Source organism: Gordionus sp. m RMFG-2023, chromosome 4 (assembly GCF_954871325.1).
Source record: "Gordionus sp. m RMFG-2023 chromosome 4, tfGorSpeb1-WG-v2, whole genome shotgun sequence".
NCBI lineage: Eukaryota > Metazoa > Nematomorpha > Gordioida > Chordodea > Parachordodidae > Gordionus > Gordionus sp. m RMFG-2023.
In genome coordinates, this window is record NC_088778.1 from 7,134,084 (window position 1) to 7,185,795 (window position 51,712).

Sequence of the window (51,712 nt, forward strand, 5' to 3'; positions counted from 1 at the left end):
AAAGAAAATAAATAAAAATTTAAATAATTTATACTGACTTCCTATCTTCAGTCACAACATGGAAGGGAGGGGGGATAGGTTTAAAAGGTTCCCTGTGGTCTGGATTTAGAATATGATCAGTGTCTCCTCGACGAGGTGAAAAGTCACCTAAGGGTGTTGATGTTAGGAAGGGCATCCGATTGTAAAACCCCAGTTCAAAATCCCTAATGATTATATATTATCTTAAATTATGAATTTTTATGGCTAAATTTATAAGGAAAATTAATGTGTTAGGTAGTCTATGCAACTTGTAAGTCTCTGGTTTATACTAAAACATTATGGTAGATAATTTTAAAAATATTTATATATTTAATATCACAGTCATGTACATTTATCTTTGATATTGTATGACAAATTTTCAAAAATCTTTCTTTGATTTTCGAGAAAGAAAGGTTTAAAAATATATATATAATTTTAAATGATCAATTCTCTATCAAAGTGTTTTGAATTGGTTAGTAAAATTGAGCGGGTTCATATTTTCTGCAATGAAGTGAGGAATATTAGGTCCAAAGTACATCTTGACATTACTGGTAAGAGCCTCGTACAATTTGAGCTGGAGAAATTGAGGTGAGTACAAGAGCTAAAGTTTAAAATAAATATATATATAATTTATAATTATATTTGGCATATGATCAACTTAAAAAAATAAGATTTCAAATTCTTTTTTCAAGATTTGGAGAGCCGGATTCGTGACAAGACCTATCAGCCTAATTTCTTATGACATAGACTTGCTACCGCCATTATTCGTTATAACCATCTCTTCCCTCAAATAATCTGCCATGCCTGGCCCGAACCCGGCCCTAACCTCTTTTTAAATTTCTTATCCTTTCTTCTTAATACTATTTTTCACCTGTTAATTTTATCTTAGAAAAAATAATTATACGCCATTATCTATTTATAATATATTATATTAGCTACTATTCAAATAAAGAAACCAATGACCAATTAAAAAAATATATTCATTAATATATATAAATATAATACTAAAAAGGTGTTTTAAAAATTTTTATGAAAGCTTTTAGAAAATTTGAAAAGACCAAAAATAGATTTAATTGAAGATTAGACATAAAATATACAAATCACAATATAATATAGTTAATGTGTTAAATATTAAATTATGCTGGGAATATTTTATTAGAATATTCGTTATAATATATAATTTGTAAAATTAAAATGAATTTGATTAATATAAGGTTATTTAATAGTTTTAAGATGGTGAGATGTAAAATTGGCTTTCATCTATCCATCAATGAAGAATATGAAGCTAATAAAGTTAGTTTGGATTATACTAATTGCGACTTTTTGTCGAAGGAAAATCTTAGTTTGGATTTTCAGTGTTAGATGTAATGTGATGCCCTAGATTCTTGAAGAAGGCTAGGATATGATAAAAAAGAGCTTAACATGTAGCAATCATTGGTAAATAAATGGTTGGAAGGCAAAGCAGAAGAATATTTTGTCGATTTGCTCTGTCCTAAGTTGGCAATAGCGGTGCAAGTGGATCTACACACAGTTTAGGAACTAACCACATTTCCATGAAATATTAGATGACTCATGACGTTTACCACCTATATTGCAAAGTCCAGTCAGTTAAAGTAGAAGTGAATTCGAGCAGATTTCAAAGCGCGACATATAATATCATTGCATTTGGTATGTCTTAACAAACTGCCTCCACCTTGCAATGATGGAAATGGCGACCTTTAGAGTCAACGGGGGTTTGAAGGTGCACATGAGTATGGTATTACCAATATAACAGTTAAGTATGAGTCGAATGGCATAATGTAGCTCATCGTTTGTAAGTAATAAGTCGAGATTACTTGAAGGGATTGCTTCAAGGAATTCATAAGAGTTTCCAGAAGTTGAAAAGATAATCTTCAAAAGGTTGGCTTCTCAATTTATTAAATTCAATTAAGTTGCCAACAAGGGTAAATCCCAGTTCATTTGCAATGGGGAAGAGAGACTAGGAAAGACTTTCTAAGGTTAATAACCTGATGAATAGAGGATCTGGATGTACTAGCTTTTTGATGAGTTGGTCACATAATAAATGCGAAGATTGACCGAGAGTAAGGAAGGTGAGGATATATACAATTCAACCCACTTTGGTTGGCAGTTTTTATTTCATGTTCGCGGAACTGCAGGATATTGAAAAATATGATGTATCGATCGTAAGAGGGTGGTATGGATAATTTTGGGTACTAGATACTTTAATATAAAAAATGCCTGGTGTGCCGTCCTGAATTGTCCAAAATTTTTTTAGAAAACGAGTCTTCATGCCTATAAGGAGACCCTAGATATGTAAAACCCTCTTTTTCATTATTGTTGACCTAAAATAATTTTGAACATTGCTGCTTATGAGACAGTACTCATTCTTAAGAGAATTTATTTTTAGACATATGTTCTCATACTCATAAAATTCTATTAGATCTGGTTTACTTGGTCAGTGGTGTCCCCTATTATTCTATCATCTATATAACAGTTACATTGGTGATTGATATCTTTTGTCAAGCTCCAACAATTAACGTTAAGCGGTTGTAAAGCTGGCCTTTACAAGGACCGACTGTACGTAGATATCAATCCCTGTGATTACATTTTTATAAATATACTATACCAATATATTCACACCCTAGGAAGCAGTGCCATTCTTGTAGTTTGTCAACTCTTATTATCCTAAATTTTCATAAATTCTACAAGACTGCTATTTCAGAACAACACACCATTATTTGGAGATAAACTGATTTCATCATCAGAAGACATCCAACGATGACCCGTTTGGACCAATCCTCTTTTGTCTTGGAATAGATAATCAATACCCACTGCAAGCTTAATTTACACTCTGGTAAATTGATAAAGGAATAATAGATCGCTTAACCAAATCAACCAAGCAAAAGGCATAATAAAATCTTATCAGAAAATGGGTCTAAAATTAATTTCTCTTAAAATATAACTCTATTTTTAAAAAAATTTAAATATTGGTTTGAATAAGTAAAATTTTTATCAAAATTTTAACATGCATAAAATAAAAAACTGCGAATGACGAGTATATAAATGAAGTTGGGGATATTTGATCCCCAATACTGAGTAATTTATTGAAAATTTGCCCCAATCTCAAAGAAGCAGGGTTGTGTATTTTACAGGTCAAATACGATTCGGTCAATTGACTTTGACCGGTCAAATTCAAATAAGTGTTTTTTTAAACAATATTAATATTTTGTGTAAAATATTAAAATGAATCTATATTAATTTTATAATCTTATTTATGACATTCAATAACTAATATTTCGCTCTCCGTGGCAGAGTCTTGTTCTGATTCATATTCAATATTATCATTTTCCTTAATATTTTTAATCAAGTCGAGATCTTCAATCGATTTTATTTTAGTAAGAATATTAACCCAAATAGACCAATTTTTTTTGGAAGAAGTAGAACTAGAAATTATTTTTAAAAAAGCCACTTCTCTTAATGAGCATGGTGAGAAAAGCTCATTTCACTAACTTGAACCCGGAATCTGATTGTTTCTTATGGTAGTTACTGCTTTCCATACAGTTTGCTATTAAACATGCTGCTTTAACTCCTATTTATGATATCATTTGAAATATTTTAATCATCAATAACTTGTAATAGACTTTCTTATGTTATTTCATATACTTCATTAAATTCACTGCTAGTAGATGCGTCCTTTAATATGAGAGACCCAATATATAAGCAGCATTCAAGGAAGATTAAATTTCCATTTATAAATGATATTTTAGTTAACTATTTTAGATCATCACATAATGTCCAATTCTAAGATATCTGAATGATTATGATTTACTTATCGGTTTATATATAATTTATTTAACAATATTAACGCATAATTTATATTCGCTCTTTGATATTCTGTATTTTCTAAGATTTTATTATTTGTGTTAGAGATTTTTTAAAAATGATTAGTTATAATAAATTTTGTATGATTAAGTGGCAATAAATTTTTTGATATTTCAAAAAAAAATTTTTCCCCCTCCCATAGAAAATTCTTGAGTACTGGCCTGAATACATGTTTCAATTAAATGTATAATTATCCTCCGATATCCTGTTTCCCTATATCGTAAAAAACTTTCTCTCAGGACTAAAGGGTATTTTTTAAAACATCAAAAAACAAATTGAGTTGGAAAGCCAAAGTTAACTATGAATTACCTGTGCCCTTCCCAAAACAATATAAATATTTGACTATTTCTTAAAACCGTGATCGATTATAATAGGTAGATATATATTTTTTTTGTTCGGATTTGATATGAATATTTTATGATATTAAAATTATTACACTTACTTTGTTAGATTCAACGTTTTTCAGGGCTTCGTAATAAGCGGAATCAGCTTGAGACCTTTTTCGAGCTAATGTCGCTTCATCTTTAATTTTAATATATAAGGTATTTTATTCTCTTTTATTAATATTAATATTTCATTTAATCATTTCTAATTTTTTTCGATTTATATCTCAACCATTCTATATTTACCATCTATCTGAGACATCTTCTTAAGAGACTCCTTCTCCATTATCCTTTGATCTTGAGTTATTTGGGCTACCTGAGAAATCTTTTCAGCCTCTAGAAAAAAATGTGTTCCATAAGAGATATAAAAAAATATATAACATGAAAGAAGAAAAAAAAATTCAACCTCAACAATTTATAACCGCTAAATATTAATGAACTAGTCCATTTAAAAATATGAAAGGCAAAAGTTTTTAAACAAATTGTCCAGCAAATTATAAAAATTTCTTTTTAAGAGTTAGCCATATGCTGTAGGTTTAGAAAACGCACTCTAAAAATATTAAATCTGCACCTATGAATCGTTGATCTAAGGAGTGCTTTCACTTGACATTTTTAAGAGGTTGGGAGTGGATATTAATAAAATAATTTTCACAAAACTAGATTTAATATTAATTTTTGGCCAAGCACAGTCAATTTTAGGCTATTTTATAGTGCTGTAAACATTTTTAAAAAAATCGAACGCGTTCACGTTCAAATTCAAAAGAAGGAACGCGTTCATACGTTCAAAATTTTATGATAAATTTTTTTTTAAATTTAATTTAATATAAATAAATGCCTTATATTTTTCAACACAATATATTAGCCATGATAAAAAATAATAGTTTTATTTTGATAATATAATTATAAATACAATATAATAGAACGATAAAAAAATAAATTTATAAAAAAATTTTCTTATTAATTTTTAATAATAATTGCTTTTCAAAATTTTCATCTGATAGGCATGAACGCTTGTCAGTTAATACAGAGTTAGCTATACTAAAAACTCGCTCAACAGGGGCGGATGAAGGGATTGCGGTGTTATACTTAATAAACAATTCTTTTAAAAGGGGGAATTTATTAAAAAAATTTAATGTTTTATCCATTGTTTCAAAAAATTGAGCTATGTTATCATCCTCCAATCTGCCCTCTTCTTCCTCGTCAAATAAAAAGGATATCTCGGAATTGATTTTAAAACAGCGAAATATTTTTGATATTTGGGCCATGGTAATTCTAATTCATCTAATATTGAATTTTGATTTTCAGAATCTGATTATGAAATATTTATATCCATGCAAATGCTAATCTATTAAATTAAAATATAAAATATTCAAATTAATAAACTTTAATCTTATCTTCTCTAGCAGTAGCACTATAGTACGTTAATTGCAATATGAAAAAGGAAAAAGTAAAAACAGCTGATTAAAAAATATAAGACTTTTTTGTTAAAAAATTGGATTAAATATTAATTTTTCAAATAAATAAAAATATAAGACTTTTTTGTTAAAAAATGCGGATTAATATTAATTTTTCAAATATATAAAAATAAAAAGTGTTTTTAAAATTGAACGAACGTAAAATTGAACGCGTTCATCAAAGAAAAGGAACGCGTTCACGTTCAAAGTTCGTCAAAAAAAAAGGAACGCCGTTCATCACCTTTTTTCAAAAAAACGAACTTCGTTTCGTTTACAACACTACTATTTTAGTATGATTTGCTATATATGCATTATATATGATATTATTATATTTTATAATCACCCATTGTGCACCTTTTTTAAATTTTATAAACAAAAATTACCATAAAATATGTATGGAAAAAAAGTTATAATTATATTTCTATTGTGTGACTATGTTATATAATTTGATGATTTTACAATAGTAACCTGTTTGTTTTACTTTTATTTAATAAATTCTCATAAATATAATTGAAATGGAACATTTTAAAGCAAAAAAAATAAAGTGTTTATTTTGCTCCACTTGCATTTTAATCTTGTCAAATAAATTTTCACAAAAATATTTTGCAAAATTTTTCAAGCTATCATTTAGAAAGTATTGAAAATCACCTCTCAATTTTTTATTTATACCAATCTATAAGCTATTCTTATATTTGAATCTAAACCTTAGAATCGTTTATCCCATTTAACAATTTTGCAAGTAGAGTTCTCCAGACCAACAAAATGTTAAATAAATATCATTTTTAAACATTAGTGGCGGCACTATTCTACTTATATATTTTCAGCAGTGTGCAAGCCCAAACTGGAACAAGACTCTTAAAATAGTTGAATTAAAAGCTAATATAGTCTACAAAATATATACAAGTCAAGACAAACTTAAAAATATTAATTTAACAAAAAAAATAAATCAGGTCAGAAAAAAGTATTTTTTTTAATATTTAGGCAGGACCAAATTTTAAAATGATACCTCAGTCAGCAGATCTAATATATGTATGTCATCTTCCAAATAACCAGTTTAAGTTGTTAAACCACTTGAATTAAGCCTATATATTAAAATAGTTAACTCAATATTTTATCCTGAAAAATTTTAGACAAGCCTAAAGATTTTGTTCAATAGCACAAAGATTTGGATATCATTTAGTGAAATCTCTAGGCATAGACAATATTTTTCTGGTTTAAAATACTGAGTTAACCATCTTTAAAAATCAGATCATATAAGGCATTTAACACTAGTGTAAATACATATCGGATCATATAAGATCTTTCAAAATTAAATCACCTTCTGTAGATGATTTAAAATTGAGATTCCGAGTGCCCCTAGGTGCCATATTCCTATAACCCTATGACATATAAAAATAATTTTAATTTTGTTTAACCTATGATAGCTCTTTTCCTGTCTGTTTCCGCTTCTTTTTCAACCACCTTCTGCTTTTGTATCGATATCAGCAATTTGGTTTTCTCTGCTTCCCTAAAATTTAATTTTTTTAACATAATACCTTCTAATTTTTAAAGAAATCTTACATTAATTCATAATTTTTTCTGATTGATTCTGGTATCTTAGGTTTAGTAACTCTCACAGAGGTAACAGTGAGCCCAGGAGCCATATTATTAAGATCCTTTTGAAGAGCACTTCTCAAATCTTCATCAATTTTATCTATAAAATAATAGTTTCAATAAACTTTTATATATTTTCTTTTATTCAAAAGTTATTCTCGTTTTATATATTAGAACAAAAATTTTTGGAAAATATTCCCCAAAAATTCCCTTAAAAAATTATTCTGTGTAAAAAAATATTCAGCATATTTATAGATCCTAAAAAAGATTTTTTTTTTGAAAATATTTTAAGTTTCGAAAATATACCCATGAAAATATGATTGCCCAAATAAAATTGTTAACCTAGATTATAAACAAAATTATTAAAGGTTTAAACTAATATAATAGAAAATTTTTTAAAAGAAATACATACTTTCATTATATCAGATGGTAATTAAAAATAATATACTGAAGAATAAATAATGATATACTTTTCATTATAATTTTCATCATAATTGGCATATTTTATATATCAACAAGGTGTATTTTAAAGGCCTATAAATATAAATATCATAGGCCAAGCCTATCTATCTGAAGTCTGGTAGCAAAAATAAATCTATATCTAGCCCTGACTTAAAATTTTAAAAGAGTTTAACCCTTTGAGGGACATGATACATTTTTAAAACTTCCATTTTAAAATTGTATTTTGGCTATTAGCATAAGCTAATTCATCTGAAGCCATCAAAATATTATAATTAAATATATTTTTAATCATTTCAATCTACTATACAAGTTATAAAATATTTATATTTTAAACAGGAGATATTTCCCATCTATGATATTTTTTAAAACTTTTATTAAAAATTTTTTAAAATTCATTTTATAATTATAATATTCAATCAGACAGAAAAGGAAAAATAGGAAGGATATAATAATAAATTTTAAGGTCATGGGCAAGGCCAATATTTTATTTGAAGCCTGCCAGGCCTTGCCTTACAAAATATGTGCTATTTTTCTTTGTGAAACTTTATATTTTAAAGTATATAACTTATTAAAGTTGTTTCCATTTTTTAAAATTTATTTTGTAAAGTTTTCATATAATATTATATCATAAATTAAACAGGCTTAGGTGGATAGGAATAAACATCTTTGATTTTTGGGATGCCCTGGGAAGAAGAAAAAGATTGCATAGTGTCAGACTTGGACCTAGAAAAAATACAAATATCATTTTTGGACCAGGCCTTAAAAAATGGGTCTGATATGGGGTTGAATTATATATTACATAAAATATATAACAATATCAATTTAATTTTATTATGACATATTAATAAATCCCCCTAATAATATTTACCAAATAGATCTATGTAAACTTCTTGAAGAGTATGAACACTACAAAACTGATTGAGTTCATGATGCACTTTGTGAAATATTAGAGTTTTGTCATAATCAGCAGTGTAGTTTTTAACTATAGCATGTACTTTTTTCAAAAATAAATAAAATATTGAAAATATAATAATCAAATTGACTAACCACTGGAGGGATTTAAAATATTGACAACTTCAATTCTATCAAAATAAATCATAACCCCACCACTAAAATAGTAAATGCATTAATTATTTATGTATTATAATTATAAAACCTTGTGCCACATGGAACATTTTTCACCTCATCAGTTTGTAGTGTTACCTTTATTTTAAATATATACCAATATTTAGTTATAGCTAACTTGAACAGTTTTGTATGATGTTAGAAACGGAACCATAAGATGGTATCCTGGACCATTCGTTGATGACAACAAGGCCCCTCCCTATAAAATGATTTAAATTAATAAATAAGTAAGCATCTCACTCTGTAATAAACAGACATATGACCTAAACATTATAATATATAATATATTATGAAACATAGTATACCTTCTTCAATTTCGTGTAGGGAATAACTTACAAACACTGCTATTAAAGGTATCAAAAATAAAAGATAACCATAATATTGCTGCTGCATGCTTTCAAAATTAAATGAATGAATGATATTTACGGCTGTTGTAAAAACTAATTTAAGGGTCTAAGATTTAAAAAAGATTTAATTGTAATTATTATTTAAATTGATTAATAAGGATGTCAACTTGAAATTGCTTAAGTATGATATTCTGAAATTAGAGAAAAGCAAATATAGTTCACAAACAATAATAAACAAATAGAACGAATCATCCTTGCAATATTTATTTATATAAATACCTTATAATACTTGTTTATACTCATTATTGTTTTCTTTTATATTTGTAATATTCTGAATTTTGATTAGTTAATAAAGCCTTAGGGATGTCAAAGCCATAAAGGCCTAGACATCCAGTTACATCCTACTTTTTCTTAATAAGGGAAAAAGTTAAAAGGATGTAACGGTGAAGCGCTTTTGATTAATTAAATTTATTTTAAGACATGTTTACATTTTAATAGTATAATATAAATATTCGCTCTGGTTCTTTATAAATTGATATATTTTACAATTAGTTATAGAACATCGGTCATTATTTAGCATATGGGGAACAATTTTGTAATTTTCATAATTTTAAATGCTATGCGATTTAAATCTTCAAAAATATAAAAATGGGTTAAAGATACTTTTAGATGGAAATATAGGTACAATTCGATACGTTGGACCATTGTTAAACAAGAAAGGTTAAAACAAAAGTATAATTTAAGTTAGACTTATCTCCTGCTCAATAGAAAAAGGAGACATTTTATATAAATATATTTATATAAGGCAGGCCAAACACTTGGCTGTGACATAGGCCCATCCTATAAGTAACTGAATTTAAACAACAGCTAATTCTAAGGGCAAATATTAGTTAAATTGTATTAAAAGACAGCTTGTCAACAGCTGTATTCATAATAAAATATTTAAGGTTATAAAATTGATCAAACATTTTTGTTGTGACAAAATTTTATAAATTTTTTTCTTAAATTTATTGGAAACTCCAATTTTAGAAGTTTGGCCCAACGATTTATATAATCATTGCAATATGTATATTTTTAGTTTAATACATTATATTTTATTGAATTTTGTGTCCCTTGTTAAAATTTCATTAGAATAATGCTATTATTTTAATTAAAATTTTTGATTTTTTTTCACCTCAGTCCTAATAATTTTAATACTTCATGACTGCATTATTTTCTTGTAAAACATACATCAAGAACATTGGCATAACAAGCAAAATACCCCCCCCCCCTCTTCAAAGATTGTTACTTTTTGTGAATATCATTTTAAACAATAAAATAATATCCTCATCAGCCCTGGCCCCTCCCCCTTGCCCCCCCCCTCCTTCAAATATATGCATAAATCAAACAATTTGAAAGAAAGAATATAAAAGTTAATCATTTTTTAAACTAAAATTAATGACTATAATTTATATTTTTTGGAAAAAAGCATTATAAAAAAAGTGTAAGATAAAAATATTATTTAAGAAATGAAATATAAGCCAAATGCTATTTTAGCAATTTTATATAATCAATATTAATGTGTTCATGGAATTACTAAATAATATAATATATAAAATTTACTTTTTATAAAGTGAATAACATTATTTTTAATAAAAGTACAATTTATTTAGTTCAAGATAGTGTTCTAAACAGCTTAGTTTTTAAAAATGGCTAATCCACTATTTTAGTCAAAAAAAAATTATGCAAGCTTCTAAATGTCCAAAGGAGTGCCTATAAACATTGCTTCAAAAATGATAGAATTACTCATAAAGGAATATTTATCCATTTCCTTTGGAAAAAGAAACTTGCATTACTGGCTATTCAAAATGTAATAGGTTACTTATTAATCATTACTTAAAAAATTAAAATATACAAAAAAAAATTTTTTCCCTATATATATAATACAAATAAAAAAAAATGCAAAAAAGAATATATAAGATAGTGATCTGCACGGGTCTAATTTTTTAGGCCCGACCCGACCCGAAATTTTTTTTAAAAAATTTTTCCCGGCCCAGCCCGAACACAAATTTTTTTTTAGAAACTTTTGCCGGCCCGGCCCTAACCCAAAATTTTTGCCAGCCCGGCCCTAACCCGATTTTTTTTTAATTCATCCTAAAGTAATAATTATATTTTTTTTAGCTTTTAGTTTATTTTTTATATTTAAGATTTTGTTTTTGCAAAAAATATCTTAGTAAACAGAAAATTTATTTAGTATTTAATTATTTATTTAAAATACTATCAAAAATACCTATAAACCAAACAATAAATATAATGTTAAATTACACAACTATATATTAGATTCATATTTATAATTATCATAAAATATCAAAGCATCAACATTTTCTGGTGACAGTCTATTTCTTCTTTCGTCTAATAACCTTCCAGTCTTTGAAAAAGTTCTCTCTGAAGTTGTGGACGTTGCAGGAATTGCTAGAATTTTTCTAGCCAATTTTGTCATCTTTGGTAATCTAATTTCATTTTTATTCCACCATTTTAATATATCTTTTTCTGGATCTATATTTTCATTATTCTCTTTTATATTTAAATTCTTATAAATTTCAAGCTCATCTGTTTCTTTTTTTCCATATTCTTCCTCATTGTCCTCCCATCTTTCATATTCATTGCCTGATATATAAAAATAATATAAATAGAACAATTTTAAATGTACCTTTAGATCTTTTAGCCGATTCCACAATTTGAGAAACGCCTTGAATATCCAAATCTATAATATCAATTGAAGGACAATATTCTTCAGAATTAATTATATTTTTGACTGAATTCTCTACTTCTAATATTTCCATTGATGATAACATTCTTAATTTTCTATATTTGGGGCATAAAAATGTCGCTATTTTATGCAAAATATTGATTTTAAATTTAGATAATAAAAAATTTTTTAAATTGGTTTTTATTTCTTTTATTTCATTGTTTTGATAAAATGAATCATTTAAATCCTCGTGAAGAATATTATTAAAGCATAGCAGTACTTTATGTAAAGTAGGATTAATATCTCCTAGTTCTTTAGTAGCTTTATCAAAAGGATATAAAATAACAATCAAATTTTTCAAAATAGATTTCTCCAAGTTTTCCATTTTATTAATATCTCCCTTGGATGATAAAAAATTGACGATGTCATCATATTGGTTATAAATAGATTTCAACATATTTAATTTTGAATTCCATCTAGTTTCGATATCTTGTTGTAATGTTTTGTCTAAATATTGATTCATGCCGGTATGTTTAAAATACATGGTTAATTTTTTAGCAGAAATAAGGGTTTGATATATATTAGGAGCGATAATTTTCAAAGATTGTTCCTTAAAGGTATTTCGAAGAACAGTATTTAATAGATGTGCGCTGCAATTTAATCTGGTGTATTTTTCTAGGGCTTTAATTATATTAGCTCCTTGATCAGATATAAATATTATATTTTTCACTTGATCTGGAATTATTCCAATTGCAGCAAAATTTTGTAGCATTTCCTTATGTATGTTCGCGGCGGTTTTTTTCTCTTCTTTAAACTTATTCGTAAATAAAACATGTTTATATAAGGTTTCACCTTCGATATAATGAATTGAAACAGTTAAATAGGAAAACTTTTTAAAAGAATCTGTCCACATGTCTGTTGTAGCAGAGCATTTTTTATCAAATAATTGAACATTTATTTTATTAACCAAATTTGTTCTAATTTGATCCGTCATAACTATAGCATTTCTCGATAAAGTAGTTGGATGGGGAATAATTTCGCTACAGTCAATATTACCGTAAATGGAGCCAATTTGAATAAAATTTTGAGCCATTTTTATAAAGCCATCTCCAGTTATTGAATCAAAGGCACGCATGTCCTTGGCGCAATAATAGATCAAGGTATCACATAGTTTCTTTTTAATAGTTAAGGAAGAATATAGATCTATTTTCTTTTGAATATACCTAGTTATTTTAGGAATAGAGGAATCGTCATTCTTAACGCACTTGTGACGTCTTAAATGAGAATTTCCAGATGTGCTTTTATATTGTAATATACTATTACATTTTTTACATTGGACGTAATCAAGTTTTTTGTTTTTATCATCAAATATGTCTTCAAAATTTTCCTATATATTGCTTTTACCTAAATGGGGCATACAAATATATGTTCCATTTTGTATTTGTTTTTTTAAAAAAATTAAATTCATTTTTAAATTATATTTAAAATTTAAGTTTTATAAAAAAACATTTAAATTATTTTACCCATAATAAAATATATATGACATATGGCGTCTACTTTCTAAATAAATAAAATTAAATATTTATATTTTACAAATAAAAAATGTTGCCGCCTTGTTTCTTGAAAAAAAAGTTTAATTATATATTTATACCAAGAATAAAAGATACATGCCATCATATGGCGTCTAGCTTCTTCAAATAAAATTAAATATTTTTATTTTACAAAAAATATTAGTGCCAATATTAAAAATTTTTTTAAGGCCCGACCCGGCCCGAATTTTTTTTTAAAGTAGGCCCGAACCCGGCCCGGCCGGGCCTACTTTTGCAGATCTCTAATATAAGATATCTTTTTATAATAATTAATTTTTTATAAATTAGTACAAAAACAATATATTATAAGAAGATATTTTTGTAATTATTTATTTTTGAAATTTTCATTAGATAAACAAGAATTCTCGAGGTGTTCAACAAATCTTTTGCTGGGCTAGACACACATTCAACTGGCGTAAAGGATGGGAGTGTTGTATTATATTGGTTAAGTAAAGATTTTAATTGGGGGAATTTATTAAAAATTAAAGGATAATCTTTATTTTGAAAAGGGCCCAGTTCAACATCTAAGGAATCTCATTCAGATCCTCATCCAAATCTGCTTTTTTTCAAAATCTTTTCTTAAACAGGAAATAAGTTCAGGCTTCCTTCCTTCACTATATCTAGTTTTATCAGGGCCAATCTGATTTAAATAGCGGGTGAATTATTGCTGATAATATATATTCAATTGAAATAAAATATTATAAAAATATAAATTGTGGACAATACTTCAGCTCTACCTTTTATCTTTGTTTTGCAGAATTGCCTTAATAATTGGCTTACAAAATGAAATTATTTAAAGCCATTTTTTTTATATAATAGTCATCATGGGAGTGAGATTTCCCAAATGGATTTTTTCTTCTCTCTATAAAATCGGAAACATGTAGGGACAGTTTCCAAACCTATTAATTCATATATATAGCCATACAATATTCATTTATGACAATCTGTCATTATCTGAAAATCTCTGTAATTTGGAGTTATCACAAGATTCGTCAAATCTGTGCCCATTCTCCTGTAAAATTATATTAATTTCACAGAGTTATAGAAAGAGTTCCATCTTGTTATAACCAGTTTACAAATATACCATTTTTTCCTTAAAAATAGCTGCACAGTTTGGAGGATGCCCATGTTTATTCCACAATTGTTAAAATATTTGAGTTTGGACACAATTTACACTTAAAAGAGTAAACTTTGTACCCTTAGTTTTTTTTATTGGTATAAAAAATGTTTCGTATTGGGGCCAATGTACGTTTTATTTATCTTCATCTGAGAAAATTTACAATTGACAATATATTCTTTATAAAATAAATTATTATATGAATAAGAATATAAATTTATATACATTAATTGATTCAATATTAATTAGATTAACAATCTTGATTGAAAATTTAACAACAATAATTTAAAATAAATATGCAGAAATTTGGTGGTTGATATAAATTTAAAAGTCGGCTTAAATTATTTATAAAATTTAAAAAATAAATAAAAGCAATTTTATTATATAATAAAATATGTTTTTTCCATATTTTTCAAGAAAAAAAGTAAAGTTTTACGTTACCATTATTAGTTACTCCTAGAAAAAGGTACCGAATGGCGTTACTGAAAATTTAGACTTGCTTAATATTTTTGGCAAATATTGCGTTAGCCGTTTTTTAAAACTGAGCCGTTACTAATTCCATACTTTTGATACCATCTCTTGATAACCAATTATGTACAATTTAAATAATAAGTTTTTTTTAAAATTAAAGGTTTAGAAAACCAGGCAAAAGGAGTCTAATGGCCTGCCAAAAGAGGGGTCTGAGAATGAAGTCCCCCCTCCCCCCCCCCCTCAGAAATTATTTATTAATCCCCATCTTAGGAAAATCCTGGCTACTTCTATGATCCAGAAAATGGCAAACAACACATACTACATTTTAAATCATGATTTTTTTGATAATATTTTCTTTTCTTGGAAGATTTACAAGAGAAATAATCTAATTTTTAAAAAAGACATTTAGCTAATATGAAATATTTACTTGACATAAGGTCATCTGGCTGGCACTCTAATTAAAGTTTGCCTTCTACTTTAAGGTACATGGATAGGTCTTGAATGGGATGATGAAAATAAAGGCAAACATGATGGGGTTTATCAGGATATTCGATATTTTCAAACAAAGTTAAAGTTAAAATGCATAATAGATACTTATTTGATTCATTAGAAAATCTAAAAATGGTTCTTTTCTACCCTATGAAGTTATTAAAGAAAAGGTTAATTTTGGTCAAACATGTAAAGAAGCCCTAATCAATCAATACTCTGATTCCTTCTCTAGTCCATCTATTTATATAAATCATAACCAATGTGTTGAAAAAGTAGGTTTTGAAGATGTTACAACAAAGCAAAAGTAATATATGGCATGAACTTTACAAAATATATATATAAAAGATATTTTTATCCTAACATTGGAAAATCAATATTATTCCAAAGAGCATATGGACCTAAAAACAATTTAAATTTAGCCGGGCTTGGGTTTCAGTAAAAAAAATTATTTGCAGGGTTCTAACATATATTTTTAAGGTAATTATTTTATTACAAAATATATTATTTTACTTTAAAAAAATGAAATTATTTATTATTATATCTATAATAATTATTTTAGAGATCTCAAAAATCTTAAAATCATTGGATTGTCTAATAAATATATAAGTTGCCTTGATAACCATGAATCATTAAGTAATCTAGCTCCTAATGTTGTCAACCTTGATATATCCATCAATCTCTTTACGCATTTCAAAGACATTATTCACATTTTTGAAGATCTATCTTTTTTGGAAGAATTAAATATCAGGTTATAATATAATTTGATTAATAACAAAGAAAAATTAACATTGAATACCTTTAAAATATATGCATCAATTTGAGAAATTGCATGTTTTATAAATTTATCTTATGAGTAGATTTTTTTAATTTTCTTTGTATGACAATTAATAAATATATAATGAATGTAATATTTTGTTTTGAAATATCATTATTATTATATCAGATTTTTTTAAATATAAGAAGAAAATTTTTTGTTTTGTTTTGACCCTCACAGTTAGTCAGAGTAAATATACCCGGATAAAATATAAGAATCAGACACCATTTTAAAGTTCCCATGAATCAATTCCAGAAACTGATCTAACAAAATGATTTCCATAAACTGTTCTAAGCTGTCGATCTTCAAGACAATATATAAAAATTTTAAATTATGAAATCGAAATAGGTTAACATTTTCTTTATAATGACGATATCCTTTATTATGTTGACTACTTTTTATAGTGCGCATAAATTGAACGTTTCGAACGCTGCGTTGCCAACACAAATTATACAATTCAAAATGACATCATGCAAATTGCCGTTTGGCGCTAGAAGCCATATTTATTTTAAGGCTAGATCTTTCATTGTTCCAAATCCAAACTAACATACTCCATTTTTTTAATATAAAATTATATATCTCGCCTCAATTTTAACAATAGATGCGTTACGGTTTTTTTATTAAAACAAAATATGGCAAAACACAAACGCTCAAATTGTGTGCGCTATAATCTATTGACCAAAATGCTCACCTTATTTTACAAAAAACTTATCTTGCCCTCTGATGTCATTACCGGTCTTTCTACTTTATGTCGGGCTACGGTCCAGTTTTGGTCTTCGCTGTCTGCAATTTTAACTTTTACTTTAAGCTAAATGTTAAAATGAAGTAAATTCTATTCATTTAAAATTTTGCCTTTATATTCTCGTTTTGTTTTTCAATGGTCAAAAAAGGGAGTATTTTTAGTCCGACTTCAGACCTAATGATAAACATCAAATTTTATATCATTTAAGCAATAACCAATTATCACTAAAAGATTTGGATAGATTTAATAGGACATTTCCCCATGTTAAAAGACTGGTGGCAAATAAAATGAATTATGACTGGTCCCAGGTATAATAAAACAAAACCATTAATTCGGATTCTCATAATCAATTTACAGGTAGCTAAATTGTTACAGATATTCCCAACGCTTAACGAACTTTACTTGGGCAACAATGATCTATCCCATCTTGCACTCGATAATTTTATGGTAAACAATTGTGTGAAAGTGTTAGATATACAAAGCAATTCACTAATAAAGAGTTGGCAGAACGATATTTCGCCACTGGCTAAAATATTTCCCAATTTGTTTACCCTCAATTTGAATCATGTGTGTATCGGCGATATCGATGGAATGTTGCATAAACCAGAAAATGGTATTTCTTCTTTTTTTTCGGTTTATATTTATTATCCATTTTAAATATTCAAAATTTTCAGAAAACGAAATTATAATAAAAAGAAAATTGAAGAGAAAACCCATATTTTTTTAAATGTAACCTAAACCTCCTTCAATGAAATCGATGAAGAAAACCCAAAATAATAATTCACCTCCTCAACTAAAATCTTGACGACGACTATTTTTTACTTTTAATTTTTTTAGTTATTTCTATATTAATATAAGAGGCAAAATAAATCAGGTTTTTTTTGAATAAATGTGGGAAAGAGATGAAAGTGATTTAGGGTAGATAAAGTGTACAGATTATATTAGGGTAAGGATGGAACCAAAGTAAAATATAAGATTAGAACTAATAGGGAATTGAAAGATTTTTCGCTGGAATTAAATTGGCGAAGGAGTAGGATGACAAAATTGCTCCTTTATTATTTTCTCCATTATATCACATCTTATTTAAATATTAACGTCTTTTTTTAAATCAAAAGAAGTTGAAGGAAAAAGTTCCCTGAAATATTTGAATTTTCTAAATTTTTGATAATTTTTTTTAAAAAATAATTTATCATTAGCTCCATATAATTTTGAATGTTTGCGAACCTTGTATCTTCACGATTGCCAAATAAGGGATTGGATCAGTATAAATAATTTGCTCAAAATAGCGCCCAACTTGGAAAACCTCACCATATCCAGCAATCCTATAGCTCTAGACGTAATATTTAATTTTTCCGAATATTATTTTTTATTTTGATTTAATTATCGATTGTATACTTATTGTTAAGACCGCATTTATAGTGAGATCCGATCAGACACGATTTAACAGCTGAACGATTTTAAAATCTGCTTATGAGATCAATATCACGTGGCTTGTAAAGGGTAGGCATGCGATAGATTTACATTATATTTAATTTTACCTAATTATCATTTTACAATCAGATAATTTATGCCTGTCGGAGATTTATATTATGTCATATGCCAATCATATACTTTGAATAAAATATTTTATAGGGAACAATAATGTCTGTTATTAGTTTTGATTCGGATCGATAGAGTATGATCTTTTTATTAATAATTTATTCTGTAGTAAAAAAAATTTCATAAAATCACAAAAAAAAAAGTATTATGTTTAATAATCTTTATAAAATATATATTATATCTATTATTATAATTGTTGTCTAATCAAAAATACATAATATTAGTTGAAGGACAGGCTATGTTACTGGATCTAATTATCAAATGCATTTAGGAATCGAAGATGCTGCGTGCCACTCCTTTATCTGCCAGAAGCCTGCCCAACTTATTGTATTGTCATATAAAAATAATATTATAATTCTACTTAAAAAACTAAAAATTAAAAAAAATATTCATAGGTAAGATAATATCCTTACTTATTAAAAAATTTATTTTAGTACAGTAGATCCTCCCACAGCATGTCGGTGGGGTTTACCTCCGCCAATCACTCTTCTTGATTCATAGTTGTGGGTCTTACTTGACAAAGCTCTCGGCGATTTGTTTGGGATATCAAGGGTCTATGCATATCATCTACCATTTGAAATACAGAGGTTTTCTGCATATCTGATAGCAATTGAGATACTGGTGGTTTTTGCATATTGACTACAACTTGAGTTATAGCGGGTCTTTGCATATATCCAATTGCGATACTGAGGGTCTTTGCATATCAGAAGATACAGTGGATCCCGGTATATCAGCTATAAATTCCCGACCTAATCGTTTATTTGAGGTTTGGCCATTGATATTCTTGTACCTATGGTTACTGCTTTCCAGTGGAGAAATTCATATTGTTCCTCCATTTCTTTGGAGAAATGTATGTTTAAATAAAGTTTCCTTTATACACGCATCACTACAATTAAATGAAAAATAATTTGAAAGTTATAATATTATATTGCGGTCAATATGATTGTATGTTACTGATTAGGCAAGATAATAAAATTGTTCAACCCTCCCTATCTCAAGTGGTAGAGACCCTTGGTATCCCAAACAAATCGCTGAGAGCTTTGTCATACTACAACTTCAAGAGAAGTAATTGTTGGACACTCCAATGATAAACCCCACCTATATGCTGTGGCAGGATCGGATGTTGCGATTGTAAATTTTCAATCCCATGTAAAGATGTTACCTACCAGGAATTGTAATTATAAAAAAAAATTTTTAGTTTTATAAAATAAAATTTTAATATTTTTTTATATGACAATAAGCTGAGCATGCTTCTGACCTATAAAGGTGTGGCATGTCACAGCATCTTTAATTTATTTGATAATTATATTTAGTTTTAACATAGCTCGTTATTAATAAATATGTATTTTTGATTGGACAAAAATTATAATAACAAATATAATCTATTTTAATAAAGATTATTATTAAAAAGGAACATACTCTCAAATCATATATATTGAGAAAGGAAATAATATATTAAGAGATATAAACTACACTTTAATTAAATATAGTAAATTGAAACTAAGAAAATTGTCAGTTCAACATTTGGGGTTTTAAACCAATTAAAAATCTTTCACTAACAGCCAGACGTCGATTCTTCAACCTTAGATCCCTACAGTAAGGAGTTGAGCCGAATTGACTGGTGCCTTATAGCTAAACTACCTAAACTCAAAATTCTAAACGGCAGCACCCTCCACCTGTGGGACAGGAAAAATGCGGAAATTTATTATCTAAAACATTTTGCCGAAGATTATCATAAGATCGGCGTTGCTAAAGATAATACCCCCTCATCTGATTTTTGCACACTTCACCCGACTTACCCGAGCTTGGTTGAAAGTATGATTTAGCCATTTTTTTATAAAAATTATTATGATCTTTTGTATTGTTTATTAGTCATATTTTTTTTAAAATTTAATTCATTTATTTAAAATTATGATAACTGCGATATTTTAGAAAAAAATATTGTCCAGCTTTAGAAGTAGTAAAAGTCATGGTAATGGATCGAATGAAAAATTAAGTAAACTTATTATATTTGCTTTCAAAAATTTTTAAAATGTAGTTCGATCGAAATTTGGAAATAAGCTCAAATCAAGCCATTTAACAACACTAATAAGAATATAAAATCATTAATAACTATTAATTTACATGTCAGGCCTTTCTACAAATTTAAAATTTTCTCATTGCATCATCATAATTAAAAATAACTATTAATTTACATGTCTGATTTTTCTACCAATATACAATTTGCTCATTGCATCATTTAATAATTTTAAAAAAAATTAATCATTTTATATAAAAATTACAATTTGCATGTAAAAATTATCAACGACTCACAACACCCCTCTTCCTTAGCTTTGTTAATACGGCCAGGCGCTCTATGCAGGATTTTCCTCTCTTCTTCTTGAACTGCCAATAATGTGTTTTTATTCACTGATATATATATGCATGTAAATTCTATTTTTAGATGTCATACTTTAGATTGGGAACAAGATTATTAAGAAATCAGAGATAGACGGCTCCAGGGAAGAAGCACGACATATGTATGGGGAGATTACCAAAGATACGCCAATATATCGTCACACAAACAGGGCAGGGCTGGGACAAATGAATAAAATTGACGAGGCTAGCTTGTTGACCTGTGGAATCATTTAATGAGATTTTATTCATCAGTAATCACGTTTAAGATGAAGAAGAGAGGTTACGGGAAAATCCTGTGTAGAGCGCCTTGCTCTATTAACAGCGCTAAGGAAAGGGTTGTTGTGAGTTCGTTGAATAATTTTTACACGCAAATTGTTTTTATAAAATATAAAATGTAAACAATTGTTACTTTTAATTATTAAATGATGCAAAGAGAAAATTTTATATTTGTAAAATAGACATGTAAATTAATAGTTATTTTTAATTATGATGATGAGATAATTGTATAATTTATAGAAATGCCAGATATGTAAATTAATTGTTATTTATTTTATTATTCAGATTGTTAAATATGCAATGAGAATTTATTCTATAAAGAAAGAAAAGATTAGAATTTACAACTATTATTTTTTATACATATTTAAAGTTTTATTAAAGTTTTGATTGCAAATATAAATTTTTTATTCGATCCTTTATCACGACTTCTACCACTCTTAAGGTTATAGTTAATTAATTGTTTAACTTAATTATTTTTTCAAATTGATACAATAGCTTTCAAATATTATTTATTAAATAATCTCTCCAATTGCTATACACTTAGAATATGGTGCTCCTGATTCCATGATTAGTGTAGCGAACCTGAATCATTCCAAAATCTCGGATGATCTTATCAAAATAGTATTCATGTATAACGATAAACGTTTAGTTAAAAGATTACCCAGTGCGTATTATTTATATGATTCTTATTTTAACTTTTATCTATTCTTGTCAAAAGATAATATCCGTTGGCAAAGATCATGATTATTTTTAATTTAAAAACATAGAAATTGTTTTTTTTAATATTTAGATTAAGTTTTATAAAATAATAAAAATATTTTATGTGTTCTGGAGAAATATAAAAATCCACGAAAAAAAATTTATTAATTGAATATACATTTATTTTATTATATTAAACATCCGTTTTTCTCTGATATTTAATAATAAATTATTTGTTAAAACTATATTGGATTGACTAAAAACTACTTTATCTAAAATAAATATCAATATTTATATGCTATATTTTAATACAATGAATTTATTTTCCTAGAAGCAAAATATTGACATTTATATAAATTAGGGTAAATTGAAATAATTATAGAGATTTCCCTTTAAGATTAAATAATAAATAAGATAAATTTTATAGGGATTTATTAAATTAAGAAATTATTTTCAAAATTATTTCAACTCTCAAGTGTATAAAATCACTTTAAAATTTAGCAATTAATTATAACTTATACAAAATATAGTGAAATAAGAAATAATAAAATTGTTGTTTTAATTAAAGAAAAACTATATAACTAATATGCAAATATTCAATTGATTTTTTATTCAAAAAAATGTCATTGATTTTAATCGTGAATTTAATTGCGATTTAAATAAATTTTATAAATTATGCCAACCCTACTATCGTCTTATATTTTTTCCCCCTCTGAATAGAGCATTCTATTCAGAAAATTAGGACACTCTTTTATAGGTTTTTATAAATTCATTTTTATATGAAGTTTAGAATACGTTTAAATTTATATGTATTCTTTTTAAGTCTGAAAATCACATACTGCTCAGATTATATTTATAATAATAAAAAAATTATTAAATTACATATCCTTAATTTTTTAAATGTAATTTTCATTAAAGTGTAATTCATTTGAATATTAATATTTTTTTAAAAATTGCATATTTAAAAATAAACCAGGTAACATGACAATATCTAAATGCAAATCCTTGATTAAAAGAGCTTTTAAAATTGACTCTCATCTATTTGGCGATGTTCTCTTGACACTTAAAGACATCCGCCACGAAAATGGTAACGATGTTAATCTGGTGTACATTGACCTTGAAAATGATTACAGCGAACTCTCCTTTTATTCTATTAAAAATAACGACGAAATAATTGTTAAAATATCCAATTAATTTTCATTGTTTTCTAAATTATTTTTTAATATATGTGTTCTATTGATGAAACTATTTTGAAATATAGGGATATATAAAAACCATGATTTATGTTTCGTCTTTTTTAAGCTATGCATTTCATTTTTAATATCATATGTTAACACAACAAATATGAGAAATTAGCTGATTTGTAAACCAGCTAGCAAAAATTTTTACCAATTTAATTTTTGAACTTCTCCTTTTTTTATGAATTCTTTTCCAATTCTAACAATTCTTATTTACATTATTTTTTGAGCAATATTAATTTTTATTTAATATTTTTTTAATATCATAACTTAGTTTTTATTCTTTTTTCCTTTTTTTGAGTTATATTTAGTTAAATATATAATGGTATTACTTAATTTTATTAAAATAATTCCGATTTTTTATATGAAGAAATGAGTATATATTGGCACAGAGCAGTAGCCAAGGGAGAGGCAGCCCCCCCCCCAAAAAAAAAAGTTTTTGGTCCCAGAAAAAATCTTTGGCTCTCAAAAAAGACTTCCATAAATTTTTCCGGCCCCTAAATTTAAAAATTTTTTATAATATATTATTTTTATATTTTTAAAAAAAAATTTAAATATTTATTCAAAAATCATGTCTAGTTTGTAAATTTCTTTCTATCATGTTTTAAGACCATACCTAAATATATTATAGTAATTTATTTTTATAGAATATAAATATAGTATGTCAATTATAATTTTAATATTTTTTTAAATAGTATTTTCATTATTGTTTGTTTTACTTTTATAACTGTACATTGAAGTTTTTTGAAAATAAAAGTGATAATATAATCTTTACTATCTTAAATCAATATTTGATTTGATGCTATTTCTTAGCATGCAGGAGCTACCTTTTAGTGGGATTGGTCCAACAAATATTATGGATGCTGCAACTGGTGAAAACATAATTTATTCTTCTAGACTATTTATAGCAATATTATCATACACCATCCAAAAAGATCCTGAATTAAATAAATTATGAAATTTATACACAAAAATGCCATGCCAATACACATCACAGATTCAAAACTAAGTAATATCTATTATGACAGATATGGTGCTTGCATATATTTCAGATAAATATTAGATACCTTTTATTTGTCTTAACGCTGATGAGATATAAGATGATAATGTTGTGAAAACCTGAGTATAATTATTCGCTATTTTTTTTGGAGAAGTTTAAAAAAAATTTAATAGGAATTATTAATTTACAGTGTCTTCATTACTAATTACATTTTAAAGCAACTTAATCATTTAAATATTAATTCAGCATACCATGGGGTAAACGTTTTTTCTGGCCGAAATGAAGAGGTGCAAACCCTACTACAAAAAAAAAGTTCCTTATGTACATTGCTACAACCACATTTTGCATTTTGTGTTCAAAATATAATAATATTATTATCATTTCTAATTTTTTAATTTATCCTATGCGTTATATAATTTTTTAGGCGCTTTATGGTATCCTGTAAATATTCAGGCCATACTCTTGAGAGACTTTTAGACCAGAGGTCGACTGGTCATTTAGAAGCCTCTCACATCATATTTTGCTATTGGTAAAGTATTTTTTTATGCGTTAAACTAAATAAGTATCTACATTCAGTAGGTACTAATCTAGTGGACACTAAAAATTGTATTGATTCCACTATCAATATATTAAAAAATAAAAGAAGCGATAATATTTTTTATTTGATTAGAATTATAGCTGAAAACCTTTAACAAAATTTAATCTCCTTCCCCCCAAATCATCAATGGTACGTAAAACGCCTATAAATTATCAAGATTTAGTCGAGAAATTACAATTTGATTGTGGAAAAGACTTCAATTGGAGTTCTTTAAAAAGGAATTATTATTAAATTATAGATTACTTTGTGATGATCGTTTTTTAGATAGATATACTCAAGATGACTATAATCTTCTATTATGTTTTAATACATTATCCCCCTTTAACTCTGATTATTTTATATCGGATAAAATGGCCCGATTAGAATCATTATTACTTAAAAATGGAAACCATTATAAAATAAAATAGCTAAAGGATTATTAGTTTTAGGAGTTAAAAAAACACAAAATTGAAAATATCCTAAAAATTACGTATAAAAAAATATCATCATTCGTTTAAAGAATTGTATATATAGTATTATTTTATATTCATATTACATTAATAAATTTTTAATAAAAATAGCAAAATATTTCTATAAATGCTTAATTATTTGTTTTATTTTTTTAAAAAAGTGACCCCCTCAAGTAAGCAGCTGCCCCCCCCCCCAGCTGAAAATTCCTGGCTACGGCTCTGTATTGGCAACAATTTATATACTTTCAATATAAATATTTAGCATTCCTCAAGGCATTCTCTCAGAATATATATCGAAGGCTATACTAATTAAGTTTATTTGACTGGCAATCACTTCATGAAATATATTAATATGATTGATTTGTATCTATGACATTTATATCATTGATAATATATATATGACATTTATAACATTGATAATATATAATATAAATCTCATTTATAACATATCCCCACACATATGATCTTACAATTCCTCAATAAGCCGATTTGTAGGTTTCCTGGCTCTTTGTGATTTCCGCGTTTCTAGTTTTCCGTTATCTTCCACATTTTCTAAAATCTCAACTATATCCGACTCTTTATTTTTTATATTTTCCTCTTCTCTCTCTGACTCCATATTTTCTCCATTATCTTTCTCTGGCCCAGACTTCTCCATTTCTTTAGCTACCTCCCTTTTTCGAAGTTGATCCGCATGCTTTCGTACCATTCTATCCTTGCTTTCTACCAAATAAGAATATCTGCCAGTTCTGGATTTTATAATTCCTTCTCTCCAACCTGAATTTATTTCATTATGCACCCATACCGGTTGTGCAATCTCAAATTCTCTCATATGACTATGTTCATCATGCGCTACTTTTTGTCTTATATTCGATCGTTCCATTTCATAACTAACATTAGGACGTAACCAATTCAATCCCGTTTTTAAATTTCGTCCCAATAATAACTTAGCCGGTGAACGTCCAGTTGATTGATGCTCACCCATTCTATATGCTAGCAAAACTTCTCCCATGGCTTCCTCGGGCTCCCTGATGTCTTTCCTAGTTGCAAAATATCGACTCTTGAGGGTTCGTATCGTTCTTTCCGCTAAACCGTTCGTTTTTGGATGGTACGGTGTTGTATGTATCAATTTAATATTTTTCTCGAAACAAAATTTTCGAAATTCTCCAGAAATAAATTGAGGTCCATTATCTGATACGATTTGTCTAGGTGTTCCAAACCGTGCGAACCATTTCCTTAAACCCTGATCATTGTCGTGGACGTGGTCTCTCTCATTAACTCAACCTCAGCCCATTTAGTATGTGCATCAACTCCAACTAACCATGAATACGAATCAATAGGCCCCGCGAAATCCAAATGAATTCGTTCCCATGGTATATTAGATATGTTCCACGAATATAAAGGAACCTCCATAATATTCGACCGATTACTTTGACAAGGCATACATTGACGAACATATTGTTCAATATCTTTATCGCAATTCGGCCACAAGCAATACATTCTAAAAATTGATTTCATAGCATTTATTCCTGGATGCCCTCTGTGTATAATCGTTAAAATTGATTTCCTCAAAATGGTTGGAATTACCAACCTCCCATTCCATTCAATAACATCATGATCTACTGACAATTCCTCTCTACGATTATAAAAACAAACTAACTCTGTATTTTTTTTCGCATCAAAATCCACCCATCCATGCTCAATATTTTTAACTACTTTTTTAAACAAGCTATCATTCCTTGTTTCCTTTTGGAGTTCAACTTGACTAATATTTATATCGTGCAAATTTATAGCTCTAATTTTTAACGCGTTTTTTTATCATTATTTGATTTTATGCCATCTATTGGCAGTCTAGATAATGTATCAGCTACTTTATTATCTTTTCCAGGAACATATTCAATATCAAAATCATATGCGGACATTTTCCAAGCCCAGCGCGTTAATCGACTATTGGATATTTTTGGTAGTTCCCGTTTATCACCAAATAATTTTTCCAAAGGTTTGTGATCTGTTCGTAATAAAAATTTTCGACCAAAAATGAATGTATGAAATTTTTCCATACCAAACAAAAGTGTTCGTGCCTCTTTTTCTATTGGTGCATAATTTTTCTCTGACTCTAGAAGTGTTCGCGAGGCAAATGCGATTGGTCTGCTAATATCTTTTTTCACTAAATGACATAACACAGCTCCAAAACCAGTGTTGGAAGCGTCACATTCCAATATAATTGGCAAGTTTGGTGAATATGGAATTAGCGTTTTATTTGTTGACAAAAGCTGTTTTATTTTATCAAATACCTCTTGTTCCTTGTCCGACCAACCCCAGCAAGATTTAATGCTTGTTAATTTATGCAGAGGAGCGGCAATTCCATGTAGATGTGGCAAAAATCTCTCGTGATAATTCACAAGTCCTAAAAAAGATCGTAATTGGTGTATATTATTAGGAGTTGGTATCCTTCGAATAGCATCTATTTTTTCTTTCGCTGGATGTATTCCATATTTGTCTATTACGAAACCCAAAAAAGAAACTGATTCATTTAAAAAACGTATTTTGGACCATTTTGCCTCCATACCCACCTGTTTTAATTTCATTAGTACTTTTTTTACGTTATTCAAATGTTCTACATCATTTTTCCCCGTTATGATAATATCGTCAAGATATACTCCAGTCATTTGGCAGTCTTGTAATAAATTGTCCATATATCTTTGAAATATGGTCGGCGCGAAAGACCGAAAGGCATACATTGATATTGGAAATAACCAATGTGGGTCGATATGGTTAAGTATTTTTTTGAACTTTCTTTTATTGGTAATTGTAAATATGCATCTTTCAAATCTATTACCGTAAATTTCAATCCATCTTTTAATTTGGTTAAAAGATCATCCACCGTTGGTATAATATGATAATCGTACAAAATATATGGGTTTAATGTCACCTTAAAATCCGCACAAATCCTGATTTCTCCATTTGTTTTTAGTACGTTTACCGTTGGAGTGGCCCATGTCAATCGTTTTTGTGTTGGATCAATCGCCTTCAATATTCCTGATTTAACCAATCTATCGAGTTCCATTTCAATTGGTTTTCGTAATGGAAAAGGTACTCTACAAGCTGGCCATGATTTCGGCCTTGCTGCCTCACTCAAATGTATGCTAACTTCTATATCATTCACCCGTCCAGGCTTGTCATCAAAAACACTAATAAATTCTGTTGTCATGCCAGCAATTTGTTTATTGGTTGTCATAACCTCTTTATTTGTGATACTACGTATAGTCACTTGTCGTGGAATAAACATATTAAATGCCAGTATCCATGGTAGTCCAAATAATGGAATGTCATTTGAACCGGTCACCACAATCGGTAGTGATCTGCTTATCTTTCCAAGACGAACCCTCACCATAGTTTCACCCAGCACATCTAGCGGTTGGTTACCATATACTGATAAAGGTTTTGGTCCAAGTTTGGGTCGGCCAATTTCATCCCAATATTGTTTCCCAATCACCGATACCTGTGCCCCCGTATCATAGTCAAATTCTATAGGTACTCCATTAATCCAAACAAATATCTTTGCACTATTTCTACCAATTTGGGATATATTATTAATTGAATCTGATGAATCATTGTCATCTATATGCATAGCATGTAACTTCTGTCCCTTACAATATTTAGCATAATGCCCTACCTTTTGGCAATTATAACATTTCACCCTTGATGCAAAACATTGGAAAGGGGGATGAGTTCTTCCACATTTTGAGCATTTATTAAACTTATACATATCATTATTGTTAAATTTATTGTTATCTCTAAACTTAAAATTATTATTATTGTAATAACTAAAATTACCCTTTTCTTTGTTATTATTATTATATGAGTACTTTTGATTTGAAAAATTTTCTTGATTATTCTCTATCTGCTCCTTAGGTTTATTGACTTTTTTTACCATCATATTTGTCACTTCATCCTCAGCCCTTTCCATTGCCAAAGCCATATTTAAAACCTGTTGAAAACTCATCATTTCTCCTAAGTCATTTATTCCATCTGGAAATCTAGTGCAAATATCTTTCTCCAATGCACTCATTTTGATTCCAACCACCATCTGATCCCTCAATCTCCCATCTAGGTCAGATTCAAATTTACATTCTTGAGCCAATTTTTTAAGTCGAGCTGCAAACTCCGCAACTGATTCACCAACCCCTCTTTCTATCCGAATAAATTTAATTCTCGAGCTAAATAATGTTGAAATAGGCTTAAAAACTTTCTTACCAACTTCATAATCTCTTCATAATTAAGATCTTTCAATATTTTTGGATAAACAAAGGACCTCATCTCAGCTAAATTACTAATATCCATATACGCAAATAATATTTTTTTTTGTTTAAAATTATATTTGATTATAAGAAATAATATAATTTAAGTATTTTTATTATGATATTAAATTTTTAATAAAACGATTTCAATTTTTAATATTAAATACAAATACCAACAATATCACATTAAAAAAATATTTTTTCACAAAAACAAATAAGAAAAACATTAAAAAGAATTGAGAAAAAAAATTTAAATAGGTATATAATCACCCTTGAGAAGAGTGAATGCTTTAAAAATTAAACCGCTTCTGACGTTGGTAAAATCTTCCATTGAAGTGCTCGAATAATGTAAAATAATTATAATTTTATCTTTTAAAATATTTATTATAAAAGTAATAAAATAAATATAATTTTCGGCTAACTTAACAACATGCATTATATAAAAATTATATTCCTTATGTTTAATATATTTTACAACAGCTGATATTCTCCATAGGCTAAATGACATTCGCAAAATTATCATAAAGTGCTAAGTCATTTTGTCATTCAGATATCATTTAAATTTATCAATTCATAATTCAAATTTTTCAATTCATAATTTAAATGACTTCAGCTTGTAAAACACCAGATAGTATTTATGATTTTAAGGCCAGAACTATTGATGGAAAAGAGATTTCACTAGATATCTACAAGTAATTTTTTAACTAATTTTTTTTTTATTGTTTGTTATTTCAGGGGTAAAGTTGTTCTGATAGTCAATGTGGCTTGTGAATGAGGTTCAACTGAAAAAAATTATAAACAATTAGAAGCTTTATATGAAAAGTATGAGTCGAATGGTTTAAGGATACTAGCGTTTCCATGCAATCAATTTGGAAATCAAGTAAACTATAACTTTAAAATCGTCTCCTAATGCTTACTAAAACATTAGGAACCTGGTAGTGAAGCTGATATTAAAAAATTTGTTTCAAAATATCCTGTCAAATTTGATATGTTCTCAAAAATAGATGTAAATGGTGACAATTGTATACCATTATTTAAATTTTTGAAAAAAAATGAGTTAATTAAAGCAATCCTGATTGTCATCATATATTAATTTTGTTTTGTAGGGATATTTCATGGAATTTTGCTAAATTTTTAATTAATCGTCAAGGTAAGATTGTAAAAAGATATGGAACTAAAGAAGAACCATTTGTGAGCATATTACAAATGATATACATTTATATTAAAGTGATTTTAGACATTTGAAAATGACATAGTTCATTTATTAGATGAGAAACAATAATTCTAATTTCAAATATCATCATTAATATAAAAGAAAACTCATGAAAGAATATTTTTTTAAATTTAATAAAATATTCTGGATTTCAATTTTCAATTCATTTGAAATGTATATATTCTTTATATTATTAATGCTGTATATGATCATCATTATATTGTATCCATGAAATTTATTAATTTGAAAATTGTTACATATATAGTTTTTATTATAATGATTTAGAATCTCAATAATTTTACTAGTATAGAATAAATGTTATTGCAAAGGCAATTGAAAATATAAACATTTTGATAATTAAATAATATGTGTTATAAAGTTTACTTGTTGAGTTAATTTAGAAATTTGACAAAATTAACCTAATTTTGCTCAATTTATATATTAAAATTTGATATTTTTGACTAGATCTACAAAAATACAAATCGAATAATTGTATTAATCGTATTTGATTCAAAATTCTGAATCGAATAATGAAATTATTCGTATTTGTTTAAATTTAATAATTCATTATTTGTATTCGTACGAATAATAAAATGATTATTCAATTCGATTTGTTGAATATTAGATTCAATTCAAAAATTTTATTTAACTGTAAATCAGAGACCTGCAGGCCCGGCCCTATACCCAGGTTGGGCCATTTTTTAAATATACTCGGGCCGGGCCTAAAAAATTTTTTTTTAAATATATCCGGGCCGGGCCGGCTAAGATTGTTAAACCCGGGCCGGGCCTTAATATTTTTTATAAAAATTTTTACATTATGAGTTAATGGTTATAATATTGGGTGATGGTTAACACATCACAGATCGATCTAATTATTAATTTCCTGAAAATTTATTCAAAGTATTAATATATTTTTTTATAATTCATAAATTTTTACAACATATTTTACCAAAACAATCAAATAAAGGAATATCTTATATAAGCCCCAATATTCAAGTATTAATAATATATTTTTTATAATTCATATCTAAATTTTAAGAATATTTACCAAAACAATCAAATAATGGAATATCATGGAACAAAATACTAATTATATAATTAATAAAATTAAAAATAATATTTATTCTTTTAGAAATACAAATAATAATTTAAAATCTGAAATATGGGTTAAATTTAACATCATCATAGATGAAAATAAAAAAAACATTGGCTACGTACAATGTAAGAATTGTTCAAGTATATTATCTTATAATTATAAACATGGTACATCACATCTAAAATGACATAAATCTGTTGGTAAATCCATAAAAATTAATAAATTTTTTTTACACCTGAAAAACCAACCTATAAATGTAATATAAGATATTTAAAAATTATAAAATAAATTATATTAATATTGTGCAATTAGATTATATTTTCAAAATACTATTTGCATTTTTTTAAATAGCGATTTATTTTTATTTTATAAATTAAATAGTAAATTAAATACAATATATTATATTTTCAAAATATTTTCCATTTTTATAAATTAATTTTTTTTATTTTTTTTAAATGCAATATAAAATATAGTATATGCTCAAAATATTATTACCATTTTTATGAATATTAGTTTTATTTTTATAAATGCAAAAAATATAGTATATGCTCAAAATATCCATTTTTATAAATAACAGTTTTATAATTTTTATAAATTCAATATAATATTCTCAAAATATTAGCTTTTTTCATGTATTTTTTAAATAATAAGCGATAATACTCGCTGAAAAATATGGTAAAATACCTCATAGGTGAATTTTTGTATATACCAGGTCGAATATAATTTTAAAAAATTCCGAGCCGGGCTGAAATTTTTAAATCCGGGCCGGGCCTTAAATCTTTAAATCCGGGCCGGGCCGTAAAAAATTTTTTTAAAAAATATCCGATCTGGGCCTAAAAAATTTAAAGCCGGGCCGTGCAAATGGTGCCTCTGCAGGTCTCTGCCGTAAATTAATAAAGATAGCATATTAAATTTATTTTGTGAAATTTAACTATGGGTACAAATTTTATTAGTAAGATAATATAGAAGCATACATATATAGTAAATTTATATAAAATGTAGAAAAATCAATATAATATTCATATCATGTAAAAGACAAGTATACCAACAACAAAGTTTTTGCAAAAAGTCAAATTTATGATTTCTCCATCATTATTCAGGAGAAATATCTGGTTCGCCTGTCATTCTTGACGGGATAGCTACTAGTTATTTATAATTGTATATGTGTTATAAATTACATATAAGAATAAACACTTTCTTCGTCCATCATAAAACAATTTTTGGAAGTTAATTTTGTATTATGAATTATTCGAATAAAAACATCCGTTAACAACATTTAGAAATAACTAGGAAATTTTATTAAATAATATATGATTATTTTTCGAAATTTATTAATATAAATTATTTTAATCGAATAATTCGATCGAATAATATATTTTCCTTATTCTATAATAGGTATATTTTTGACATTTATTAAGTTAAATATAAAAATTTTATGAGAATTAGAGTGCTTTAAATAAATAAAAACTATCTTAAACACTATATTTCTATAATAATATTATTATTTTATTTTGTTAAATCATAGTTTTATTTAAGTAACAAATTTTTCATTTACGAATTATAATTAAAAAAATATATATATAAAATCTAATGATATATAAAAAATGAATTAAAAAATATGTATGTATAAGTGAGAAATGGGATAAAAAAAATCTATAAAATGTTTAAAAAATGGGTACAAATCACCCTAGAGAAGAGTGAATGCTTAAAAAATTGGATCGGCAGATTTCCGACGAAGGTAAAATCCTTCATTGGGGTTCCCTGAGATCTGCCTCATTTTTTTCCTTTAGTTTTGATGAAATTGAGAACATCACTTCCGAATATGCGTAGGGTATTGATAAAGATAGGGATAAACACGGTATTAATGAGGCCAGCATATTTGTTTTTTTTAGGATTTCGGCCTTTTCGATAGCAAAAAATGAGAGGTTGGACTTGGCGGCAAAATCAACACAGGTATAGTCCCAGGCTAGGGGAAGACCATTAGTCTAGGGAATGAGAGATATGCCATCAGGGCGTTTTCGTTTGAGAGGCCCACTGGTTCGAGGGTGGATGGGATATAAACTTTTTAAGAGCAGCTAGGAGTATGTTGTTAATAGATTTATGGCGCGGTTGTCGTCCATGGGAGAACTTGCAGTGCAAAGGATGGTAAGCTTTCGATTCGATGGGATGGCCACAGTCGATGCAAATGGAGGGAATCATGGCATTACATCCAAGGCGGAGGGCTATGGAAATCCTAGCTGTTCTTCAGAAAAGAGGAGGCCAAGGTCTGAACTGGGGATGGTTTCGAGCCATTCGTAACCTGAGCCTGCATATAATATTAAATTATTGGGATTGTCCTCAAAGGGCCTGTTCGAAATAAGGTATTCAACGGAACGGGCTATCAGAGGAGCATTCTAATCTTTCTGAATGCTGGAAGCCGGACGACAAAGGGTGGGTGAGCAGTTGCTGTCCCAGATGGTGAAGTGAACTGTAAGAGGTCAGTGTCTGAAGGAGTGGATCCATTGTCGATAATAGATTTTGCAGCAAGACGAGATGAGATAAAGGCTGAGAGCTAAAGTTGTATCGGGGATCGGATACCAATACCACCAGACTTGCCGGGAAAGTGGCCTGAAGCCAAGATGAATTGGGAAATTTAAGGTTTAGCATGTTTTCAAGAAGACCCTTAATTTAGGTTTCATGAGAAACTAGCAAGTCACAGCATTTAAAGATCGGAGAGGATCTCAGGGCGGAAAGGATTTTAGGTATGTTTAAATAATTTTTTATTAAAAAAAAGATTGATGGGCTGGGAGGTAATTAAATAATGTATTTAATTTGGATAAATTGTTGAGGGATTTGTTTAAATGTCTCGATGGATTTTTCACCTCCCATAGGTGATCCAAGATGAGTCATCTCGTCAATGTTGATGACGTGATATGCCATGTCTGAAGGGATAGAACTGGGATTTAGGAAGCAAATCTCACATTTGGGGAGGTTAAGAGATAGTCCAGTTATATGAGAGAGATTCTCAATGATGAGGGGAATGGACATGATTGAGGAGAGGTTGCCCCGAGAGAATGCCGTCATCAAGATACCAGGAATTTAAAGTAAGGTTAGATTTAGAATGAATTTCCTAATCTTGTGGATCCCGATACAAAAGAAGGCTGGGCCTCAGGGGTCACCTTGCTGAATTCCCTCCTAAGATACGATTATGTTATAATTGTATTTTAAAAAGGAATGACTCGACTAGCTGTGGAGGATGTATGTAGAGTATTCGGGGTATTGGTTGCAAAATAGAGGAACGAAGTGTTGGGTTTTATAGTATTAAATGTATTGTTGAAATCCAGTTTAAGGACCACGTCATCAGGTATACAGTTAGCTATAGTTAAACGAGCAAGGTGAGCGGAAATTTCAGAGCCTCCAGGAACACCAAATCCAATTTAAAGTGGCGACAAGAATGAAGAAGGGGATTCCTTTATTCGTGAAGCGATGATCTTAGAAACGGTCCTGGCGAATACCTTTATCCTTTTTTTGAGAGCTATAAGGCGGACATCAAAGAGAATAGGAATGATAGGTGATGGGAGGGGTCCATTAAGAATTATATTTAGTAACCTAGTAAGGTTCTGTAAAAGAGCTCTACAAGAAATGTTGGGTTTTAAAATTTCTTGTATGAAGATAGCACGAATGCCATCAAGACTACAGCAGAGTCTTTTTTAAAAGATATTACGGCTTTGATTGTCTTATCAATACTGATTTCGGGGGCTGTATGATCGATTTGGCTTGAGAAGGCAAATTCTGAATCACATATAGAGTGTTTTAGAAGCAGAGCTTCTAAGGTAGACTCATTGTTAGGAGCTAAGGAGTCTTCGGCGGTCATAGCCCGGAGGACTGAGTTTATATTAAGGCTGTTTATTTTTTTATTAAAAAATATTTCTAAAATGTGCAAAAAATATTTAATAACAAGGTGTTTTGTTTACTACCAAAAATTGTTTACATCATAAAATCATATGATAATGCATTAAATTTATGCAGAACATAGAATTTCTTATTTTCTTAATAACAAATAATATAGAAATTCAACAATTAATATATTTTTGAGTAAATGAAATTATTTTGTATAAGTGCCACCAATACAATTTAAAATCATCTAGGTGCTCCAGAGTAAAACACAAGGTCAAATAATCTGTTCAGACATCATATATCGTACGCGTGATATCACGTAAGTGATGCTTAATTCATTACAAAACTAGAGCATAGCTGCATAATCTGCCATGTATCTTGTAAGCACAAGTAGCCGGTGAGGATACTTATGGATATTAGAAAATTTAATCAACCACAAAAATTTCTATTTAATTTATACTATGACAGATATCCAAATAGACAGAATTTGCTGAATGAGTGCCCTTGGAGAAATATTAGAAGAAGCTGAACCAGATAAATTATCTACCCCCTGTAGAAAATTATCGGCTATGAGCCTGCGTAAGATTGCGGGATTTTGCATTAGTTATAAATGAGGCTATTCATAACGCAAGTATATATAAAATATAAAAATAGTTTGGTTACGCATAAGAAAAATGTTTAAGAGTAAATCGAATATAAGAAAACAATAAGAAATTCATAATTTAAGTTAGGCTGCGTACAAAATATTTTAAAAAAAACCTCATTATTTATAAATTTTGTTAATTAATAACAAAACATTTTGAACACAGCCAAGTTTTATAAAAATTAAAATAAAAAAAGCATAATCAAAAACTAGAATAAAATACGAAAAATAACATACTTTAATATTACTAGTTTTTTCATATAATTACCCAAATAATTGAATTTTTTTTAAATTTATTAATTTCGATTATTTTATAAATGACGAAAAATAATTTAGTGCTCTTATTTATTTATATTTTATAGATTTTGGACACATTTTGAATAATATAAGTATAATAATAAGCTAAGTCATTAAAAAATTTAAGTTACTATCAAATATAAATTAAATAACCGAGATAAAATTTAATACAAGTAAAGATCTTCGGTAAATATATGTTGTTAAAGAAAACTAGATATTTAATTGTATAAAATTTTATTTCGATTATTCAATTTATATTTGATAGTAACTTAAATCCATTTTTAATGGCTTAGCTTATTATTATACTTATATTATTCAAAATGTGTCCAAAATCTATAAAATATAAATAAATAAGAGCACCAAAACATTTTTCGTCATTTATAAAAGAATCGAAATTAATAAATTTAAAAAAAATTCATTTATTTGGGTAAATTTTTGAAAATCTAGTAATATTAAAGTATGTTATCTTTCGTATTTTATTCTAGTTTTTGGTTATGCATTAAAGAAAACTAGATATTTACATGTATTAAATTTTAATTCGATTATACAATTTATATTTGATAGTAACTTAAATCCTTAACGGGTAGGCTTAATATTATACTTATATTAAAAATAATTATTATTTAATCCAAAATCTAAAAAATATAAATAAATAAATTTTGAAGAAAAAATAACATAAACTATTTTTAATGTAAAAATTAAAGTGTGCTCTAGCTAGTTATGTTTCAAAGGTTACTTTTAACAACACTAATAAATATATTAAATTGTATACTTCAATAAATAATAATCTAGACTTATATATATGAGTCAGATTTTATATGAATTATCACACTCTGGGTTTAAGAAAATTAATTAATCAATTTTAAAATTACTGGGAATACTTTTTTTAAATAAATAATATAAAGTATGTAATTTGTAAATTTTTTTTAAAATACATTCTTTGTAAAATAATTTATAAAATGATGAAATACATTATAATTTGATTATCAAATTCCTTGTAAAACTTATTATATAGCTTATTGGATACTTATTTCGAATAAAGGAATAAATTTAATTAAGTATGATAATTGTCGGATTAAAATAAATATAATTAAATATCAAATTCCATATATAATAAAATTCGAATGTATCAAGACTAAGAAAACTTAGAACATATATGTTTTAATCAAACCCAAAATGGCTAAGAAATTAAAATCCCATTAAAAAATATTTCTCTAAGTCAGGAATGCCCATAACAGAATTTGGACGAAAAGTTTTTTAAAAATTTGAATTTTAGGTCCAACACTATTTATGGAATAAAGATAATATTTTACCAATTAACCAACTCCATATCTTGAGAAAACTATATTTACTTGGCGACAGTTCCCAATTCACAGTGTACAAAAAATAATTATACATTATTGGCTAGCGAAATAGTAAAATTATGGGTCTACTAATCTTTCACTATACTGAACAATTTTTTTTAAAATGAAATCGGCTTGAATTGAATTAAAGGTCACTCTAATGACATATAATATATTTGCTATAACCATATAACTAAATATAATGCTAACCTAAATAAGAATATAACGTTGAATGAACCACACTGCCAATGATGATCAAACATATACATTAACAGCCAACATACGCATAATGGTGCAAAAAATCCCTAATTATTTATGCTAATTATAAGGACATACATACAACCAACAATTAAAGAAAAAAAAATAAGAGGGGAAAAACAGGTTGAAAATGGTTTTATACGAGCAAATTCCTACAATCTTCGTTTAAACGGAACTACTTAAATATTGATAAACCAACTTCTATATTTTCAAATTTTTGCAAGAAACAAGGGGTCAATATTTTTTATTTGTTTGTAGAATAATTATAAATTTTTATTTAAGTATATGAGTGGTCGGAAAATAATTTTTACTTTTATTTCGGGATAAATGTATAAAAAATTAATTCCTATAAAGAAATAGGCCAAGCCATGGAAATACATTTGCACCAACTCCTTCGGGGGTTAATTCCTTTAGCGCTTTTGAAATATGTTTAAAACAAAAGAGTTATGCTTGATTCATCTCATGTCTATCAGGTTAGGTAAAATTTTAAAGGATTAAATTATAATGAGAGGAATCATCCAGCAATTATTTGACAAACTGCAGCTACCAATGTGCACACAAGGATACTTCCATGCTTAAACACCTTTGGGAAATAAGAGGAAAGTGAAAGAATGCTCAAAAAATATTAAGATTACATATCTATCATTAGTATAGCAAATTTTCCATATATTTTATATATTGAATACAGATTTATTTGAAATGATTAATTTAATAAGTAATATTCTTCACATTAAATTCATATAAAATTGTTTAAAATTTAATAATAATTTAATGAACTTCTCATAATTACATAAACTTGTGATAAATAACCAAAGGTCATTTAATTTTCTAAATCATTCATTTTGTTTTACAAAATCTATTTGGCATTTTATATTTTTTAAAGGTATTTTGGATCCTAGGAGTGGATGATATATAAATAAAATTAATGATCTTTATAAGCATTTTTGAGGAATGCAAATATCATTCTAGTTAGTGAAGAACGATGGGTATATGTGACTTAGGAAGAGAAAAGCATTATAATAACAGTCAGGGGTATCACTAGCTTTTTACAACAGGGGGTAACCTAAAGGTGCTAATTTATATTTCAAAAGTTTCTGAAATTGGTGCTCTATATATAAATTATCTCGGTCTTCGCTCTAAAACCTCCTTTTGGAGAGCATTCGACCAGCTTTCGCCTGATCTTCATCAGGTTTATGTCCATAGATTTATATCTTTCATTTTAATTATAATATCCAGGTATTCGCTAATCAAAAATATATAAAAGAAATCTACCTTCATGACCAATACATAAATGACTCCAACCTAAAAGCTTTTATCTTTTACGCCAACCTAAAAGCTTTTATCTTTTAAATTTTTTATCAACAAAAAATATAATTTATTTTAACTAAGTTCAGTTTTTTTGCCTAATTCAAAAAACACTATTTTTTTGGTTAAGGCGAAAAAGAGGAAATTATAATTGAAATGATTTAATGCGACAAGGAAATTAATATTTATTTAAATTATGCCATAATATTTCGTAAGAAAAAATATTAATGCATTTAAATGTGTCTTAATTACTTAAAATTGTGGGGGCTACTTTGTCAAATGAGTGGCGATAGTAATAAAGCCTCATATATTCATGAAAGTAATTGCACTTTCATGGTTCCATACAGCAATGATAACAATACTTTTTTTTTAAAAATTTAATATTTATTCAGTTTGTTTGTTTGTTTTAAATTGTTATATATAAGCGATATTTTTTTAAAAAAATTGTTTTATAAAATAAATTATTATATCTCCTCCCAACCAAAAATGAAATAAAGAGAGAAAAAAAAATATTTATTATATTATTACTACATAACTATGCTCTTTCTCCTCGCCCATATCGCTTAGCCCATTATAAAAAAATAGATGAATTATTATATCTCATCTAAAAATGGAACAAAGAGAATTAAAAAAAGTATTTATATTATTGCTAAGCTCTTTCGTCTCTCCTCCTATAAAAATAAATAGGGCAGGATTTCAATATAAATGAAATATGTTTTAATATTTTAGGAAGCATCTGAAACGAATTCTGAACATGTATTTAACATAATCAAATATATAATATTCAATATATTCTTTGTACATCAAAAAAATGCTTGATTGTAAATTTGAACATAATGATTTCAATAGTTTCAATAAATGTTTGAAATGACATAAGTTTTATGAAGGTTTTCGATACCCAATTTATAATAATGTTATAAATCGTTAACTCATTATGCCGATCATTGGGATATAAATTTAAATTGTTTAAATAATTCTATTGATCATTATTATATAAATATGTTAACTCTAGTAATGTAGAAATTAAATGTATAATTGCATTATAAAACATATGTAGAGAAAATATATGCATGATATATAGTATTTATTATTTATATATTATTTAGATATGTCTAATAATAATTATATATGTATGTAAAATATCGGGTGGTAATGCTTGACTGCCTAACATTATTAGAATATAGAAACTACTATTATATTTGAATATCCGATTTTTATTATGGTTTTATTGTTATATCTATGAATGATCATGGTTGTATAAATAAATGAATGGTTATTAACTATTCTATGTGATATGTGAAATTATCCCATTTATTATGATAACCAATAACTCTCTGACTCGTCAATTAATTAGTTATCTTCAAATGTTTTAGTAAAATATTAAATGTTAGAAGATGTGATTAAAGAAAATCAAATTAGGTCTGATATGAAACATAATCAGGTTATTACAAATAATAAAGAAAATGATCAGTTTCTAGTACAATTCAAAGGGAAAAGAATAAAGGAAATTTAAAATTATATTTCTAAAACAAGTACAATAACAGGAAAATGAGAACAGGACTTTAAAAAATATGAGTGAAAATTAGGTAACATTTTCATTAAAGTAAAAAAATATGATATTGAAAAAGGATTGGTAATAAAGAATATAAAAAATAATGAATGAGATTCATTATTATTATATGAAAAAAATTTTTTTTTTAAATCAAAATTTAAATTTAAAAAATATATAAATTGGGAGAGAGAAACATGAACAAAGATAATCAGCGCTAATATATATAATAATATTAAATTTATCATTAAAAATATATAAATACATACTATTTGCGAAAAATATTAATTGGAAAATTTCTTAGAGTGGAGTGAAAAAATTAAATAATGTATATGAAATGTGAACATGAACTGTAATATTAAAAAGCCTAAATAAATTAAAGCATCAAATAGTATACTATAATTAGGGTTGTGGCCTTAAAGCATCAAAATGGTATTATACTTATAATAAGGGTTGTCAGATTCAAAATAAAGCGGGAGAGAAGAATTTATTCATAATTCAAAATATAAAAAAAATTTTACAATAAATTTTTGTCTTAATTGCTATTAAAATTAGATGCTCTACGTTTCTTTAAATCTATGTAATTTATATATGATTTAAATTAATGGAATAAAAATATAAAAAAGAAATATTAAACTAAAAATTTTATTAACTAATCAATAAATAATTGACTGTTTTTGTATTTAAAAAATAATATTGAAATATGCAAAATTTCTTCAAACTTCCAATATTATTGTATCTATTTGATTTTAAATATAAGATAAATATTTTACAATCATATAATGATCATTTTGAGAATTAGATCGTTTTAAAATTATAAGCTGTTTATTCCTTCTTTTCTAAAAATGAACAATAGAATAAAATAACCCTAAACAAGATGTCTTTTTAAATATGATAAAAAAAAAATAAAAAACTGGCCTTAAGTTTCTGATTAAAATAATTTTAAGAATTTTATATTTTAAATTTCTATAGAAAATACTCAATAAAACCTATACATATATTTTGATAAAATCGGGAGAAAGCATAAATTAATATAAGCCAATCGGGAGTTTGCGTCAAAATCGTATCTGGCAATACTTATAATATAATACAAGATATAAAAAATTGAATTTGCTGGAACATTATTCACGTATGATTCTTCTTATCGTATCCGATAAATAATAAATAATTTTTTTTTAAATTAATTAATGGGTAATGTAATAAATTGATTTTAAAAAGTTATATTCTAATAATGCAATATAAATGGTATAAAAAGGATATTTAAATTATCAAATAATATGATATCTTACTTCCTTTACTGAGACCTGCACGGAAATACTAGGTTGACATACAGGAAACAAATAACAACTTTACTACAAGAAATTTAAAGATTGGAAAGGTGGAGAAAGATTTGGAAACTTGAGAAGCATTTAACAAACAAGAAGATCTACTAATGGTTAAATTTATATGAATTTTATTTGTATATAAATATCATATATGATTTAGAATATGGTTATAAATAAAGTAATATGTGTGATACTTAAAACAGTTTTGAAGATATATCTGTTTAATTTTCATCAACTGTTTAATTTTCATTCGAAAATGTAATTGCTATATACCATACTTTCAATTCATATTTCAAACCTGAAAACCCAAATCCTGGAAGAATTCTAAGAAAATAATCCTTCGAAAGTTGTTTTCTCACAATAGTTTAAATAATTGAAAAATAACATGTGTTTTTTACTCTATAGGGTTCGTAACAAATCGATGGAAATTTTAAAAAAGGTTTTGCCTATTAATTTAATGAGATCTGATATGTCTACTACTAATGTCGATGAACCAAAAAATATTTATGACTTTAAAGTTAAAACAATAGATGGGGAAGAGATTAAACTTGATAAATACAAGTAAAATACCAATATTTATTTATAAAATAATATATTAATAAAGAGATAAAGTATTAATTATATCGAATGTGGCATCACAATGCGGTTTTACTAATTCTAATTATAAACAATTTCAGGAATTATATAATAAATATGCTGATAAGGGATTTAGTATTTTAGCTTTTCCATGTAACCAATTTGCACGACAAGTAAATTATTATTTTGAATATTTTATTTATTTAACTTATTAAGGAACCTGCAACAGAATGCCAGATTAAGGATTTTTCCAAAAAATATGATGTAACATTTGATATGTTTTCAAAAATAGATGTAAATGGTTCAAATACAGAGCCATTATTTCAATATTTGAAAAAAGCTCAGAATGGTCTTTTATTTGAGTAATTTTTATTTTATAAAATTTTAAAAACACATACACAATCTAGTGCCATTAAATGGAATTTTACAAAATTTTTAATTAATAAGGAAGGTGTTCCTGTTAAAAGATATGCTCCAAATGTGGAACCACTAGTAATTTATCATTAATTAATTTCTCTGATCTTTAAATAAATTATTAGTCAATAGAAAAGGATATAGTGGAATTATTGGAGGCAAAATGAAGTATTTAAATAAATCCTGCCTACTCTTAATTCATATGTTCAAAAAAAATATATTTATTTTAATAAATATTGCTTATGTAATAATGTGATAGCATAATTTTGTGATTAAAAACAAACTTCAATATATGTTTTATTGTTTATAGCTTTTTATTATGATAATATATTTTTATATTATTTTGTAATAAACATGAATTTGATGTATTATCAACTTAAAAAATTAATAATTCAAAATATTTTTTTAGACCTATATTTTAAGTCACAAGTACCTATTTTAGCTTATTAATTATCTTGAAATGCTCCTTTTCCTACAAACTGTATTGGTATGGTTAATAAAATTATGGCTCGGGGGTGGCATATAATTATATTTGAAATGGAATATATGCATTTGAGGAAATTATCTCAAATTAGTTAAAATACACCTCCCCCCCCCTCAAAAAATTTAAAAAAATTATATACAGATGTTATTTTTTTTTATGGGGGGGGGGGGTGGGGGAATAGACTTCTTATTTTATTTGTTCATTATTTTTAAAAAAATTAAAAAGTTTTTGCCCTTTGGACATTTTGATATGAATTTTATATCAAATTTAAACAATTTCTAAAATTTTACCCTCAAAAATAAATTATTAGTAAGTCAATAGCTGTTAAATGATTTGGTCATTGAAAAAATATCTATTCATTTGACGACTTTTATGAAGTTGTATCATTAAAATATATTTGAAACAAAGTAGCAAAAAGCCTTTATTTTATTAAAAGTAGTATAATATTATTTCCTACTAATGAAAACGAATAATTAGTATATAAAATTATTCGATTGGAATAAGAATAATATTATGAATATGAATAATATTATGAATATGAATAATATTATGAATATGAATAATATTATGAATATGAATAATATTATGAATATGAATAATATTATGAATATGAATAATATTATGAATATGAATAATATTATGAATATGAATAATATTATGAATATGAATAATATTATGAATATGAATAATATTATGAATATGAATAATATTATGAATATGAATAATTCTAATATTAAAATAATTGGTATTAGAATCTAAAAATTCTAATATTCGATGGATATTTCATTTTATTAGATTAATTTATTTTATTCGAATCGAAATATTCATTTTTATTTGAATTATTCAATATTTTTTAATGTTTTTAATAATAATTAATCAGTTACCATTTATATTGAAAACTTGTTAACACGTGATGAGATGCACCATTTGTTCTTGCGAAAACCTTTCGCAGTTATAACTAATTTGGTGTCTAAAAATTACCTAGCTTTTAAAGATAAAACAATTATAAAAACTAGAAATTTGATTAGCATTTTATATCAATTATATATACATTTCAAAATTTATCAATCGTTTTTAACATTAGATTTTTACAATAAATTATGTTTAAAATTAAACGCACAATAAAAAAATATTACAATCCAAACATTTTTGGTTATACACCAAAATATTTTTGATTATATTCCAAAATATAGAAAATGTTTTTTATCTAAAAAAATATAAAAAAGATTTGTTGGTCAAAATATAGAAAGTTTCAAAAAAATAATTTTTTAAAATAATATTTGGCCAAAATACAGAAAATGTAAAAAAAATAATAGAAAACGCAAAAAAAAAATTTTTTTGATAAAAATTTTCAGTTTTTGAGTAAACATTGTAATTGGATAATTGAGCATTTGCAAGGCCGTCCGCCTATAAATAGGTAGGCGTTAGGTTAATAATTTACTTTTTTAATTAATTTAAATAAACCTAACCCCATGGAATACCCCTAAAAATTTTGTAAGTTACATCCTGTTGATAAATCCAAGCTATCTATATCGGAAAATGCGATAAAGGGTGATAATGAGATGGTCAAATTCTCGGTGAACTATAGTTTGAGGCAGACCAACAACGGTGGCCAATATCAACACCAAGCTTGAAACAACCAATTGGTGGAGTTAATGACGATATTGTCAAACTAAAGGGATTTCAAGATGCCACAACTGGGAGATAAGCCAAGAATCGAAGACACAAGCAGTCAAATTCAAGACGATAATCTTATATTACTATCCTATTTCTAATGAATAAACCGGAAATTCTTCTAGTGAACCTCACTCAAGACTCGACGGAATTCTTATTATCAGACCCTAAATATCATAGCCGAAGCAAATAAGGCTAAGCTCATTAAATGAGAGAAGCACTTCGCCAACGCCATATGTCTAGCGGAGAGGTCGTCTGGATTTCAATTCAAAGATCTAGATGTTTACGATAGTCGTTAAAGATTGCAATCAAGGAAATGAAGAGCAAATCGTCAATTGAGGGATGTCGCAGCCAAGGTATAAAATTATGCAAAATCCTATGCATGGGATGGGAAAAAATAAAATACGAATCGCAGAATAATCTTAACAAGTTCGTTATAGGTCTCCCGCCGATGCCGAGTAACATTCCCTTTCGACCAAGTACAGCCTCCGGAGGTGTTCGCAAGGCTGGGCCCGCAGCAGGGAGAGACAAGTCGGGGAACCAGCGTATATATATTCCAATAGGACCCCCCCCCCGTCTGCGCCAACGGTCGACAATACAACGATTGGACGTTTCCATAGGCTGCTTAGGCTAATGGGCATTGATACTACTGACAGTATGAAAATCAACCTGCAAGCAAGATTGGACCTCTCTTTGGCTACCCTAAGGCCACATCCAATGCAGTCACCTTTGACGTTTAAAGTGGCACTGAGGAGATTCTGCCTTAAGTTCGACAACCAAACGATTGCGGACCACGGAGGTTACCTTAGGAACAGGTTCATTAGACTAGCGGCAAAATACATACCTCAAGTCAACCAACTAGTGGAAGGAGTAGTAATCATACAAACAGACACCACCTTCTGCTCCCCTTTTTTCCTCATACTGAAGCAGGACGGATTCCTGAGGGTCATTTCGATTTCTCCAACGAGTCGAAGAACTTCATAAAATATCCCTTTACTCTCAAAACCACCCCAATGATAGCGCCAATGCTATTTGGGGCAAGAAGTACAACCAAGATTGACCTGAAATTCGTTTTTTATTCAATCCCGCTGGCTCGGTGCAGAAGACGTTTTTTTGAATTCGTGACAGCTTAAGCAAGATTTCGATACAAAACGTTACCGCTCGGGGTAGGATTCTCTCTCTATGCACTCCAGAATATTGTACTGGATCTGTGCGCGAAATCGGTCAAGAAGGCGAATTACTCTGTCTATCTTGAAGACGTGATCATCTTTCACGCTGATGACCACGTTTTATTTCAGGACACGATCGCTTTCCTCGACATGGCCACAGCATGGGGTCTCACGGTCAACATATCGATAACCAACCCAACGGGGCGAAAATATGATACCTGGGGATCAATATCGACTTTGAGGCAAAGACGGCAGAACGACAAGGACAATAAGACCAGACTGAAGTTCTGCCAACATATCCTATACAAGCACACATTGTAGACCATGTCGATCGAACGAGATATTGCGTTGGAAGTGCTAGACATCCTGAATCACTACATATTTTATGAATCACTACATATTTCATCATGGGTTATCGAGAGTCTTCACCCCGTACTACCACACAATGCTCAACACGGAGGAGGCACCCCCGATTGACTACATCAAGGCATATCCTAAAAACGCGGCAATAGCAGTACTAATGAAGCCCTTCCCGTTCATATTTCCAGTGAACGTAATACACACGTGGATGCCTCCTCAACCAATTTAGAAATCGCAGAGAGGTTAGAAGAAAAATACTCCTTCACGTTCGAGGAACCAAACATGCGTTGGAGATCCCAGAACTACTCACCTCGTATATAAATTAAAATGAACTATTAGCAATATGGGTTAGATGCAAGTATGGACTCATCAAATACGACACTGTCCCTTCTTGGTCACCGATAGCCAAGTGGCTTACACGATAATAAAGAAGGGAGGATCGAGGCCCCCAGCATGTGAGCACCTATTAACAAGGATAATGGTATCGATCGGCTTCCATAAATTCATCCACCTCGCAAAGAACTTCACGTGGATAGCTTCGAAAGATAACCTTGCTGTAGTGTTATTAAACGACTCGTTTTGAGCCAATTTTAAAAACGACTAACTCAATATTTCACCCAGAAAAATATTACGCAAGCCTGAAGATTTTTCTCATAGAAGGAACAAAGGTCTAAGGCATATATTATCGAAATCTCGAGGCTTAGGCAATATTTTTCTGGCTAAAATATTAAGTTAGCCGTGTTAAAAAATTTGCTCTAAATGAGCAGCTTAACAACATTACTGCTGACCAGCTGAGCAGAGAGTGGATGATCATGAATAGGCTCACAACATCTTACACGATGTCAATGTGGAGGGACTGCCCCCGATCAATCAAACCTTACCATGGATCAAGGACTCTACCCCGATTAGAGTAGCTGACGAAACTGACGACCTGGAAGTCGCAAATACGGAAGAATTGGGGGTTGATTTCGACCCACCAATATTCGACGAAACACTCAACCTCACGGTACAAAACAACACGATAATATCGGAGGATGTTAGCCAACTATGTACAGCCGGTCGGCCCCGAGGAACGTGCCCTTCCTCCTCCACAATAGCATTAATATTATAGGTCAGTTGGCCACATTTTTTTATACAACATATTATGCACACAATTTATTATTCATTATACGCCTTCGTAAATAAAATGTTTTATGCATAAATATTTAATAGCGCTTAGGGCTGATAAACTTCTCCAGCCACGGTCGATAGACCCAAAGTGCCCCCCCCCCGGTGTAGCTGATAGGCCTACGAAACCGGGTATGCATAATACAATATAATAAAATAAGCCGGAAAAATTATTAAGGGGACCCCCTGCAGAGACAGAAATAAAATCCTTCGCCTATAAATAAGTAGGCGTTAAATTTACTTTTTTACCAAATTAATTTAAATAAACCTAAAGCATTGCTCACAGGGAACCCTAAAAATTTGCCGGCCATTATAGCCATGATGATCATATCAAATGTATAACGCCATATTGTTGTTAATCTTTGTATCGAAATTGTAGATATATAATAAGAAATAAAAACAAAAACGGCCCGTTGTGGCCTCGGGGTCTTCTAGTACCTTTTGGTAGTGGGGGGGGGGCGTGTGTTAAATAGTTTTTTTCCCGATATTGGAACAAAATATAAATGTTTTAATGATTTATATAATCAAATTTAGCCGCCATTGGAGAATAAAGATTTTTAAATAACATTCATTTACCTTGAGGAATCTAGCGATGTGAATCAAAGTAAGGAAGATAGAGATGAAGATGAATGTTTTATAATAGATAATCTTAGGGATAGACAGTTATAATAATAGGTTTTTCCAGGAAAATTAGTTTTGAAATATATCATATATTAGACTTTATATATAATTTACATTTTAAATTTACAATATTCATAATTTGTTAATATAAAAAACTAGCCCTTCGCAACACGTTAAGATATCCGGGGTTCAGAAAAAGATAAAACAATTTCTAAAGAAATGAAATACACCTTTCTTATTTACATAATAAATATGAAAAATCATTATAAAAAATCAAAATTCAATAAAGATAATGAACTCGGAAAATTAAATAAAAGAATTTGGAGACAGTCTTTTTACTTAACAAAATCAATCCCTCAAATATATTAGCTTTCAGTTTTTTTAAAAAAACCTTAGAAATTCAGAAAAGATAATATCTCAGAAGATTTGTCAAGATTAAATTTATATTGTATAAACTATGTATGAGAGCCCAATAAGAAATTGCTAAATTATTTTTTTTTATTACATTAGATAAAGGTCACATTTAAGCTAACTCTGTTAACATTAAAGGATTTGTGACAAATGTTTAGCTAAAAAATATATTAGCTTCAAGGGATCGAATTTCAAAATTAGAGGAAAATAATTTTGCGATTATTGTCTTGGAAATAAATGTTTTACGAAAATCAATTTCACATAATTTTTTCGGTAATGTTACTTCGCTTTAGAAATCTTTATCTAAACATTCGTGATAAGTTTTAATATAAAGTATCGTTAAGGGTTAGTAAAAAAATACGAAGTTCGCAGTTAGAACCTACTCTGGAAATAATTTCGGGAAATTATTAGATGGGTTTCTTTAATTTCTAAATTTGTCTCAGATTCTGGGGTTGCTGGTTCAAATTTTGGTTTATGTATTGGATTTGTTCATAAGATTTTTCTCAACAATCAATTTTTTTTAGCAATATTGCGTTTCAGATATCTTTTCATCGTAAGCATTTATTAAAAAATTTATTTGTTAAAATGAAAAATTTACTAAAAACTTTATTTGGGAATTGTAGTAAAGATAAAGGGGAAGTTGACCATATAAACGAAGAAGGTAATATAAATATTATAGATATATTTAATATGTATTTTATTAGTCAAAAAAAAAGGAGAAACAAAAAAGTTCTTTAGCAAATTTGTAAAAAAATCTATTGTAGAAGACGAGGAATGTGAAAGAGCTCAACATGAGGGTAAAATAATTATTAGAGAAACGTTCATGATTGATTTTATTAGTTAAAAAAAAGGATAAAAAAGGTAATAAATTAGTGAATTGGTTTAGAAAAAAATTCAACAAGAGGAGAATGGAGAAGAAAACGGTTCCAATTGATAATTTGGATATTGGGAAGGATAGCGAAAGTAGTGAAAATCTAAGATATAGCCCTCTGGCTTCCAAGTAAATTTGGGTTATATTAACCATTAGGATAGTTTTTAATGGTGCCAAAAAAAGCGATAAAATATGTTGGGAACGAATAATAAAAACCATAATTTTATTCGTTTAATTTTGGAAAATTAAATAATTTAAAATATTTTTCAATGAGTGTAAAAATGAACTTTGAAATAATGGAAAAAGTATTATAAATTAAGGATATTTTGAATACTTAGGGATAATTTCTAGTAATATACTAATAATTCGATCCAATCTCTATTATTATTGGTATTCGATTGGAATATTCAAAAATAGGATATTCGTATATTAGTAATATCAATAATCGAATCGCATATGGGATAAGAAATAATTTATTAGAGGTATAATGTCAATTTAATCTTAATTTGATGGGCTAAAAAGAGGAAGAAAGATAAATTAAGAGAGAAAAAATAAAAAATGAAAACAATTCTGCTTAGAGATTGCTAATTTGGAATTTAGAATAAAATATTTAATGCTTTATAAAATGATAATTATTTTAATTATTATTCGAAATATAGTGAACTTGCAAATACCAATGAGTCCAAAGTTAATTTATCCAGGACTCCTAATGATAAAGGTAATTTCCTAGAATATTTGATTCAATTACAATATATTTATCTCTTCTATTCTTTCATAAAATATATATCATATGTAGCTTGAATAAATTTTGTACCAGAAAGTTTAAAAAAAGTATTAAACTTCCTATACTTTTTTTAAACGATTTAGATTTCGTAGATTATCATTGGGAATTTTATCAAAGTCTTATATTTCATTTAGAATCTATTAAAATTTCTGGATGAAAAAAAAATTTACTTTCATAATTATTTCCTATATATAGTTCTAATAATTTTTGTACTTTTGAAGTTAAAGAATTTATTTCGTAGAATCATTTGTCAGTATTCCCCCTGCCTTTTTATACTAGATTTTTTGCAAATTAATAGCGAATTTTATCAAGGTCGATATTTCATTTATAATATATAAACATTATTATATTTTCCGCATTAAAAATTTCCATTTTTATTCTATATCCAAAGGGTCGATTAACAATAAACCGCGCAGTGAATTTAGCGGCCTCGAATTTTGGGAATTGGAAAAAAGTTTGATATATTATTTTATTTCTCCAATATTTTACCATCAAGGTTTTGTAATTT

General features: G+C 27.6%; 5 protein-coding genes across 6 annotated transcripts in view; 4 read left to right on the plus strand and 1 right to left on the minus strand.

The window, feature by feature from the left end:
- Window positions 1-369: 369 nt before the first annotated feature.
- LOC135928997 (erlin-1-like) lies at window positions 370-9,337 on the minus strand. The gene is made up of 11 exons (XM_065465482.1): window positions 9,223-9,337; window positions 9,158-9,180; window positions 9,036-9,116; window positions 8,949-8,995; window positions 8,840-8,901; window positions 8,661-8,786; window positions 7,298-7,430; window positions 7,153-7,244; window positions 4,530-4,619; window positions 4,343-4,422; window positions 370-619 (listed from the first exon to the last, which is right to left on the minus strand). Exons 1-11 carry the CDS (start codon window positions 9,308-9,310, stop codon window positions 473-475), a joined length of 969 nt encoding a protein of 322 aa, XP_065321554.1. The 5' UTR covers window positions 9,311-9,337; the 3' UTR covers window positions 370-472.
- A 517-nt stretch (window positions 9,338-9,854) lies between these two features.
- Window positions 9,855-23,465, plus strand: LOC135928996 (tubulin-specific chaperone E-like). The gene is made up of 10 exons (XM_065465481.1): window positions 9,855-9,984; window positions 15,652-15,736; window positions 15,780-15,962; window positions 16,218-16,406; window positions 17,423-17,522; window positions 17,572-17,827; window positions 18,411-18,550; window positions 20,376-20,628; window positions 22,031-22,150; window positions 23,162-23,465. Exons 1-10 carry the CDS (start codon window positions 9,879-9,881, stop codon window positions 23,377-23,379), a joined length of 1,650 nt encoding a protein of 549 aa, XP_065321553.1. The 5' UTR covers window positions 9,855-9,878; the 3' UTR covers window positions 23,380-23,465.
- A 6,794-nt stretch (window positions 23,466-30,259) lies between these two features.
- Window positions 30,260-31,205, plus strand: LOC135927992 (glutathione peroxidase-like). The gene is made up of 5 exons (XM_065464287.1): window positions 30,260-30,460; window positions 30,504-30,648; window positions 30,697-30,824; window positions 30,875-30,959; window positions 31,006-31,205. Exons 1-5 carry the CDS (start codon window positions 30,372-30,374, stop codon window positions 31,048-31,050), a joined length of 492 nt encoding a protein of 163 aa, XP_065320359.1. The 5' UTR covers window positions 30,260-30,371; the 3' UTR covers window positions 31,051-31,205.
- An 11,865-nt stretch (window positions 31,206-43,070) lies between these two features.
- LOC135928264 (uncharacterized) lies at window positions 43,071-44,002 on the plus strand. Of its 2 annotated transcripts, XM_065464676.1 has the most exons (6): window positions 43,071-43,234; window positions 43,278-43,422; window positions 43,466-43,611; window positions 43,657-43,741; window positions 43,789-43,856; window positions 43,891-44,002. In XM_065464676.1, exons 1-5 carry the CDS (start codon window positions 43,095-43,097, stop codon window positions 43,828-43,830), a joined length of 558 nt encoding a protein of 185 aa, XP_065320748.1. In that variant the 5' UTR covers window positions 43,071-43,094; the 3' UTR covers window positions 43,831-43,856; window positions 43,891-44,002. The 2 variants fall into 2 exon arrangements, with proteins under 2 accessions (XP_065320748.1, XP_065320747.1); XM_065464675.1 differs by lacking the exon at window positions 43,891-44,002 and having other exon boundaries at window positions 43,789-43,857.
- Window positions 44,003-50,134: 6,132 nt separating this feature from the next.
- LOC135928579 (protein kinase C zeta type-like) overlaps window positions 50,135-51,712 on the plus strand; it is a 3,770-nt gene continuing 2,192 nt past the window's right edge. Inside the window, exons 1-5 of the mRNA XM_065465035.1 lie at window positions 50,135-50,210; window positions 50,254-50,346; window positions 50,390-50,549; window positions 51,080-51,138; window positions 51,596-51,658. Of these exons, the coding sequence (XP_065321107.1) occupies window positions 50,135-50,210; window positions 50,254-50,346; window positions 50,390-50,549; window positions 51,080-51,138; window positions 51,596-51,658 (451 nt within the window). The remainder of the gene's footprint in view (window positions 50,211-50,253; window positions 50,347-50,389; window positions 50,550-51,079; window positions 51,139-51,595; window positions 51,659-51,712) is intronic.

Excerpts from the sequence above, each read along its gene's own strand:
- LOC135928997 (XM_065465482.1), bottom strand. The coding sequence starts at position 9,310 with ATGCAGCAGCAATATTATGGTTATCTTTTATTTTTGATACCTTTAATA. Across the intron at positions 8,996-9,035 it reads CATCATACAAAACTGTTCAA|GTAACACTACAAACTGATGA; the intron begins GTTAGCTATAAC and ends TTTAAAATAAAG. Across the intron at positions 7,245-7,297 it reads AGAAAAAATTATGAATTAAT|GGAAGCAGAGAAAACCAAAT; the intron begins GTAAGATTTCTT and ends ATTAAATTTTAG.
- LOC135928996 (XM_065465481.1), top strand. The coding sequence starts at position 9,879 with ATGCTATGCGATTTAAATCTTCAAAAATATAAAAATGGGTTAAAGATA. Across the intron at positions 17,828-18,410 it reads GTTGCATAAACCAGAAAATG|CTCCATATAATTTTGAATGT; the intron begins GTATTTCTTCTT and ends ATTTATCATTAG. Across the intron at positions 18,551-20,375 it reads GCAATCCTATAGCTCTAGAC|CCAGACGTCGATTCTTCAAC; the intron begins GTAATATTTAAT and ends TTTCACTAACAG.
- LOC135928264 (XM_065464676.1), top strand. The coding sequence starts at position 43,095 with ATGGAAATTTTAAAAAAGGTTTTGCCTATTAATTTAATGAGATCTGAT. Across the intron at positions 43,235-43,277 it reads ATTAAACTTGATAAATACAA|AGATAAAGTATTAATTATAT; the intron begins GTAAAATACCAA and ends ATATTAATAAAG. Across the intron at positions 43,423-43,465 it reads GTAACCAATTTGCACGACAA|GAACCTGCAACAGAATGCCA; the intron begins GTAAATTATTAT and ends TAACTTATTAAG.